The 66,973-nt window shown below is 37.1% G+C and overlaps 2 protein-coding genes across 2 annotated transcripts; one reads left to right on the top strand and one right to left on the bottom strand.

Moving 5' to 3' along the window:
- Window positions 1–2,606: 2,606 nt before the first annotated feature.
- LOC149848713 (vesicle-associated membrane protein 727-like) lies at window positions 2,607–6,970 on the top strand. The gene is made up of 6 exons (XM_089997058.1): window positions 2,607–2,680; window positions 3,737–4,094; window positions 4,488–4,686; window positions 4,785–4,905; window positions 6,558–6,620; window positions 6,710–6,970. The coding sequence occupies exons 2-6, from the start codon at window positions 3,905–3,907 to the stop codon at window positions 6,851–6,853; spliced, it is 717 nt and encodes a 238-aa protein (XP_089853184.1). The 5' UTR covers window positions 2,607–2,680; window positions 3,737–3,904; the 3' UTR covers window positions 6,854–6,970.
- Window positions 6,971–8,721: 1,751 nt separating this feature from the next.
- Window positions 8,722–59,485, bottom strand: LOC149848714 (uncharacterized protein At2g38710-like). Its single transcript, XM_089997070.1, has 5 exons — window positions 59,193–59,485; window positions 47,280–47,399; window positions 37,707–37,821; window positions 9,467–9,557; window positions 8,722–9,161 (listed from the first exon to the last, which is right to left on the bottom strand). The coding sequence occupies exons 1-5, from the start codon at window positions 59,294–59,296 to the stop codon at window positions 8,962–8,964; spliced, it is 630 nt and encodes a 209-aa protein (XP_089853196.1). The 5' UTR covers window positions 59,297–59,485; the 3' UTR covers window positions 8,722–8,961.
- Between the last annotated feature and the right edge of the window lie 7,488 nt (window positions 59,486–66,973).

Genomic DNA, 66,973 nt, shown 5'->3' on the forward strand with positions numbered 1-66,973 from the left:
TGTGATGCATTAGATCATGCATACTTTAATGGTTCCCTTAATCAATATATGATGGTAAGTGTTGAATGTTTATTTCTTGTTGCATGCTGAAGTTTTATTACATGCTAATGCTTTACTGTCTTTGCATGCTTAGCATTTATGATTGTTGCATGAATAAATTCCCAAATGTTATAAACTGTCTTGTATGTATTTCCTTCAATTGTTGCATGACATCTTATCTTAACCCATTATCTCACTTGTTTCATTAAGAAGTAGCTGTGCTCAGGATTTCGATTATGACACCCTACTTTATTGGTTTTTCGCAGAAACAGGTGATCAGTGAAGTCGACAGCTACTGGAAGGGCGCGAGAGTCACACTGAGTTTTGACAGCTTCATTTATGGACAGAGTGACTCTTTCTTTATTTTGGTCCTTCAGTCTAATATTCTTTTCATTTACTTATTTTTCATCAGTGGTTACGTTACTTTTTGTTGAGTGAAACACTGTTTTTTAGATTAGTTCTTAACTCATGAATAAAGGTATTGGTTTAGTTTTATGGATAATGATTGCAAGTTCGTTTGTGGTATCTGGCTATCCAGTTGGAATTGGAACTGTGAGGACCCCGGGTCTCTGGGAAGTTTTCCGCACTGTTTAAAAAAAAAATACCGCATTTTCAAAAAGGATAAGTAGGGGTCGTTATACTAAAACACATAAACAAGAAATTCAAAATACATAAACAGACTCAGCCATTAAACAAACTCCCACACACATATATATATAACTCATGATAAGATTTATTATAAACGCATAACCAGTTTATATTATTAAAATTATAAAATGCATGGCCCATGTGATTTGATTAATACAGAAACTGGACAGGTTATTAAATCCAAAGAAAAATATACATCTAATCATGATATGATAAACATAAATTAGAAATTTAGAATGGCCTAGCCTATTATCTAAAAATTTGTCCACATGCACACAGATCTGTCCACATGAACAGAGATCTGTCCACATACACAATATGACGGATCTGTCCAAATATGTTCATATGGACAGTGGGACATATCTATCCATATTTATCCACATGAACAATGAAACAGATCTATTCAGACCTGTCCACATGTATAGTGTAAGATCAGATTTTCTTTTTGAGTTTTTTAAATAAGCAGAACTAGAAATATGCAAAAAAATTAACATGGATTCAACTTTAAAACATGAACACTATAAGCACGAAATCAGGAAGCGTGTACATGCTAAAAAGGAAATAAATGATTGATTTAACAATCATATATATATATATATATATTGTATTCTAATTCAGATTTTTTTCCTTTTTTCCTAAAATTTTACATAAACTAGATTTAGACCATTTTCCCGGTCGAATTAAGAGAAGAACCTGTACTTTCGAACGGAGATGAAAAAAGTAAAAAAAATCGTTGAATGCCCGAAATGAAAGAAGATCCTTCTTCTTCTTTCCTTTTCTTTTTCTCTCTTCTTCTTTTTCTCTCTTTTTCGTTCTTCTTTCTCTCCCTCCCTCTCTCTCTCTAGAAAACAAAATCTAGATAGAGGGGCGAGTTAGAACATTTTATAATTTTTTTTTGTCTTCTAGAGAGAGGATGGCGTCCCTTCTGGAGTTCATATATAAAAGATAGAGTTCTACAAAATGTAGAACTCTATCCTCTCTAACTACTCCTATTTATTTTTTTTATTTTATTTCTTTTACTATTTTACTTTAACCACATTTGGGCTCTTCTAGAGGTTGACACTCTTCTCTAGAATCCCTAGATAATAGATAGAGTTCCACGAATGTAAAACTCTGTCAATTCTAAAATAAATTTTTGAAATAAATTTTTTGTCAAACCTAAATAAGGCAAAACCAAGCAGGCCATTTTTCAGCCCGTCACCGACCGAGAAATAGCCTGATTGTGTTGCCCACCCTGGGAGTCATTGGCTAAGTCATTTCCTGACCGATGGCTGGCCAAAAAATGGCCCACCTTCAATTTTTAGAAAAAAAAAACTAACCGATCATTTCTTGGCTGGTGGCTGACTGAAAAATGGTGCTCCCTGGTCAGCGAGTGGCTGGATGGGTACCGTTCTAAACAATTTGTCGCTATGCTCATAGTCCAAATGTGATGCCAACTAGGGTTAGGAAGACTCAATATGATGCCAACGAGATACGAGCCAGCTCATTTAGGTAAATAAGTGACAAATGATTCATGAACATGTCAACTCGGCTTGATTTGTATAGGCTTATTTTAGATATTATATACTTTATATATATATATATAATATATTATATATTTTTTATATATGTATTGTCATATGTATTTTGTATATATTATATTTATTTTATATTATCAAACTTAAACAACACTTAAAAAACATTTTATTTTTTAAATAAACCACCTCATGACGGACTCACAAAGCTCAGGCTTGGATTGGCTCATGACAAGCTCACGAGCCTAGGCCGAGCAACGACAAGCACGGCTCGTTTACCACCCATAAGATCCGACCCACCGTCGATTTACAAAACTGACAGTCAATGTCTATGATCGTCATTAGGAAAAGCCACGATGGCATTTTAGGGAACGCATGGTCGTCTTTGATCCAACTGACTTTCTGGTAAAATGGTGCTCTCTCTCTTAAACCCGAAGCAATCGAAAGGAAGGGGATGAACAAGCTAGGGTTTTCTCAAGGTACGAATATCTTGGTCTCCTTGATACTCTGATTCCAGAAAATCGTGATTTACGATCCCTGAATTCGTGCTCTCGTGCGTCAATTTCGCGTTCTTTCGGGACTTTTCCCCATCTAGGGTTTCAGTTTTCGGTTTAAGTCACTGACTTGATTCCATTCAGATGGATTTCTTTCCTCTAGATTTTCTTATTCTCGCCTCGTTTAGGGAAATTTTTTCTGTCTTTGATCTTTTGTATAAGCTTCGTCAAGGAGATCTAAGGTTCGAGGTTTCTTTCTTCAAATTGAAAAAGAAAAATCTGTCTGTTTTGTTGTTCTCAAAGTGATAATCTGATTGATAAAGATGATTTTGATGTTTTTTGTATCGAAAATTTTGCAATATTTATTTGGTTCATCTTATTTAAAAGTCTCTTCTTTTCTAGCTTGCTTTCCTTTTTTCTGAATTTTGATGGTAGTTATTGATGTGTTTTTCATATGATTTGGAGTATTTTGTTGATCAGTATGTAGTTTATTTTTTGCTTAGTTAATCCACCCTTAATTCTACTAGCTTCTCTAATATGAAAAACTCTACAACGATGGAGGGTGATCATACGAGGCAATATGTAACCATCATAATGTTTAGTGCCATCTGTTTCCGATTTGATTGATGCCCGGGATCGTGGGGTGTGTGCTATATATGGTGAATTATGGGAAAGAAAGTGAGAAAAATTAGAGAGGCAATAGGGAAACGGACTACAAGCATGCTTTGAATATTGTTGCTTGTGAGATAGTGGTGGATTCCACAGCTTGTCGAGCGCCGTTTATGTCAATTATGGATTTTGTCGGGTTTTCCATGCTTTGGTCATGCAGAATTTTTTTTTTGCATTTTCTCATTGTTTGTGGTTGTTTGTATACCATTCTTAGTAGTCTTGGCGGAGTTATGATAGTGTTCATAATATGAGATGTTACTTCACCGTGTTAGTATTGTTGGGGTCCCTTCATCCTTTACTGCCTTCTGTTGTCTCATTGCTGTCCTTACCTTTTTTTCATTTGTTCTTATTGTTGTTGTGTTATGATTACAGATATTGGTCAATGAATCGCCAGTTCTGTTCGTATGGAGAATGCATGGTTTCATGATCCATTGAGTTTCTACTCTTGCTTTTATTGTTGTTGCTAAATTTGTTTAGTTTCCTCAACACTTTTGAGCTTTGGGACTGTTCTTGGATGCACTTGAGGCCCTTAAACAAGCAATGAGTCTGCGAGGTTTGATATACAGTTTTGTTTCAAAGGGCTCGGTGGTACTTGCAGAGCATACATCATTCACTGGAAACTTCAGTACTGTTGCAATCCAGTGCCTGCAGAAACTTCCTTCAAACAGCAACAAATTCACTTACTCTTGCGATGGTTATACCTTCAACTATCTTGTGGATAATGGATTTGGTATGGCATAAAATATTTTCTTTATCTTATCGAGCATGTTTCCAGATGCATGTTATTGCTTTAGGCTAGTGTTAAATAATATAAACTTGGAGTCTTGGACTGCTGCAATTCCATCAAACATTAAGCAGATGAAGAGGCCCATTGATCTTAAGTTTTTTTCTGCTCAATCAGTGTGTTGATTTCAAAAAGCCTGAGCTGGTTCAAGAGATTAGTGGCTCAAATCTTCTTTTTGTAGCATGGATTTGGTGGGTTCTGTCACAGAGTAGCCAGGCCCATTGAGTTCCTTGAGCACTCTAAAAGTTACAGCTGTCAACCTTGTTTCTATCTGCTGGTAGCTCGAGTAAGATGAAACTGTATCATGGATTATTTATTTATTTGTTTGCCCATTTGCAGTTTTTCTTGTGGTAGCTGATGAGGCTGTTGGAAGGTCTCTTCCATTTGTTTTCCTAGAACGTGTGAGAGATGATTTTAGACAGTGCTATGGAGGAAGTATTGCAGCTGCTAGTCCTCACCCCCTCGAAGATGAAGATGAGGATGAGGATTTGTTTGGAGACAGATTTAATATTGCATACAATCTCGATCGAGAATTTGGGTTGTGTTTGGGAAGATGATGTTGTTCATTGAATGTTTTCTGTTTATATGTTTATTTTCCTCCTTTTAATGTGGTTTTGTTTTTAATTCTTATTTCAGGCCTAGGCTCAAGGAGCACATGGATTATTGCATGAGCCATCCAGAAGAGATGAGCAAGCTATCTAAGTTGAAGGCTCAAATAACTGAGGTGAAAGGGATAATGATAGACAACATTGAGAAGGTATCCTGATTGTTAATCTTCCCCTGAAGAGTTTATGAGTTTTTGACAGTTATATGTCAACTTGGTAGTTGGTTTCTGGTATTCCTTCTTTCATATTTATGTATACTTCTACACCATCTATTAAAATCCTTACCTAGGGTGATTAATTTTGTGGTTAGTAACTTTTGCTACTATGGGCATATGCATCTTCTCAGAAAAACTTTGGGGATATCTCAGCATGTGAAGAAATAAAACCTAAATAAATTTAAATTTAAGTTACCATAATTTAGAGAGAGAGAGAGAGAGAGGGTTGGGGTCATGTGAAGGATTTCATTTTTATGTGAATAGTTCCATATCAGGGAGAATGAGGAGGGGAGGCCCTCCCACAAATTATAAAAGGAGGGCTTCCTTCCATTGCATTACAAAAGTACCTGCCCAATGATGTGGGGCAACATTTAATGCTTCTTATCTTTAAAAAAAGATCAGAGAGAAAAAGATAATTTTGTTTTCTATTTTAACAATTTTATCACATTTTTGTCAAAAGATCATGATAAATATGTGATAAATGTAATATCGATGATATATTAAATTTATTGCCTAGAAACTTATTTTTTCTTTAAAGTTTTTATTGCATTTTTTTTCGTGATAAATTCACAATACCATTGATGAATGTTACTATGCTTGGAACCATTGTGAATGGAGGTATGGCATCATCATGATCAATCTGATGCATAATGCTTTAGATTGTCACTCTGCCTTTTGTTAGGTTGACTGCGTTAAGCTATAATTCATTTTTATGAATGTTAACATACATATTGGGCATCTATCTAGGTCATATGTTATTGAAAAATGATGAGGACAGGAGTGTTCCTCTCTAACAAAAATAAATGTTGATGCACTTTATGCACACATCACACACACACACAGAAGTCTCCTAATAATATGCGTGATGAATACGATTAATAAAACATTGCAAACTTTTTCTTTTTCCTTTTGATTGGTCCTGTTTTGCTTGAAACTTGGTGATCACAACTTTTGCTTCTTATTTTTTTGGGAGGGATACAGAGAATGCCAATATTTCTGCATTGTTGATTTCTCTGGATGGTCTGCCTATTTTTCATCTACTCGTTCTAAGATCAAGGCTTCAGTTTATATTAATTTTTGAAGAAAATTTTCCAAATTCATTTTGTTTAAACTCTTTTTTCACCTCTTTGTATTTCCTGTTTTATCAGTCATTTTGTTGATTTATGGCACTGGGTTGTGATTTCATAATCTTTAGTCTTATAACAAGCACTATAAGTAAATAATCAATGTACCATTGTTAGGCAAACTCAAGTAATTACTTCAAAAGTATTGGGGTGGTTCTTGATACCTAGATCATTATAATGGCTAATAAACAAGGATAGAAATTTCACCTTATAGCAAGTTCTATAACTAAATAATTAATGTGCTGTTGTTGAACAAATTTAAGTGATCAATTGACAAAAGTTGGGGTTGTTCTTCATACGTGGATCAGTGTAATGGCTCATAGACAAGGGATAGAAATTTCATTCGATTGTTGGTTGTTTTTTAGTTTCTTTTTTCAGAAAGTTACACGGCTTATAATGCACTTTGTGATGTTTTTTTACATGATCTTGTTGATTGAACAACCTCATTAGCTGGTTCATTTATAGGTTCTGGATCGTGGGGAAAGAATTGAACTTCTGGTGGATAAGACTGAAAACTTACAATTCCAGGTACAAGGTGGATGTCATTTTGGGTTTTAGAGATTTCATTATATTCACCTTTGTTTTTAAATTGTGTTTCTTTTCCCTTCCCGTCTCAGGCTGATAACTTCCAGAGGCAAGGCAGGCAGCTGCGGCGAAAGATGTGGTTGCAAAACCTCAGGTTGAAATTAATGGTTGTGGGATCCCTTCTTGCATTTATAATCATAGTATGGTTGATTGCATGCAGAGGATTCAAATGTTAAAAAGTTGCATACTGCTCTGTGTGCCGTGTAATGCTCTGTTTATATGCACGAAGATGTTGTTTGGAAACTCTTAAGATGTTACATTGAATGCCAGCAGCTGGCTCGCTTGCCGGATAACTCTTTCCTACTTGTTTGTTTCATGGCCAGATTTGGTTTTGCAGATTGATGTGGTGGTGGAAGATGAGCTTTGATGTTTTGCAGATGGCGGTTGGGCATATTGGTTCTTTGTGATCAGAGAATCAGGAACACTGGTACCTCTGCATTTGAATCTCAACTATTTTGTGTAGTCTGAATACCTCATTTGTTTCTATCTATCCAATTACTCAATCTTCTGCTCCCTCCTGCAAATTTTGCAAGCAAAATTCATTACTTCCCTGCCAGTTGCAGTTTTCCTTTCCTATTCTGGTCAGAGTTATGTTGGAGAGCTTTAGGTTTCAGCCTTTCAGTTTGGCCCAAAATCCTCATATCCTGTAAGTGGGCCACCTTAAGATCAAACTCGCTCCCAACCAGTAATTAGGTTTATTTCTGTTTTTTTATAAAAAAATTCACCAAACACACATATATGTCAGAAAAACGAGATCCTAAAGTCAGTTTCTACTAAACTTAAAATGTAGATCACCTCTGACCCTTCAGATATGCAAAAAACTTAGAAAAAGCTAAAATATTAGGTTTTGTCACTGGGGGTTATTTACCCACGAGGGAAGCAAATATTACCCCAATTAGCATAACCTTTTGATGGAAAAAGATACGTATTTATTCTTTGTTTCTTACACTACCAAAAGAGGCCTCCGGTCAAATATCTCATTATTTGCAGTTCTCTCTCTCTCTCTCTCTCTCTCTCTGGGGTGTGTTCTCAACCTTTTGACGTTCCTCCCGCCCCATCAACTGGGTCTAGTGGCCTGAATGGACCGAGTCAACTAGGTCCTCTCAAGAAAACTTTCAAACTCCACTCCAAGAGGTACCAACTTTTATGACTAGACAGCCCAACTACTTTCTTCTTTTTTGGATGAGGAAGAAACCACCGAGTTGTTTAAATGCGCCAGAATTTGCCTAGGTAGTCAATTGTTTTTTTCTGACAAACATAATTTCAAAAGTTTAAAACTATATATATATATATATATATATATATAGAGAGAGAGAGAGAGAGAGGGTGCATCATCAAACACCCAAAATGTCCAATGCAAATTGGATGAAATTGCGCAGCTGATCATGTGCGCTATCAGTGGCATTTTTTTTTTGCTGAAACGGGAATTTAGCGCTGTCTTGACCTTTACAAAAAGGTCTTTAGCGACACTCAAGACCGAAGCAAAAAGCCCTTTTTTTATGCGCAACCGCCTAGTTACACTACACCAAAAATATTTTAGTGGTGCCATTCCTGCCATCGCACGCCTATCACGGCTATATCCGACCCCTCCTATGTAAATTTTCTGGTTCCGCCCCTGGTGGGTAAGGAGAGAGTATTCATAGCATTTTATACTGCAAACACTACTATGGGAGAGAAGCGGGGAGTAGATAGCCCCATAAGAAAAATCGGTTTTGAAAATGCAACCGTCCTTATCTAAACCATTTCACCTTGAAAACATAAGATATTGAAAAGTATTTTTTCTTTTTCTTTTTTTAAACAAAAACACTTCTTTTTGTCAGCAAACAGCATGGTGTGAAAAATCCCAAAATTAACTTTTGTCATCCAAACATCCACTTAATCTTTGCATCAACAAGCACATACACTGTATAATTTAGGGGGAAAAAACTAGCCAAGCCCCCTTGTATCGAACATTCACAGTTTCCTTCTAATTTCATATGAATGCAGTTTCCTTTCAATGCTTGCATGGGCAGAACACGAAATGTCAAACATTCTGGTCATGAAAGGTGAGAATCGTAAGATCAATAGATTGTAGTTAGAACCCGATGGATTCTAAACTAGTCTTGGAATTGAACTCAGTTTTCTTTATGCAGGTTTCTTCACCAAAGCTTTTCAAATAACAATTAAAGACATGATCAGTGGCACTAGGGTGGTGCATGAAAACAGTCTCACCCAATCTGCTGCCACAAACTAAATGTTTGATAAATAAAGCTTCACAAGTTCATTATGAAGCAGTTTGAATCACTCAACGGAAGGCCCTTGAACCAATGGCTGGAGCTTGTCCTCTTGTTCTTTTGACATATGAAGCATAGTCACTAAAGTGCATTGTATGAAGTGTGCTTTGGTAGCGGGTCAATCGCACTCGCTTGCGGAGTGACTCAGTGATTGCACCATTGAAACCCGCCTTGCACATCAGAGAGTTGATTGTCTCGGTCTTTGTCCATCCTAGTTCACATACAAAAGATTAAAGGGTCTTTATACTTGATTAAGCAAACATATAGAAAACCAGGATTAAGCAAACATATAGAAAACCAGTTAAATATTCCAAAATATCTTTTGTAGATAACAAACAAATGACGATCAGTTTTTCAATGAGTTTGAGATCGTCTGTAGAAGATTTCATCAATTTTGGAATACCCAAAAGTTTAACTCACCCAGAAAAAGATTAAAGAATTTGATTCAGGAAATACATATGCACTCTCTCTCTCTCTGGCAAAAACATTTGTTCAGTTAAAAGCAATGCAACATACCTTCCTGGGCAGCTACCTCAGGCAAGTAAGTTGCACTTCGCCTACTATTGTCAGGATCGATAAATTCAATGATTAAACCATGTTTTCCAATCTGCAAGATTAAGAATAATAACAAGACTTTCCATGTGAGTAGACTGAACCAATAACCTTGATGCCCCAAATAGGAAACAATGCCTTTCATGCCACTTTTAGCAATTAAATCATCAACACAAATTTTTTTTATGACGAGGAATCCTCGCCCAAGCAAGGAAAACCCCAGGCGGGGCTCCACAACCACCCTGCCTGAAAGGTATGGACACACCTGTGCACCAAAGAGGCTTGATCTGATGCCTTCATCTCAGCACCCTCACAACCATGCCGTCGACCCGCGCGGTGGTAAATCATCAACACATTTTAAGACTGCATTTTACGCTCTAATAGAAGTGTACAATAAAAAAGAAAAAAAACTAATATTCTAGGTTTGAAATTTGAATGAATGGATTCATTGATATATACATAGGCTAATCTGTAAATAAGAGTGTGCTTGCTAAAAAACCCAAAAACAAATTGGACATATTTATTAGTAGCATTATATTTGAACGATAACTATTGCCTCTTTGAGAATGAAGAAAACTGGACCAATTGATGCAGATGACAAGAATTTTACAACCCTTAGAAAAGAAGGTGATGAGACTTATCCGGCCAAGACTAACAACAAGAAGCCTCGTACAAAATTCCAGATATCTGCAAAGGACGAGCCTACATCAATTCTCCGTTGAAAGGATATCCCATTGTAATGTACCTACACAAGTAGGAGCAACAGATGAAAACTACAATCATTACCAATCTACGACAAAAGCGAACCTAACTCCACCAATCTTCTTAATCAGGACCGTAGACTGAAGATGAGGCATGATCAATATATTTACAAAGCATGAGGGCTGACACGTCCTGTCTTCCAGGATAAGGAATTGGTGGATTTAAGGTGCTTCGCTTCTTTATTTTGATAAAAGAAAAAAGGATGAGTAGGTAAATGGCCTTTTCAGGATTGCATTCAATTCACAACCTCATGGTTAGAAGAATTCCATCCTCTCCGCTTCAGCTGCTTTCAGCTACAGTAACGGAACCTAGCATCTTTTAGTCATTCTCATGGTTCAGTTTTAGCTATATCCTGTCCATGATTTTTCAACCACTCTTTTGTACACACACTCTAAAACACAAGTGCACTAGAACAATGCCACTAAGGGCTACAACGTGTGCAAACACACAAAAGCCTGTAAATGGGCAAAATACAATAAGCCACAAAGGGCTAATACATCACTCACAAAATGAGCAAGAGAGCACAATAAAAATAAATATAATTTGTATTCAAAATGCTTAAGAAAAGCATTAACAAGAGAGAGGCTGAACCCTCTTTAAATAGGCCACAAGGCAGCTCAATAGAGCAGTTGGGGATCTCCCAACAGCTCTATTGGCTGTTTACAAAAATGCCCTTTCACATTATTCGAAGGGACACCAAACAAAAAAATAAAAAAACTAAAGAAAGATTATAATGCTGTCCCTAATGGGAAAATCCTATTACATAAGGAGAAAATGATGAAAATGCCCCTGGTGGGCATTACTAATTTACAATCATAGGAACATAATATATATAGTCCATCTCAATATGCTTTGTGTGTTTGTGGAAGGTGTGGTTGGTAGCAATATAGATCATACTTTTGTAGCCGCAACACATCTTCGAAGGAGTAGAGATGATGACACATATCCTTGATCAGACTTCTCAGCCAAACAAGTTCAGTAGTAGTAGTCATCATTGCCTTATACTCAGCTTCAATAAAAAACGACACCTTTTGTTGTTTTTTAAATCTCTATGATATAAGCGAATACTTAAGAAATACAAAATATCCTGTAGTAGAAATACGATCATTGGGGTTACCACCTCAATCAGAGTCATTATAAGTGAAAGTGCAGTAGGATCGAGGCAACGAGCACTAGAGGGGGGGTGAATAGTGCTTTTAAAAATTGTCCGCGGAATATTGATGGATTTTGCAATTTGAAAAGCAAATACACAAAGAACACAGTAATTTATCCTGGTTCGGTCTTTCCCGACCTACATCCAGTCCCCAAGCAAAACCCGTTTGAGATTTCCACTATCAACCTTGTGAAACTACAAGATCATACAGACTAAATCTGGTCCCACTTTCAGTAACACACCTACTGAAAGCAAACAACTCCTTTAAACCAAGGAGTCCTTCCTTTTACAGAAAATAAGTAACAACTTACAATACAACCTATGAGCCCTTCTTTTGAATGCAAATGAGATGCAATTGGCTTTTGAGGTTGTTGGAATACTCTACTCACGAATTCACTATTTCTCAAAAGAATTTGAGTGAAAAACTGAAGTGAAAATATCGAGTGAGAAAATGAATATGAGTGAAAAACAAAGAGTAATTGATTCAAATTGATTGAATTGAAGTGCTTTTGAGTGTAAAATGCACTCATATTTATAGTTGAAAGTTTTCATACGTTGAGGTACGAAAGGGTGTCAAAACAGTCCATTTTGAACGATCAAAACGTTTGAAAAATGAAAAGACCTTTTTGAAGTTTCAGGGAAAACAGCAAAATTAGTCGACTGGAGCAGTAGTTAGTCGACTAATAGTTAGTTATTAGTAGACTGACACTTATTGTCGGTCGACTGAGCTGTTAATTGAGCCGTTTGAAAATCTGAACTTTTGAAACTTAGTCGACTAGAGATAAAATTAGTCGACCGATAATATCATCAGTACACTGAAAAACCTTTCAGTCGACTGCTGCTAAACTTCTGAAAAACATACATTCTGTCCGGTCGACTGATAAAAGCATTAGTCGACTGTTGCTAAATTTCCAGAAAACACATTTTCTGTCTAGTCGACTGATAAAGTCATTAGTCGACTGCTGTTAAATTTTCCATAAAACAGACATTATGTCCAGTAGACTGATAAAACCTTCGGTCGACTAATTTGACAAAAATGACTTTTTAGAAAATATGGCGCGAAAGGATTAGTCGACTGGTGAATCTATTGGTCGACTAATAAACACGAAAATTTAAGAAAAAAGTTTTCTAAAAAGATTTTCATGAAGGGTTCTTTTAGAAAAGTTTTTCTAAAGACTTTTTAGGTGAAATGCAACCTAAATATGCACTCTAAGTAAGGCTCTTACAAGAATCTATGACTTTTAATGAATTTAACATTTGCACACTAGTCTTCAAAGATTCTTCATCGAATTCTTCAATGTCTTCATTGCCTTGACTAGTAGAAAATTTGCACTCTAAGTAATGCACTCTAAGTAATTTGCAGTTGATTTCACTTGCTCATCATCAAAACCTTGTATTTGAAGTATCATGTATGGCTTCATTGTCGTAACAATCTCCCCATTTTTTATGATGACAAATTTAATCAAAGATGAAGCATTTAGATGCATAGATGGAGATTTTACTCCCCTTATCAATATGCTGCAAAACATTAAAAGTTAGCACATTCAAATCACATATATCACATATTGATTGGTTTGCATTTCCATTCATCATTACTTCATGCATTTAAAACTTTTTCAAAAATGCAATTTTCAATGCTTTCTTTTTCTTAATTTCACATTTCTCATGCAAAGTCTCCTGCAATTTCCATGCATGTGTCTAATTCTATCTTTTTCTCCCCCTTTGTCATAATAAAAAAGAGTAAGGGCAGAAATAGCATAAGCAAAATGTAAATACACGTTTAAAATATTACAACCCATAAAGTATCAAAGTTTAGTAAAGACAGAAAACAAATATCAGAAAAGTGAGTTAAGCAAGTCCTTGATTGCAGTAATATCTTTCTGAATCAAAGAAAGTTTTTGAGTCACATCTTCACGAAAAGTGTGTTGATGCAGCTCCAAAGCTTCCAGTCACTGCAAAACTTCATCATTGTCTTGACTAGTAGAAAATTTCTTTCGTTTTGCTTGAGATGAAGGTGTCACAGAATATGGTGAGGGTTCATAAATTGATGGTTCAGATGGTTCAGTTTGATCAAAGTTTAAAGGAGGCAGATATTTGATTTTCATCCGTTTAAAAATAGTTTGATCAAAGAACTCCTTTTGCTCAATATATTTTTCATTGGTTAAGAGAACTTTGAAATGTCTGAAAATACGAGTAAGAAGACATCCATAAGGAAGAAAAGGTTTTTGTTTCCACAAATTAGTAAAATACACGTTGGCCCAATTTACAGAAATATTTCCAAATAAGACATAAAGAGTCGTAGAGATATTTGTGGAATAGTAATCAAAAGAACCAGTTTTAGGTAGAACATTGTGGGCAAGGATTCGTCCAGCAATGCATGCACGAGTTTGAAGATTAGTATTTTTGAAAGGAGGACAATGAGTTGCACCGGGAAGAGGAATTTGTTCAAAAATTCTTTCATCATTTAGTTCAACAGTATTGAAAAGAGTGTCTGAAGGTGGAATTTCTAGGATTTCTCCAAGTAGTTTAGAATCAAACTCAATTTCAACATCACGAACAAGAGAGGAAAGAACTCCAGTTTCATGATCAATTTGTAAATTCGTGTAAAATAAGTGAATCAGAAAAGGATAGTGAAGGGTGTCTGCACAGGCATCAAAAAGATGTGAAATTCCTGGAAATAATTCTCTTATTTTGTAACGAGAAAACAGGTGAAACAGTACATTTCGGCCTGGTAAAATAGGTAATGCATAAATCGATCCAAAAGTATCATATAAAAGAGGATTTCGGAGTAATTTGAGAGAAAATCCATGTCTTGAAGAAGGTGTAGGAGGAGGAGAACCTAAACCTTTTGCAGATGCAGTCTTCGAACGAGGCATGGTTAAAACAGATTCACCTAAAAAATTAGTTGCAGAGAATGATGTCGGCTTCCAAATGATGTCCGACAGAAGGAAGATGTTGTCCGGCGTTGTGAAGGAGAACCAATGCAACAGAAACAGTGAATAGACGAGGAAGAGTCCGCGGTGGATGACGGCAGATGCGAGGAGGCTTCCACAAGGGGATTCCGGCGAGGACTGAAGATGCATCATCACGACAAGAGGATTCCGGCGAGATCTGAAGATGCACCGGTTACTGCAAGAGGATTCCGGCGTTTCCCTGTCACGACCAGAGAATTTCGACGAGGAGAGGTTCGAACGGCACTCCGAGGGTTTTTCGGAAGCGAGAGAGGAAAGAGAGAGAAAGAGGGTTTTCGTTTTTCAAAGGGTTTCGTTTTTAAGAAAAACGAAAAGGTGTGAAAATGAAATGAAACGATGCCCTTAAAAAAAACGGGTGTTAAAAAAAATCCAAGGGGTATCGGGTCCCTTCAGTTAAAATTTAAAAAAAAAAATTTAGTCGACTAAAATTTTATCGGTCGACTAATAATGTGCGACTCTTTCTAAAAATTTAAAAGCATCAGTCGACTAGAAATTTTATCGGTCGACTAATATGGTGCGATTCATTCTAAAAATTTTTAAAGCATCAGTCGACTAAAATTTTATCGATCGACTAATATGGTGCGATTTTGAGATTTTGTTCAAAAAAAAAATCAATATTTTATAAATCCAAAAACGAGCAAATGCCTAGTTCTCTCCTAATTCTCATAAAATCTTCATTTTTAAGTGGTTTAGTGAAGATATCGGCATGTTGTTCATTAGTGAAAATAAAATTTAACGAAATGTCTCCTTTTAACACATGATCTTTCAAGAAATGATGTCTAACTTTAATATGCTTAGTTCTTGAGTGCTGAACAGGATTTTTCGAAAGATTTATAACACTAGTGTTGTCACAATAAATAGTTGTTGTGGAGTAATTCAAACCAAAATCTTTTAAGGTCTGTTTCATCCATAGTACTTGTGAACACGCTAAACTAGCCGCTATATATTTTGCTTCAGTTATTGAGAGTGACACTGAATTTTGCTTTTTACTAAACCAAGAGACTAAAAAATTTCCTAAGAAATGACAAGTTCCGCTAGTACTCTTGCGATCAAATTTACTTCCTGCAAAATCTGCATCACTATATGAAACTAAATCAAAGGAAGGTGATTTTGGGTAAAACAAACCAAAATCTGAAGTATCTTTCAAATATCGAAGAATTTGTTTTACTGCAGTTAAGTGAGATTCCTTTGGATTAGCTTGAAATCTTGCACACATACAAACACTAAACATTATATCAGGTCGACTAGCAGTTAAGTATAATAGAGATCCGATCATACCTCTGTAGAGCTTAGTATCAACATTTTTACCATTTTCATCTTTATCAAGAGAAGTAATTGTACTCATAGGATTCCTTCTTGATTTCGATGAGTCCATCCCAAATCTCTTGAGAAGTTCTTTTGTATACAAGATTCCTTCTTAAGTTTGCTTTGAAGTCCAAGAAAGTAGTTTAATTCGCCCATCAAGCTCATTTCAAACTCTTCCTGTATAGCTTTACCAAATTCTTTACAAAGAGAATCATTAGTAGAACCAAATATTATGTCATCAACATAAATTTGCACAATAAGAATATTTGAATTAAGATTTTTAATAAATAAAGTGGAGTCTACCCGACCAATGAAAAAACCAGATTGTTCTAGAAAATTTCGTAGTCTTTCATACCACGCTCTTGGTGCTTGTTTAAGTCCGTACAAAGCTCTTTTCAATTTGTAGAAATTTTCTGGATATTTCTCATTTTCAAAGCCTAGAGATTACTCTACATAAACTTCTTCATTGATGTATCCATTTAAGAATGCACTCTTAACATCAATTTAATATAACTTAAAGTTCATGTAACTAGCAAAAGCAAGCACCATTCGAATTGATTCTAATCGAGCCACTGGTGCATAGGTTTCATCAAAATTTGTGCCTTCTTCTTGATTATAGCCTTGTGCTACTAGTCTTTCTTTGTTTCGAATGACTTTGCCATTTTCATCCAGCTTATTTCGGAAGACCCATCTTGTTCCAATTACTGGATGATCCTTTGGTCTATCAACTAGATCCCAAACATCATTCCTAGTAAATTGGTTAAGTTCTTCAGACATGGCCAAAAGCCAAAATTCATCATCACAAGCCTCGTTGATATTCTTTGGTTCTATTTTAGATATGAAAGCAACATTTGCAATCTATTTTTCTAATTGCCTTCTAGTTTGGACACCACTCTTTATTTCTCCAATAATTTGTTCATGTGGATGATTAGGATCTTCTTTCCAAACCGGTTGAAGAGGAATATTTTCTTGAGAAGTACTCTCTATCAAGGGTTCTTCTTGAAGTATTACTTCTTCTCTTTCGCTTAGAGGTATAACATGCTCACAATTCTCATCAAATGCAACATGTAAAGATTCTTCAATGTAAGATGTTCTTTTATTAAAAATACGATAAGCTTTACTTCTAGAAGAATATCCAAGAAATATTGATTCATCTAATTTTGAATCAAAATTATCAAGATTATCTTTGGTATTTAACAAGAAGCATTTACTACCAAAAATTTTAAAATATGAGATCTTTGGTATACGATCACAATACAATTCAAAACATGTTTTATGTAAGATTGGTCGAATAAGAACACGGTTTAAAACATAACATGTTGTATTTATTGCTTCAGCCCAAAAGTATTTTGGTAAGTTTTTATCTTGAAGCATGGTTCCAGTACATTCTTGCAAAGTTCTATTCTTTCTTTCAACAACTCCATTTTGTGGAGCCGCTCTAGGAAAAGCAAAGTTGTGAGATATACTATGTAAATCACAATACTTTAGAAAAGATTCATTTTCAAATTCACCACCATGATCACTACGAATTTTAATAATAGATGTAGATTTTTCATTTGTAATTCTTCTACAAAGTTTGAAAAAATCAGAAAAAAAACATCATTTTTGCTTTTTAGAAAAATCACCCATATAAACCGAGAATAATCATCTACTATAACAAAAGCATACTTGCTACCATTCAAACTTTGAATTCTAGATGGTCAAAATAGATCTAAATGTAAAAGTTCAAGAGGACGTTTTGTTGAAACTATATCTTTTGCTTTAAAAGAACTCTTGATTTGTTTACCCCTTTGACAAGCATCACATAAGTGATCTTTCTTATATGGTATTTTAGGTAGACCTCTAACAAGATCATTCTTGGATAACTTGGAAGTAATTTTAAAGTTAACATGTCCAAGTCTCTTGTGTCATAACCATTGAATTTCATTTGAAACAATAAGACATTTGTCATTAAAAATGGGTAACTCATCTAGATAAAGTTCATACACATTGTTCCATCTTTTACCTTTAAAAATGATCTTTTTAGATTGAAAATCAGAAATTAAGCATAAATCATGTTCAAAAGAAACATGAAAACCTTTATCACATAATTGACTAATAGATAATAAATTATGCATTAAATCATCTACTAAAAAAACATTTTCTATCAAGGGAAATTTTGGATTACCAATATTACCAATACCTATTACTTTTCCCTTGTTATTGTCACCAAAGGTGACGGTTCCTCCATCCTTATTTTGGAGGGTGGAAAATAACTCCGGCCTTCCAGTCATATGTTTGGAACAACCGATGTCCAATATCCATTTGCTCCTTATTTTGTGTACCTACAACAAAATTAGAAGACAAAGCATTTGACCCCTTTCTATTTTCGGGTCCATGAGAGTTAGTCTTAGGAACCCATATCCATTTGGATTTTGGTTTCCTTTGATAATAAATATTCTTTCTATAAAAAGATTTAACATTTCTAGAATAATCATGTCTAGGCTTATAAGCATTATAAGTTTCATGATTAGATGCATTTCTATTAGAACTGGAAAATTTAGTTCTATGAATAAATGGTTGAGAATATTGTCTTTGATTCTTCACCACATAGTTTGGTCTATTTTGAGTATCAAAGAAGCTATATCCCAATCTGGTTTTATTAACCGAGCATCTTTGAGAACCAAGAAGTCTTTCTAGATTCTCTTGACCATTTGTGAATTTGGTCACTATAGAAAGAAGATCATTTGATTTTTCTTTTAGACTATTTATTTCTTTTTGTAAGAGATTGGTTCTTGTTCCAATTTCTTTTATCTCAAATGCTTGACAAGAGTTTTCCTTCTTGAGATCTTCTATCTCTTGAAGTAACACTTTGTTTTGAGAGTCAAGAGTTGAATTTTCAGTTTTTAACTCTTTGTTTTTAGAACTTAGACTCTTAAATTTAGCATATAAGTCATTAAATGCTTCTAATAAATCATCATAGTCAAATTGACTTACCGACTCTTCTTGTGCTACAAAGCACATGTTGGCGACTTCTTCATTTGATTCTTCATCGTAAAATGAGTCACTATCATCCCAATATGCTTGAAATGCTTTTTTCTTCTTAAATTGGTCCTTGGGCTTGATTTTGAGAAGAGGACAATCTTTCTTGATATGTCTTGCCTTTTTACAGTTAAAACACTTGACTTCATTGGGACTGGAAGAATCCGCTTTCTTTACCTTTCTTTGAAATCTTCCCTTTTTGATGAATCTTCTGAATTGCCTTGTAATGAGAGCAATATCTTCATCTTCATCTTCTTCTGAATTTTCAGAGTCAGAAGTAGTCTTAAAAGCAAGAGATTTCTTCTTGGGTTCTTCTTCTTGTCTGTCTTGAAGTTGGACTTCATATGCCATTAGGTTACCAACCAGATCTTCAAGAGTGAGAGTGTTTATATCATTTGCTTCCTCAATAGCAGTGATTTTTCTCTCCCATTCAGAAGTTAAAACACCTTAGGATCTTTCTGACTAAATCCACTTGTGAATATTCTTTTCCAAGGGATTTCAGAGTGTTAGTGATATCGGTCATTCTTGTTACCATGTTCGATATAGATTCATTTTGCTTCATTTTAAACAATTCAAATTTATGAACTAAAGAAGCAATTTTAGATTCCTTTACCTTTGACGTACCTTCGTGAGTTACAAGAACAGTATGTCAAATTTCATTTGTTGTAGAGCATTGGGAGATGTGATTAATCGCCTTGGCATTAAGTAAAGCCGTCTTCTTTTTTTCATCAACGACACAATACAATGCATTCATCGCCTTGGCATTAAGTAAAGCCGTCTTCTTTTCTTCATCGGTCCATCGGCTGAAATCAGTTGATGGAGTTTGGTATTTATCTGAAACAACACTCCAAATATCGAGATCCATGGATTGCAAAAATATTGTCATTCTCACTTTCCAGTATCCATAGTTTGTTCCGTCAAAGAGAGGAGGACGAACAGAAGAGCATCCTTCTTTGTGCTGAGATGTTGTAGTTGTCATGCTAGATGATAATCAAATCAAAATAATAGCAAACCTGCTTTGATATCAAATGAAAGTGCAGTAGGATCGAGGCAACGAGCAATAGAGGGGGGATGAATAGTGCTTTTAAAAATTGTCCACGGAATATTGACGGATTTTGCAATTTGAAAAGCAAACACACAAAGAACACAGTAATTTATCCTTGTTCGGTCTTTCCCGACCTACATCCAGTCCCCAAGCAAAACCCGCTTGAGATTTCCACTATCAACCTTGTGAAACTACAAGATCATACAGACCAAATCCGGTTCCACTTTCAGTAACACACCTACTGAAAGCAAACAACTCCTTTAAACCAAGGAGTCCTTCCTTTTACAGAAAATAAGTAACAACTTACAATACAACCTATGAGCCCTTCTTTTGAATGCAATTGGCTTTTGAGATTGTTGGAATACTCTACTCACGAATTCACTATTTCTCAAAAGAATTTGATTGAAAAACTGAAGTGAAAATATCAAGTGAGTGAGAAAATGAATATGAGTGAAAAACAAAGAGTAATTGATTCAAATTGATTGAATTGAAGTGCTTTTGAGTGTAAAATGCACTCATATTTATAGTTGAAAGTTTTCATATGTTGAGGGTACGAAAGGGTGTCAAAACAGTCCATTTTGAACGATCAAAACGTTTAAAAAATGAAAAGACCTTTTTGAAGTTTCAGGAAAAACAGCAAAATTAGTCGACTGGAGTAGTAGTTAGTCGACTAATAGTTAGTTATTAGTAGACTGACACTTATTGTCGGTCGACTGATCTGTTAATTGAGCCGTTTGGAAATCTGAACTTTTGAAACTTAGTCGACTAGAGATAAAATTAGTCGACCGATAATATCATCAGTAGACTGAAAAACCTTTCAGTCGACTGCTGCTAAACTTCTGAAAAACATACATTCTGTCCGGTCGACTGATAAAAGCATTAGTCGACTGTTGCTAAATTTCCAGAAAACACATTTTCTGTCTAGTCGACTGATAAAGTCATTAGTCGACTGCTGTTAAATTTTCCATAAAACAGACATTCTGTCCAGTCGACTGATAAAACCTTCGGTCGACTAATTTGACAAAAATGACTTTTTAGAAAATATGGCGCGAAAGGATTAGTCGACTGGTGAGTCTATTGGTCGACTAATAAACACGAAAATTTAAGAAAAAAGTTTTCTAAAAAGATTTTCATGAAGGGTTCTTTTAGAAAAGTTTTTCTAAAGACTTTTTAGGTGAAATGCAACCTAAATATGCACTCTAAGTAAGGCTCTTACAAGAATCTAAGACTTTTAATGAATTTAACATTTGCACACTAGTCTTCAAAGATTCTTCATCGAATTCTTCAATGTCTTCATTGCCTTAGCTGAAATGCAGTTGATTTCACTTGCTCATCATCAAAACCTTGTACTTGAAGTATCATGTACGGCTTCATTGTCGTAACAATAAGCAATTAAGTTAAGAGATGAAGAAGAGGATACAAAAGTCCTTTTACCATTATCCCCTTTAGATATCGGATAATTCACATGACAACAACATGTGAATAGTAGTAGGTCCATGTTGAAATTGACTTGAACTATTAACATGTGCTATGTCCGACTTGATGATAGATAAGTTGTTAAAATGTATCTCCAAAATCTGTGTTGTAAGTATAAATATATATACTTATATACATAGAGATACGTATACATATAATTATTATATGTATACGTATCTCCATATATATAAATATATATATTTATATATATTTTTTATTTCCTTTTTACCCAAAAAGGGTATTCTTGTAATTTCCTATTTTGCGCATATTCCATTTTGGAATATGTTTTAATTTTTCTTCTTTATTTTTTGTATTTCTTTTTTCTTTATTTTTATTCTTTTCATAAAAGGTACATTGGGGGTCCCCCAATAGAGTCGTTGGGGGCTCCCCAACGACTCCTTTGGGAGCCCCCCTTTGCACCTCCCTCTTCTTGTATAAATAGGGGTGTTTCCCCTTGTTATTTTCTAAGCTTGAGAGTGTCAACATTTGCTTCTTTTTATGAAATACATGCATTGTTGCATGTTTATTACTTTTACGCTTTTCGCGTATTTTGTTCAAGTATTGTGAGAGTGTTTTCGTGCTCGTCTTTTATAAAGTATTTATGCTTGTATGTGTATTGTCTCTTCATAGACAATTTCACATGGTATCAGAGCTCGATTGGTGATTGAAGATCGTGGGATTCTCCTTTTTTCGAGTGCCTCAAAAACCGTGCCTTCGGATTTTTAGAGGTTGAAGTGGTGGATCTCGCTTCTCAAATATTTTAGAAGGATCTTGTGCAAGCTAGAAGTTGAAACATTGTGTTGGTACGCCCTTTTTCTCCTTTTCTTTACTCCTTAATGGGTGAGAAAGAGTCTCACTTTGCTCTTGGCTTCAAGTTAAATGGGTCCAACTATCATATTTGGGTCGGGAACATGGAGGCTCACATAAAAGGAAAAGGATTATGGGGTTATGTGCAAGGCACAATTCCGGAACCCAAAATAATCGTGATGGACGGAAGTGAAATCAAGATTCTTGAGGGAGAGGAAAGGATCAAAGCTCTTGAAGAATACTCCAAGAAGCACGACGAATGAGAAATGAAGAACTTCAAGATTCTTTCTTGGTTCTTCGCATCCGTCGAAACAAAGATTAATGCCAACATTATCAAGTTCAAAAAAGCATCGGAAGCTTGGCATTATCTCGAGAAAATGTATACATCAAGAGATCTATCCCATAAGTATTACCTTCAAAAGAAGGCCCTCTCCCTTACTCAAGGTGAAATGTCTATTAGGGAATATTTTGCCGACCCTTCCTCCATTTGGGATGAGCTTTCCATGCTTGAACCAAAATGGAGTGGAGAGGTAATTGAACTTCGCCACAAGCAACTTGAAGAAGATCGGTTCTTCAATTTTTTGAATGGGTTAAGACCGGAATTTGAGCAAATAAGGTCATCACTTTTATCCTCATTTACTCATCCCTCTCTTGAAGATGTTCTCACCAAATTAAGTGATGAGGAGACTCGTATGAGTTTATGTAAACAAGGATCAAATGTTCTTGCGGTTCCTTGTAATTATGAAGAAAACAATGAGGTCAATGCCGTATCAAGACCCGGAAATAATGTAAAGACCTATCGTCCTCCTCATTTCAAATCCCAAAATCAAGGAGGAGATGGTGGACAAAGAGGAAAGAGGGACTATAGCAAGATTATTTGTCATTTTTGTAAAGAACCGGGGCATATCAAGCCCATATGTCCCAAATGGAAGAAGCTTCTCGCCATGGCTACCACTAGTGTACCACAAAAGGAAGAGGCATCATCAAGTGGGTCACTCTTTAAATCAAATAGTGGAAGCCCTTTAACCTCTTCTCAAGGGAGCTACATCCGGTGCCGCCGTGTCTACTTCCTCCATTCCAGGTAAAGTCTCTTGACTTTTGGACTCAGGTGCATCTTTTCATATGTCCTCAAACATGTTTTCACTTTCCGATTGCTCAAAAAATGTTTCTTCATCCTTTGTTTCCACTGCGGATGGAACCTCTCTTGAAATTAAAGGAATAGGTAATTTTGAAACTCAAGATTTTTTCATTCCAAAAATTAGATTTATACCTAAACTAAATTTAAACCTTCTCTTTGTTTCTCAACTCTCGGACCATGGTTGCGATATTAAATTTTCATGTGATAAAAAGGAGACTTATACTATATGGAATCTCTTCAAGTTCCAAAATCTTTTTGTAATGTTGCCCGAAACAAAGATATAAATATGTGGCACAAAAGACTTGGTCATCCTAATATCACCAAGTTATCTTATTTATATTTTGCGAAGGATCTATGTAAAAGTTCGTTTTCCTGTAATGATTGTATTCTCGGAAAAATGCAAAGTTTACCTTTTGAGCAAAGAACTATGTTCTCAACTAAAACCTTCGAAATTGTTCATTCTGATGTTTGGGGACCCGCACCTATTGTCTCAAAAGGAGGCTTTTCTTATTATGTTATTTTTGTAGATGATTTCTCCAGATATTCATGGATTTATTTTCTTAAGTTCAAACATGAAGTTTTTACGTGTTTTAAAACCTTTCATTCAATGATCAAGAATCAATTCAACAGTAATATAAAGATTTTTAAAAGTGATTCTGGAGGAGAATATCTCTCCAACCAATTTAAAGCATATCTTGAGGATCACAGAATTATTCACCAAAGGTCTTGTCCTAAAACCCCTCAACAGAATGGGTTGTCCGAAAGAAAACATAGGCACATCATTGAGACCACTAGGACCCTTCTTATTTCCCAAAACATTCCTAAAAAATTTTGGGCTGAAGCAGGTTTTGCTTCTGTTTATCTGATAAATTGCTTACCATCGATCTTATATAAGCTTGAACCTGATTATAATAGGTTACGAGTTTTTTGGTGTAAGTGTTTTATACTTACGGATAAAAATGACAAGCTCTCTCCAAAAGCTATCCCTTGCGCCTTTCTTGGGTATTCCGAAACTCAAAAAGGGTTTCGTTGCTATGATCTTCAAGATGATAAGTTATATGTCTCTAGAAATGTAACGTTTTTAGAAAATGAAAGTGGATTTGAAAAAAATGTTTTTCAACAAGAAAATTTTGATTACTCATTCCTTTTTTACTTATTGACTAGTAATGATGATATATCTAGTGATGATGATGTATCATCAAACCATGATGAGGAAAATAATGGTGATGTTGAAGAACATAACCCACTCAATGAACAAGAAAACAAGATTTCAAGTGATCCTATAACCTACTCACATAGAAACCAAGACACCTTTAGAAGTGTCATTGACCAATATAGTGAGCTTGTTCCTGCTCTCGATCACCGAAGATCTGAGAGGAATAGGAGACCTCCAACTCGTTTTGTCTCTTTTGATTCCTTTTCACCCTGGTATAGGGCTTGTCTTAGTGCCATTCACTCTTATTTTAAGCCAAGGAATTTTGAAGAAGCTAAAAAATGTATAGAATGGCAAGAAGCCATGCAAAATGAACTTAATGCTCTTAAAAAGGTTGAAACCTGGGATTTTCAAACTCTACCCATAGGAAAGAAAACTATAGGTTGTCGATGGGTTTTTAAGGTTAAAACTAAGAGTGACGGATCCCTGGAAAGGTATAAAGCTCGCTTAGTTGCAAAAGGGTATGGGCAAGAGTATGAAATTGATTATGAAGAAACTTTTGCTCCTGTAGCCCGAATGGTTACGGTTAGATGCCTTATTACTATTGCATCTATTAAAAATTGGAACATTTTTCAAATGGATGTAAAAAATGCTTTTTTAAATGGTGACCTTAACGAAAAAGTGTATATGGATGCTCCACCAGGCATGAAGATTCCTAAAGATAAAGTATTTCATCTTCGAAAGGCTCTCTACGGTTTGAAACAGGCTCCCAAAGCCTGGTATGACAGATTTACCAGTGTAATGCTGGAAAATGGTTTCTCCTCATGTTATACTGACACTGCTTTATTTACTAAAAAATCTAATGCAGGGATTGTGATATTATTACTCTATGTTGATGACATGTTAATTACAGGTGATGATGTTCAAAGAGTCAAGGGTATTAAGTCCGTCTTGACTTCAAAATTTAAGATGTCAGACTTAGGTTTTCTGACATATTTTCTTGGAATTAGATTGCCTATTCGCAACGTGGTTATTTTCTATCCCAGTCTAAACTTGCTTGTGAGATTATTGACAGATCAGAAATTTCTGATGACAAAGTATGCGAAACTCCTGAAGTTGTGGGAGCAAAAATGAAGATTGACGATGGTGTTCCTTTAACCGATCCTACTCCTTACAGGCAGTTGGTAGGTTCTTTAATGTATCTTAGCATTACTCGACCTGATTTGTCACATGCTATACACATCGCGAGTGGGTTTCAGCACGCTCCCACAACCGTTCATACGAGTGTTGTTCTTCGCATCATCAGATACTTGAAGGGCACAATAAATAAGGGAGTATTTCTATCTTCTTCTTCTGATTTAAAATTACTTGCTTATACTGACTCAGATTGGGGAGGTGACCCTAGTAACCGTCACTCCACCACTGGTTTTTGTGTTTTCTTAGGTGAGTCTTTAATTTCATGGCGATGTAAAAAGCAACAGAAGGTCTCTCTGTCATCCACTGAAGCCGAATATAGAGCCATGGCATCCACCACCATGGAAATTGTATGGATTCGACGCCTTTTGGAAGATATGGGAATATTTATCAGAGAACCAACAAAGTTGTGCTGTGACAATAAAAGTGCAATTTATATTGTCAAGAATCACACCTTTCACGAGCGAACAAAGCATATAGAAATGGACTGCCATTATGTCAGAGAAGAATACTTGAAGAAGGTCATTGATCTACCATACGTGACGTCGGAGTATCAACTTGCAGACTTCTTCACAAAACCACTATGTTCGCCTAGATTTCATTTCCTTCTTAACAAACTTGCGGTTATCGCACCGTAAGTTTGAGGGGGAGTGTTAAAATGTATCTCCAAAATCTGTGTTGTAAGTATAAATATATATACTTATATACATAGAGATACGTATACATATAATTATTATATGTATACGTATCTCCATATATATAAATATATATATTTATATACATTTTTTATTTCCTTTTTACCCGAAAAGGGTATTCTTGTAATTTCCTATCTTGCGCATATTCCATTTTGGAATATGTTGTAATTTTTCTTCTTTATTTTTTGTATTTCTTTTTTCTTTATTTTTGTTTTTATTCTTTTCATAAAAGGTACATTGGGGTCCCCCAATAGAGTCGTTGGGGAGGGGGGGGCAACGGTCACAAATGTGACCGTTGGGGGCTCCCCAACGACTCCTTTGGGAGCCCCCCTTTGCACCTCCCTCTTCTTGTATAAATAGGGGTGTTTCTCCTTGTTATTTTCTAAGCTTGAGAGTCTCAAGCATTTGCTTATTTTTATGAAATACATGCATTGTTGCATGTTTATTACTTTTACGCTTTTCGCGTATTTTGTTCAAGTATTGTGAGAGTGTTTTCGTGCACGTCTTTTATAAAGTATTTATGCTTGTATGTGTATTGTCTCTTCACATAAGTAGGTAAGAGACCCAATCAACATACGATAGGGAGTGAGATCCTCTAAAAGAGTTTCATCATTAGCCCTTATCTTTGCATTGATCACCTCTGGTGTATCTAATTTTTTTATCAATAAGACCAGATTTAACAATAATATCCAATGCAAGCTTCAGTTGAGAAAGCACATATCCACAGAGAGAATATGCAACTTCAATACCTAAAAAATATCTCAGAAAACTAAGGTTAGACATATCAAACTTTTTTTAAGAATATTTTAAATTTTTTCAATGCCTTTTTTTATCATTCCCAATGATAATCATGTCATTGGCATATAATAACAAAATAATTATATTGGTTCTTGCATTTCTCACCAAAAGAGCAGTGTCAATATCTATGGAGGGAATATGCAACTTTAATACCTAAAAAATATCTCAGAAAACCAAGGTCAAACATATCAAAATTTCTTTTAAGAATATTTTAAATTTTTTCAATGACTTTTTATCACTCACAGTGATAATCATATCATCAATATATAAGAACAAAATAATTTATTGTTTCCTGCATTTCTCACAAAAAAGAGCATTGTTAGTATAACAAGAAACAAAACCACTATTAATAACTCTACTAAATCGGTCATACCAAGCTTTTGAGGCATGTTTAAGACCATATAGAGCTTTTCAGATTTTAACCACTTTACCCTTTTCAATATCAAACCCAGGAGGAGGATTCATATAAACTTCATAAAGGTCACTATTAAGAAACACATTTTTGACATCTAACTGATAAATATGACACTATTTGATGGATGCTAAGGCAATTAAAGTCCTAATACTAGTCATCCTAGCAACAGGGGCAAAGATTTCTTCATAATCAATGCCATAATCCTGCGAGTATCCTTTGACAACTAGCATAGTTTTATATCTTTCTAAAGAATTATCACTTTTGGTTTTTACTTTAAAGACCGATAGACACCCAATAGTTTTTTTCTTAAATGGTAAGTTTAAGACTTCCCATGTGTTGACTTTGTTAAGAGCTTTTAATTCTAATGTCATGGCATCTACCCAATATGAATGTTGCTTGGATTCATGGAAATTCGATAGTTCATGATATACATGAATCATCATCAAAGAAGCTCTATATCTCGGTGAAAAAGACTCATAGGACATAAATCTTTGAGGTCTAGACATCGTAGAAGTTTTTCTAGGCAATGGTTCAACTAAATTTTCTTCTAAAGGCATATTTTGGGAATAGGTTTCAAAAGTATTTTGATGACTATTTTCATCATCCCGTCGAGTATATACATGAACTTCATTGAAGTTCTCATCAAGGGAATTATCCCTATCAATATCAAAAGAAACACTCTCATCACCACATTCAATATTATTAAAATTAATAGAAACATCGAAATTGTTCCTAGGTAATAACTCAAAGAGAAAAGAGTAGTCAACTTTCTCCTTAGGTTCATTGTGTTCAAACTCATTTTGATCTTCGAAAAAGGTCACATTTTTTGAAATATATAGTTTTTCATTTTAACAATCATAACATCTATATCTTTTTTATTTTCTCCATAACCTATGAAAGCACATTCGAGAGCTTTAGGATAAAGTTTATATTTTCCTTGGAAGAGAACAAAACATTTACACCCAAAGACCCTTAATCTTTTGACATCCGAAGATATATTGAATAATTTTTCAAAAGGTGAAATATTTTTTAAAGAAGAGGAAGGCATAGCTTGGCATACTTGACAGTTCTGCACAAATTCCTTAATATCTTGCTTCATATTAGGCTAATATAATTCTAACTTAACTCTTTGCCAAGTCTTGTGAACTCTCTCATGACCTCCTTCTCTAAAAGTATGAAAGTGTTACAATATTTTTTGAGAATAGGTGAGTTGTTTGGCAACACAAACTTGTCTTTATAATATAACTTGTCTCCCTCTACCAAATAATAGGGGTGACTATTAGGGTCTTTAATCAATTCCCTAATAGTTTGTTGAATTCCTTTATCTTCATTTTGGATATGGTTCAATCTTTCCCCAAATTCACAAGTGACCCTAAAAATGATCATGAGAGAATCTGCTCCTAGTCTTTTGGCCAAAGTATTAGCCACTATATGTTCCTCCCCTTTCTCGTATTGTATTTCATAATCACAGCCCAATAGATTGACTAGCCTTTCATTTTGAGATAGTGTCGGAAGTTGCCCTTTTGAATCTTGCAAAACATTCTTATAAGTGATCAAGAGTGTCTTCGTGTTTGTATTCTATTGATAAGATATATAGATGTAAAAGCAGCTTCGGCCCAAAAACTTTTAAGAACATTTTTTGAAATAAGAAGAGTTACAGTTATTTCAATAATATGTCTATGTTTTCTGTCCATTTTGTTGGAAAGTTTTTGTGTAAAACCCGCGTTTTCAAAAAAAAAAAATCGGACCCGGGTCGGGTCGGGTCCGGACCCGACCCGAGCCCATCGCCGTTAGGGTTTTTTAAAAAAACCCGACACAGGAGGTCTTCCTCCTGTGCGCCGCACCCCCCCCCATCGCGCCCTCGGCCCGATAGGGAAACCCATCGGGGTTTCCCCTTTTGTCGCCCCTCCCCGAGCTCTTTAAGAGCATTGCGGGAGGGGGGGGATCGATGCCCCGCCCCCCTTCTCGTTCCCTACAGGCGGCAACCCAGATCGACGCCTCCTCCTTTCCTGCGCACGCCGCCGACCGCCAGCCAACTCACCTCCTCTCCTTCCAAGTACGCCCTCTGCACCTCCCTTTTCACCTCCTTCTCCTCCTCCCTCTTCTCTTCCTCACCCCCCCTCTCCGTCACCTCGCTGGGAGGCCGACAGGCGGCTCACAGCCCTTGCCGCGGCCTCCCACCTTCCCTGTGCCCATCGGGGGCCCGACAGGTGGCCTATGGGGCCCCTGTCGTCCCCTCTTCCCTCTGGGGGTGCGCCGGAGTGCCGGCAGGGGACCAATGGCCCCTGCGACACCCCCTCACCCCTATGGGTGATAGGGAAACCGACGGGAGGTCGGTTGCCCTCCCTGTCACCCCCGCCCCGGTCTCTCTTTTTCTGGCAGGGGTCAGTCCCCCTGCCACCCCTAGATCACCTGTAGGCAGGGGCAATGCCCCTGCCGCTTCATGTTTCCCGGCAGGCAGGGGCTCGCCCTGCTGCCTCTGGGGTTTTGGCGCGCAGGGGTAGTGCCCCTGCCGCCTTCCTATCTCAGCTGGCAGGGGCAATGCCCCTATCGCCCTTTGTTTTGTTGGGCTGGCAGGGACTCACCCCCTGCCGCCTCTTGGCTTCTGGGAGGGCAGGGGATAACCCCCCTGCTGCCCCTTGATTCTCTGCACGCAGGGGCTTGTCCCCCTGTCACCCCCCCCCCCCCGTCCCGAGCTCTCTCCCTCTCTTTGTCGGCAGGGGCTGGCCCCTGCCTCCTTGTTGCTGTCGGCAGGGGCTAGCCCTGCCGTCTCGTGGCTGTCGACAGGGGTTGCCTCCCCTGCCGCATCGATGCTGCCGGCAGGGGCTGGTCCCCTGTCGTCTCGTGTTGTCGGCAGGGGCTGGCCCCCCTGCCGTTTCGTGGCTGTCGGCATGGGCTCAGCCCCTGCTGTTTCGTTGCGGTCGGCAGGGGCTCAGCCCCTGCCGCCTCACTGCTGTCGGCAGGGGCTCAGCCCCTGCCGCTTCGCTGCTGTCGGCAGGGGTAGGCCCCCTGCCGCCTCGTTGTTGTCGGCAGGGGCTGACCCCCTGCCGCCTCGCTGTTTTTGACAGTGGCTCTTTCCCTGTCGCCTCGTTGTCGTCGGTGCCGCCTTCGCCTAATTCTACCCTTGCCCCGTTGCACCATTAATTATATTAACATAATCGAATATTTAACACTCTTGCATATTTACGCAACAGGTCCCGATCGTGCTCCGCTGCTCAACCCTCGTATTATCCTCACGCGTAGGCGTACGCAGCTGCACGACATCCCAAGGTAGGGTAAAGTCGCACAAAGGGCAATTGATGAACCTAATTAAGTTAAAATAATTAAGATGTCCATGCTGGATATACTTAGATTTATATTGCTTCTGCATTGCATATTTTCTTGTTTGCATAATTATGAGTTCGGGTACGGTTGTACTCTTCGAGTATTAATTTGCGTATTTGCTTATGTGGTTGAAGGTGGTTTCGTACTTTTTGCAATACTCATGCCTTAATTGTTTGCATATATACTTGCATGTACGTTCCTATGGGTCGATGTACAATTTCATTCTTCGATTATTATTTTGCATAGTAGCTTATGAGTTGAGTTGTGGTTTCGTATTTCTTGAAATACATATGACCTTAATTGCTTGCATACATTTTTGCCTGCACGTTTCCTTTGAGTGAGGTACGACTTCGTGTCTCGTGTATTACTTATGACCTTATGTGTTTGCCTATCTAACTGGTCAAGGTATGGTTTTGGTACCTCGTGTGTTACTTATGTGCGTTTCGCTCGATGTGCGGCATTGCAAGTCGAGAGTTGTTTGTTGTCAGCTGATAACCTGCATATGCTCATATTTATGGTAAATATGTACTTACATAAACGTAGTCTTGTGCCTATCCTGATATCACTTGTTTTCAAAACACTAGAAGTTGTGTTTGTGCGTTGTAGTTCTTTAAAAGCGAGTTTCCTTCTGTCAACCCAGTGCTCTTCAAATTGCACAGCTTTTGCAAAGTTAAGTTTTAGGTCTTGCAGGATTGCGAAGTCACATTTGGCCCCTCCCAAGTCCACACACTTGGGAGAAATGTTTTATAACCTTTATTCAAGTTGCGGCTCAATTCGAATAACCCCGATCAGGGGCATGAGCATATGAATGAGTGGGGTTCTGTTGAAGGACCCATTCTTTATTTATCAATCTAGTGTCACATGTCGATACTAAGATAAATTTTGGATGCAAGATTGATAGTGTTGTGCCTTGCGTGAATGACTTAATGTGGCATTATGGCTTTTAAGGATGAATCGTGCCAAATGAGCACTTCTATTTCTTTGAATTGTTATGAAGTTGTGTGTTGGGTATTGCTTTTGAGAAGCCCACAGACCTCCCCGGTTCAGTATAGCGTACTTTTAGACATGCACAACATGTTAAGTACTTTGTTGATCAGACGAGAGATCCGAGATGACCTTGCATCATATGAAAAATGTCGTTGAAGTGAATTCAAGACTTATCTTGCTAGGCTGTGTTGTATTCATTCTTTTGCAGATAAGATCTGGTGGGGTTTCTTTTGTGGAACCATATCCCTTTCATCGTAGTCGTACTTATGACATGTACGACCGTACTTTTTGACAAGTACGTCTTCTTACGTTGCGATGATTGGATGAGTAGGTTGTGGCAACCTCGATGAGCGCAAATAACAAAATGTTGTGATCACCTAAATAAGTGATGTTTTTGCCTTCACCAGCAAGATACTCGAGTGGGTCGAAAGACCAGAGTATGTAAAATGGGTCTTCAGTTAACTACCCTTGATGTACTCATTCGAATCGCTGACTCCTGTCAGGAGAGAGGACAGGAAGGTACAAAACTTCGATGGACAGGCCATTAATGGCAGTTACGAGCAAAAGACTCGGCTTCCCCAGTCATCGGAGTTAGGGGAATGAGACTACCATAATTATCCTAGGTGGTAGCTCTCCATGTTTGGGATGCATCCATTGTTTTATGCTGCTTCGGGGATTTCTCTCTTGGTCACCGACCGTCCCCTTAGGTGCGGACTCAGTCAGCTATCCGGGTTATCATAAAATACATAGCTTAATAAACCCCCGGATCAGTCTAGGCTGTTTCTAGAGTCGTGCCTTGTGCGTACCCGCTTGGCCAGTTAATATCGAAACATAATCTGATCACACAATTTGTTGAGTTATGCCCATATGGAAGTTATAGGGTACAACAGGTCCAATACTTATGGAATTGTGTGTGTGGTTGACGAAACATTGTATTTTGCTAGTTAACTTTCTTGTGCAGTGCTTTGCTTGTAATAGTTAGCCTACTTGTGCCACTAAAATGCTTGTAATAATTTTAGCATTGTGCTCATGATAGTTGCTCTCTGAATCTGTTGAAATTAAATTGTTATATAATTGTCTGTCTACCTGACATATTAAATTATTCTGCTTAATTATGTTCAATATTGTCATGTCTGTGCACCTATCAATTTTTAGCGAAACTGACCCATTTTATGGGCAGGTAATGGATAGGTAATACAGTCTGCGATGGCACGATGACGTGATGAGATCAAGATAGAGCTTTTTCCCTGACGTTTCGCTCCTGAGGATATGTTGGTAAATTTGGTATAAAGTGTGTTTCAAAATTTCTCTTTTATTAAACCGTGAGTTAATAAAACTGTTTAGTAAGCTTCTTCTTGGTTTCAACAAACGAATTCTCAATTATTGAAACTCCATTTCTAAACCATTTGATTTCAATGGTTGTGCGGGATTTGACAAAGGAAAGTTTACGCTGTAATGCGCTCAAGGTCCATCGACTTGTGATTTTAAAAATATCATTTTTCGCTGAAGTATTATTTAAACTCTGATTATTGTATGATTTCAAAGCTTTCTAAACTATTCTAAAAAGTTACAAGTCCTGGATTTTTGGGGCGTTACATTTTGGGCAAGATCTTTGGTGAATAATCCCATTTTATTTAAAATAATATTGAAATTCATTGACATATATTTACCACCCAAATCTGATCTAAAAATAAATAAGTTGGTTTGAAAATATTTAAATATGAAAAAGACATCGGATTTGAACCTAAGAAAGTACAACCAAGTATACCTAGTATAATCATTAATAAAAATGACATAATAAGAAAAAACTCTTTTAAACATGACCGAAGTCAATCCCCATACATCCGAATGCACCAACTCAAAGGATCTTTTAGAAACAAAGAAAGTACAACCAAGTATACCTAGTATAATCATCCATAAAAATGACATAATAAGAAAAACCTCTTTTAGACATGATCAGAGTCAGTCCCCATACATCTGAATGCACCAACTCAAAGGATCTTTTAGAAACAAAGTTACTATTAGGAAAACGAGAATGCACTTTTTCACGAATACAATCCTTGCAAGTAAGTTTATTTTCATTACAATTTTTTTCTAAAAAAGGAAAGAGATACAATTTAGAGGCACTTTGATAACCAAGTCTTTTGTGTCAAGTGATAATATCCTTAGATTAAACATGATTACAAAACGATTTGGATGGTAAAGACAAAAAATCTATATAGTAGAAATTCACTCTCCTATGGCCATGCCCAATTAGCTTCCCAAACTAGAGAACTTGCATAGAGCAATCCATAAGTGAAAAAGAGACTCTACAACCATGATAAGATATTTGAGTAACCGAAAAAATATTTAAATTTAGTTTTGAAGTTATTCTAATTTTTGGAACAAAGAATTCTTTTGATTTGTTTAAAACTTTTTTAAGATTTCCAATACCTTTAATATTTAAGGATGTACCATCGGCGGTAGAAACAAAAGATTTAAAAAAGTTGGTACTTTTGTTTGGAAAAAATAGAGGCATTTAGAGTCATATGAAAAGAAGCACCCAAGTCAATTATCCAAGAAATATCAGGAGCTGTCACTTGGGTACGGGTACGACACGACAATTCTAAAAAATGTGGGTACGGGGACACGACTATATATATCACATAAATACAAAATAAATTCAAAATAAATTGAATATAATCTAAACAAATATGCTATATCTAAAATATATATTATATACTGAAAATATGAAGTTATAAACTGAAAAAATAATTATAAATTATAAATTGAATACAAACTTGTATGTGCAGAGGGTAAAATGGTGTCCAAAAGTCGATGCGTGTCGACATGAGTACAAAGGGCAAAATAGAGTGTTCGGGTACTATATAATGAGAGGTGATGAGACCATAGCTCCAGAAGTGGATGGAGAGTTTTTGTAAGTTGAGCAATAGAATCTTTGATGCAGGGTTACCGGAAGCGCCATAGCATATGGGGAAGTGTGCTTCCCTAAAGCATGTTTTGGAGCACGAAACATGGCGCTTCCAAAATGTGTATGGAAGCACCAAAAAATAGGGGAAGGAGAAGCACACTTCCCAATTTAAGGGAAGTGTGCTTCCTATTTAGGAGAAGTGTGCTTCCCCCTTGCTTCTCCTTGTTTTTTTTGTTTTTTCTTACTTTTTTCTTTTTTTTCACTTCCCCCTCGCTTCTAGTTCGCTTCCGAGACGATTCTTGGTTCGCTTCTAAGTCATCCTGCGTTTCCCGCTTCCTAAAATTTTAGAAGTGCCTCACTTTCTGCTTTCGCTTCCCGTTCCCGCTTCCTCAATTGGCAGCTCTACTTTGATGTCTTCATCCCTCTTTGATTCTTCATTTGTTTTGAATGATCTCTCCAACGGAAGTCACTTTCCTTTTAAGCTTTAGGACAATCGGGTTTGATATGTCCCAGCTCATTACAAAAGTGGTATATAATCTTTCTCCCTCCACTATAGTTATTTCTCCCAAAATGAGGAGGCTTATATGCTTTCATGTTGTTCCCCCGTCTAGACACCACATGTACTTCATCCACTTCCTTGTTCATGGATAGACAAGTGCTTCATTAAGAGGAGGAGAGAAAGTTCTATGGAGAAAGGATCCTCTCAATTGTTCAAACTCTGAACGGAAGCCAGTAGAAAGCTAAAGAAGTTTTTTCTCTCAATTTGGTGTTCTCATTTCAATGGTTCCTCCTTCCCATCAGGGTTCAAGAAGAGCGGGTTCATCCCACAACAGGGATAAGGTACTATAATAATCTCGTATACACATATCACCTTGCCTCGTAGATCTAATTTTTTCTTATAAAAAGAAATGCCTAGCAAGGTCTTTTTTTTTTGTATATATCAGAGTTACCGGAAGCGCCTAGGTGCTTCCCCGAAGCGCGTTTCGAAAGCGCGAAACGTTGCACTTCTGAAACGTGCAGGGAAGCACATTTTTTTGGGAAGCGTGCTTCCCAAAAATGGGAAGCGTGTTTCCTTTTTATGGGAAACGTGCTTCCCCACGCTTCCCCATTTTTTTATTTCGCTTCCCCCTCGCTTCCGGTTCGCTTCCTAGGTCGCTTTCGGGTCGCTTCCGAGACGGTTCGTAATTTTCTTCTAAGTCATCCCACGCTTCCCGCTCCTGCTTCCCGTATCGCTTCTTGCTCTCGCTTCCCCGACTGGTAACTCTGGTATATATGCCTTTCATGAATATCCATGCTTTGTTGATCCTTCTAAACTTTGCAAGATTAGCGCATATCTTTAGGTCAACATTGCTCATAAACCATGCTAGTATTTTAGCATGCTCACTTTCCCAATCCTCCATTTTGAATTGATAATCTTGTATAGCTTTTTCTTTCTCCTCTTTATTTAGAGCCTTTTCTAGTTTTCCTTCCTTCTTAGTGAGCTTTAATTGTAGTTCGGGAATCGAATCACTAATGCATCCCCAAAGTTTTTTTCCCTTGAACTTATTCTCCATAGCGGCTGCTCACATTATGTAGTTGGTTTATTTAACTTGAAGGAGAGATCTATCTTAGCATCTTTGTTGGCCATGACGAACAAGGAAAGAGAGAAAAAAATGTGTTTTGAAGATCACACCCTTTACAAACACTTACAACTAATAAGGCTCAAAGGTGAGGACACTTAAGGGCTCTGATACCATGTAATGCAAACACAAGTGCACAAGAACAATGCTACTAAGGGCTACAACGTGTGCACACATACAAAAGCCTCTGACAGGCAAAATACAATAAGCCACAAAGGGTTAATACATCACACTCACAAAAGGAGCAAGAGAGCACAATAAAAATAAATATAATTTGTATTCAAAATGCTTAAGAAAAGCATTAACAAGAGAGGGCTGAAACCCTCTTTAAATAGGCCACAAGGCAGCTCGATAGAGCTGTTGAGGATCTCCCAACAGCTATAATTATATTTTTTGGGGAGCCCCAACAATTCTATTGGCTGTTTACAAAAATGCCCTCACATTAGTGAAAGGAACACCAAACAGAAAAATAAAGAAAGATTACAATGCTGCCCCTAATGGGCAGCTCCTATTACATAGGGAGAAAATGATGAAAATGCCCCTTGTGGGCATTACTAATTTACAATCATAGGAACATAATATATATACATTTATATGTATATATATAAACAAATATATACATATATGAATATATGTATATATTTTAACACACATAGACAGAAGGCCCTTGGCACAAGGGTTTTCTTACACTGGCAGAGACTAGCAAGCCCAGTGGCTTAGGTGAATTTTTTTTACAGCATCTGGGGTCACAGAAGCTGCAGCCACCCTTGCTAGTGTGTCTTCTGCTCTGAGCTTCTTTTGACTATCCACTTGCTCAAAGTGGCGAAAACAAGAGGTAGGGGTGACCAATGGTTAAGAGAGAGAGAGAGAGAGAGTTGGGGGAAATGGGGGGAGGGGAGGGTCAGTGGGCAACGTGAGGATAGGGAATTTCTGACATTATTCTGAAGCATTCGGTAAAAAAATATTGGGCAATTTGGATCTTAAGTAGAACAGAAAACTATAATGGCGGGATAAGAAAACAGACTCTCTCTCTCTCTCTCTCTCTCTCTCTCTCTCTCTCTCTCTCTCTCTCTCTCTCTCTCTGTGCATAATTACGATAAATTAAAAACTACTATAACTAAACCAAGCCACTCTGTCCTACTTTTCTCTTAAATGGATAAATTACAATTACGCACACAAGAAAATCTATTCTTAGCAATTCACTGTTCTGTCATGAAGCACTGTATACAATTATTTAACTCCTTATCTTTTCTACATCGATATAATACTCTGCTGAACTATGGAATTACTAGAATGTGTGTGTGTCCATTTCCTGTGGGCCTGTGATCATTGGATGTCTAAGACACATTTTTATGCAAAGAATCATGTCATGACAGAAGCACCACTTAGGTATTCTACAATCTCTCCCCTTAAGAATAAAAGTCGGTACCTCCCAATCAAGGTAGTGGAGAGCAGATTCATAGTCAGTCAAAATGGAAACTGTACATTCCAAATAAGGCAATTCCTTGGCCTGTATAGGGGGAAACCGACGGTCCCTCAATGCACTGCAAGATAACCATAAAAAAAGAGTAAATTATATAAATAGCAGCATTTGTACATTAAAAGAGTCAGGATCTAAAGAAAATGTACAGAAAAGAAAAGCAAGCAAGAACCAAAATAACGTAAGGTACTAAAAGAACTTAAAGTAATATCTCATTCAACATCTCAAACTATCAAGTATGCAGTTCCAGTTAACATAGCAATGCTCCCAAAATCAGAAGCACAATAGGCTAGGTTCGATAAGGAAAGTCATCCATCATTTTTTTCAGTGCCTTAATTTCATTTGGCAAAATAATAGTCAAATTTTCACCTTAAATCCATGATATGTGTGTGTTGTCAGCAACTTTTTAAAAATATCATGATATTATCATGACAAATTAAAGAAATGATATGATGGTGACATAATCACAATATTTTCCAAACATCAATAATTTGAAAAGATACATATAATTTTGCAAAATTATTGTGATATAAAGTTCATTCTTAATTTGAATATAATATTTTCTTATTTGTTTCTATTCTATATCTTGACATAATTTAGACCTTTATAAAACTAATATGAAAATAATTACTGAACTCTATTTTCTAATTAGATCTACAAAAAACCTACAATGCCTTAAGAAATTCGTCTGCTATGATACAACAAAAACCAATTTGGGTAGGAGTTACTAACATCTAGTTTATCTAGTGGACATTAGCAAGTTTAGCAAACTTTTCTTCCCTCCCACAAATTTTAAAATACTATGGTGGTTACTTCATTATATAAAAAGTTAACATGACCCAGCCAAGTCACGGGTCACAAGTCTAGCCAAGTTGAGGTTTCGGAATAGAACCCATTATTTGAGGTTGTTCTCCATTGCCTATGCCCACATCATGTAGTTCTTTCCATTGAACTTGAAGGATAGATCAATTTTGGATTCGATAATGCGACTAAAGTGTGTGAAGAATAGAGACAATGAATGTAAAGATTAATATCATGCATTTTCTTTTATGAACCAAATGGCTCTGATACCATGTAATGAAGTATGCGAAAAGATAAATAATGCTAAAAAGGCATTCACAATGTCCAACAATGAACAAATATACAAAGGGGATAATAGTCAAGTTCACTATGGGACAATACATACACAAGCTTTAAGAAAAACACAAACTAAAATATAAAATCTCTTTATTGAGAGAGAGAGCACTAAGGCTTGACAAATACAAGGGGATTCACCCCTATTTAAATAAAAAGAAATAAGTTCAAAAGGGAGCTCCCAAAGAGTTGTTGGGAGCCTCCAACGGTCACATTTGTGACCTTTGGTGGCTCCAACGACTCTATTGTGGGGCCCCCTAAGGGCATGTATTATAAACAAAAAAAAAAGAAAAAAAGTCTAAAGTAAATAAATAATTGTTTACTAAAACAACTGTGAAAAGATTATAATACACTTATCGGGTATTATAGTATAATACATATAATTTAACAGTTGCCCGAATGGTTACTGTCAAATGCCTCATTACCATTGCTTAAATTAGCAAATGGAACATCTATCAAATGAATGTTAAAAACGTTTTTTTAAATGGTGATCTAAATGAAGAAGTATATATGGATGCTCCTCCAGGAATGGAGACTCCTAACAAAAAAGTTTTTCGTCTCCAAAACACTTTATGAACTAAAACAAGTCCCCAAGGCTTGGTATGACAGGTTTAACTCCGTAATGTTAAAAAATGGTTTCTCGTCATGCTTCACTGACACTGCTCTGTTTATCAGAAAATTCAACACAGGGATAGTAATATTACTTCTATATGTTGATGATATGCTAATAACTGACAGTGATACTAAAAGAGTTAAAAGCATAAAATCCATTCTAAAAGATAAATTTAAAATATCTAACTTAGGTTTTTTGACCTATTTTTTGAGAATTGAAGTTGCATATTCTCATAGAAGTTATTTTTTATCTCAAACTAAACTTGCTTCTGAGATTATTGGCAGGTCAAGTATTACAGATGACAAAGTTTGTGAAACTCCTGCTATAGTAGGAACCAAAATGAAAATTGATAATGGCATTGCTCTAAATGATCTCACTCCCTACGGACAGTTTGTAGGATCCTTGATATATCTAAGCATTACTCGACCGGATATTTCACATGCAGTTCATACTGCAAGCCAATTTCAACATGCACCAACATTTGTTCATATGAGTGCAATTATGAGGATCATCAGATATATAAAGGGATCATTAAATAAGAGTGTTTTTATCCTCATCTTCTGAATTAAAATTAATAATTTATACTGACTCTGATTGGGGAAGTGATCCAAATAACCATCACTCCACCACTGACTTTTGTGTGTTTTTAGGAGACTCGTTGATCTCATGGAGATGTAAAAAGCAACAAAAGGTGTTGTTATCCTCTACCGAAGCAGAATACCAAACGTTGATGACTACTACCATGAAAATTGTATGGATTCATCAACTATTAGAAGATATGGAGATTAATGTAGAAGGGCCCACCAAGCTATGCTGTGATAACAAGAGTGCGATTTATATTGCCAAAAACCACACATTTCATGAGTGAATCAAACATATCGAGATGGACTGCCACTATGTTAGAGAAGCATATCTGAAAGGAGTCATAGATCTTCCGTATGTAACTTCAGAATATCAGTTGGCAGATTTCTTCACCAAAGCGTTGTGCTCTCCGCGATTCAACTTCCTTCTTGGCAAACTTTCGGTCATCATGCCCTAAGTTTGAGGAGGAAGGGTGTTAAATTGTAATTCATAACATTGTATTCTATATATATATATATATATATATATTTTATATATATAAAGGAAGATACATATACATATATGTACATGTATCTACCTACTTATATATAAAATATATATTTCTTTCTTATACTAGTCGTAGGGGTATTTTAGTTATTTCTCCATTTTACGCATATTCATATTATTGAATATGAATATAATTCTTTTATTTTTATTTTTTTATTGAATATCGTGTACCTTGGGGAGCCCACCTTCTAGTCGTTGGGCCCCTCCAACAACTAGAAGTAGAGCTCCTCCAAGGCCACTTCTTCTCTATATAAAGGGGCTCCCCCCTTGTATTTGTTCAAGGCTTTGAGTCAAAGTCATTCACTTCAATAAAGTTTTTCCATATTATTTTTATGCCTTTGTGCATTTGTGAACCATGGTGGGTGGTGCCTTTGTGCATAAGTGTTCTAAGAGTTCTTATTTTGCTTTCTTGCTTACTTCATTCATCAAGATCTTAGTATCTTTATCATAGTGTCTCTTTTGAAGACACTTTCACAGAGCTTTGGTGAAAAAGTCCGCAATTTGAAACTTGGACTGAAAATATGGTAAAGTAATCATCTCCTACAAGTATTTTTCTTGAACATGGTAGCAATCCATCTCGATATGTTTTGTTCTTTCGTGAAATGTATGGTTGCCAGAGATATATATGGCACTTTTGTTGTCGCAGCGTAACTTTGAAGATTCTGAAATATCAATACCTATGTCTAAGAGTAAAGATCTCATCCACACGACTTCGGTTGTTGTTATAGCCACCGCTCTATATTCAGCTTCTGTGGAGGATAAAAACACTTTCTGTTATTTTTTGTATCTTCAAAAAATGAGACAATCACCTAAAAACACACAAAAACTTGTGGTTGAGTATCGGTTATTGGGATCTCCTCCCAGTCAGAATCAATATAAGTAATAAGATTTAAAGATGATAGGAAAGGATAAAAATAGCCCTTCAGATATAGTCTTCTTGATGTATCGAACTATTTTTAACACAGTGCTCATATAAACAAACATGGGCGCATGTTGAAACTGACCTGCAATATGAACTGCATGCGCAATAGCTAGTCTAATAATGGATAAGTATATTAGTGACCCGATAACTTGTCGATAAGGAGTCAGATCATCTAGTAAAACTCCATCTTTAGCTCTCATTTTAGCATTTATTACTTCAGAAGTGTCAGCATATTTTGTGTTTGTGATTCCCGATCGCAACAATATCAGTTGCAAACTTTATTTAAGACAAAATGTATCCTCTTGGTGAGTATACTACTTCAATACCTAGAAAATATCTCAAAAAACCAAGGTCAATCAGATCAAAAGATTTTTTAAGTATAATTTTAATTTCTTCAATTTCCCTCGTATCATTCACAGTGATGATCATATCAACATACAAGAGCAAAATGATAAGCGAAGTACCTGCAAATCTTACAAAAAGTGCAGTGTCAGTAAAACAAGATTTAAATCCAAAATTTATCGTAGTTCCACTAAATTGATCATACCATGCTTTAGGGGCTTGTTTAAGCCCATATAAAGCTTTTTTAAGACAAAGAACCATTCCATTTGCAATAGTCTGACCAGATGGAGGATCCATGTAAACTTCTTCATTTAAATTTTCATTTAAAAAAGCATTCTTGACATCTAACTCATATATAGGTCATTTTCTAATGGATGCTACTACAACTAAAGTCCTAACGGCAGTCATGTGGGCAAATGGGGCAAAGGTTTCCTCATAGACTATACCATATTCGTGGGAATACCATTTTGCAACTAATCTTGCTTTATACCTTTCTAGAGATCCATCACTCTTTGTTTTGACCTTAAATACCCATCTACATCCTATCGTCTTCTTTTCCTTAGGAAGGTGTTGGATTTCTCAAGTATGAGCTTTATGTAGAGCATCTAATTCTATTTTCATAGCTTCTACCCATTCTCTTATATCTTTGGTTTCTCTATAGTTGGATGGTTCATGATATGAGTGGATTGCTAGAAGACATGCCCTATAATTTGGTGAGAAGGATTCATAGAAGATAAACCTATTTGGCAGTCAAGGTATTAGTTCAGATCTTCTAATACTAGATTCTTTTACATTTGTTGATTGACTATACTCTAGACGTGATTTTCAATAATATGATGATATTTTCTTTAAAAAAAATCCATTTTGTTGAGAAGTCCTTAGACAAGATTTTTGATGTAGAATACCATGAGTTTTTAAATATGATTGGAAACCATTTGAAATGAACTCTCCCCCTGAGTCTGAGCAGAAGATTTTAATATTTGTGTTGAATTGATTTTTAACAAGATTATGAAAATTTTTAAAACACAAAAAAACTTTGGATTTAAGTCTAAGGAAGTAGATCCAAGTGTGTCTACTAAAATCATCTATGAATGTAACATAGTATGAATAATCACCTTTTGACATGACGAGAGTAGGACCCCATACATATGAATGTACTAATTCAAAATTTTCATTAGTTAAGGAAGTTCTAGATCCATAAGGTATCATTTGCATTTTTTCAAGTATACAATCTTCACATACGAATTTTTTTTCCTTACGAAGTTTTTCCAAAAACGGAAAAAGAGATAGTTTGGATACACTTGGATGTCCCAGTCTTTTATGCCAAAGATCCAAGTTAATTTCTTGGATATGGTTACAAAAGGATTCTTTAGGTAGATATAAAGAGTCCATGTAGTAAAGGTCTCTTCTTTTATGACCTTGCCCAATTAGCTTCTCTGACTGGAGATCTTACACCCAATAAGCCTTAGATGAGAAAACTACTTTACACCCATAATCAGAAATTTGAGAAACTGAAAAAAGATTTAAATCAAGTTTTTGAATAACCCTAATATTTGGAACAAATTTTTTTTAATCATTACTCAGATTTTCTATAATTTTAACTTTTAAAGAAGTATCATCGGTGGTTGATACACATGAAAAATATGATTTAGTGCAATTGGATAGTAGAGACTCATAATGAGTCATATGAAAATACGCTCCCGAATCCAAAATCCAAGAGGACTTACCTAAAGGAGAAGAGGAAGAAATGGTGGCACCAGATGTAGAAGGAAGGAGTGGCTTTTAGTATTTGAGAAACGGCCTCCGCAATTTGATCAATTGATAAATCATTGAAGTTGCTCCCTTTTTTTACTCTTCACTTAACGTGGCCACTTTTTCGAGTTTTGGACAATCCGGTCTTATGTGTCCCAGTTCTTTACAATAGTGACAAATAATATTTCCTTCCCTATATCCTCCTTTGTATCTTCCCTCGTTATGTCCTTCTCCATTATATTTTTTCTCAAAGTAGGGAGGTTTATAGGTTTTTACAAAACTTCTGGGTCTTGATACGACAACTAGACGTGTGCATTCCAAGTCAAATTTTTTCTTGACATATTTGGGCAAGAGCATTACTTATAGAAGGAGTTGAGGTCCTATAAAGTAAAGATGACCGAACTTGCTCAAATTCTAGTCGAAGACCATATAAGAAAGAGAAAAGATTTTCTCTTTCAACTTATTGTTCTCATTTCAATAACCAGACCTTCCCATTTGGGTTCCAACATAGCCAACTCATCCCAAATAGGAGATAAGAAACCATAATAATCTCTTACGCTCTTATCTCCTTGTTTGGTAGTACGTACCTTGTCTTGAAGATAATATAATCTCGTCATATCTTTTTGGATGAATGTGCTTTTTAAGAAGATTCATACATCACAAGCTTTTTTTAACTTGATGATGCTAGTTGCAATCTTTAACTCCATGTTATTCATAAACCATAAGAGTATTTAAGCATTATTGGTCTCCCAATCCTCTATTTTTTCTTGATATTCTTGCAAGGCCTTCTCCTTTTCTTCTTCGGAGAGAACTTTGACTTGATCTCCTCCTCTTCTCGTTAGCTTTAGTTGAGGTTTATTAGTGGTTTCACTAACAAAACCCCAATTTTTTTTGCTATGGTTTTTCATTGCGGTCGCCCACATCAAGTAGTTGTTTTCGTTGAGCTTGTAGAAGATGACGGAGGCAAATTCTCTTTCACCCATATTGAAGAATAAAACTTGTGGTTGGAGAACAAAGTTTGAAAAAGACCACCACCACAAAACGAGCACACTTAAGACAATTTTCAATACTGCAAGAGCCCAAGGCTCTGATACCATGAAATGAAACAAGAAGTGCACAATCACAATGCCAAGAGAGGGCTACACAAGTGCACGATCACGATATGGCCTCTAATGGACCGAATACAATCTCACAGAGAGAATAAATCTCACAAGAACACAATAGAAATAAGAGCCTTTTTATATTTATAACTCATATGCTAAAAAGCATACCTTAACTCTTTACAATGGGCTCCATTTATAGAGCAACACACACAACAAAAAGGGGTGAAAAAGGGAGGCAGTATGACTATTGGATGCAGTCCAATGACTTGGACTGCTTCCCAACAGTCAACTAAAAGTTAAAAATAAAAACAAAAAGACTTAAAAGTAAATAAAGGGTATAATACAGCCCCTATTGGACTGTATATACACAAAGACCAAAATATCCCTGATATATGTATATTTATATAATATACGTATATCAGTTATATATATATGTGTGTGTGTGTACAATGTATTTTAACAACCTCTCCTCCTCCCCTCCAATCCCTCTCCTCTATTCTCCCAACCCCGATGATCGACAACCAAATCCGAAGATTGACTGCGGAATCCAGCGATTGATAGCAATGATCCCTCCCCTCTCTTCTTCATTCCTCTCTTACATTCATCCCGAGTTCTCTCTCTCTCTCTTCTTTCTCTCTTTCTTCCCCTTCTTCATTCCTCTCTTCTTCTTCTTCTTCTTCTTCTTCTTCTTCTTCTTCCTCTCTCTCTCTTGATTAGGGTTTTTTGAATAGGGCTTTTCGATTTAGGGTTTAAAATCAGGGTTTTACAATTTAGGGTTTAAAATTAGGGCTTCTCGAATTAGGGTTTCAATTAGGGCTTTTCTCTGATTTTAATTTTATGGTTTCAATCAAATTTCTTTGAAATGATTAGGGTTTGAATTAGGACTTTTTTGTATTTAATTTTATGGTTTATTTTTTCTTGTAGCTTAGGGTTTTTTTATTTATTTATGATTTATTTTCTTGCAGTTTAGGGTTTTTTGATTTATTTATGATTTATTTTCTTGCAGTTTAGGGTTTATTTATGATTTATTTTCTTGGAGTTTATTTATTTTCAAATAGGAAAAATATGATTTCCTATTTGAGTCGAAACAAACATTGGACGAAGAATAGTTGTTACAGAACAAACAGAACATGTGTTCTGTCTGTTCTGTTCTACTGTTTTGTCCAATCTTGGACAAGCAATCAAACAGACCCTAAAGGAACTTGACGAAGGGCAAAAAACGCTTGTCAACAGAGATGTATCGCCATATAGAGAATAAGTAATTATGTGTTTTATATGCACATCATTAAGTGCATAAAAAGCAATTAATAATGCAAAATATTGCCATCATTCATCAAGATATGAAAGGTATAAAAAATGCATCACAAGCTGACAGCAGGTTTCTCCATGAAGACATCATGCTTGCAACAAAAGCCACACCTATCATACTTGACTTGCCAGCCTCAGCCTTCCTGTCATAAAGATTGCACATAAAGATGCATGCATCCAACAAATTGGCAGAAAGATGACAAGAGATTTTTGCCCTGGCCATAGTAAGAGCAGAACAAGCATTCATTGACCTTCAGCTCACTTGACTCCTAAAATATTTCATCTGCAATTTGGGGAATACTTATTAGGACAGCTTGGAAGATTTGAATAAGTATCTCATTTTTCCTTGGGAAAAATACAGATGGGTTCAACTTCAACAATATTGCTATTTCTCTTCTGTTACCTACTTTTTATTATTTTATCTTAAAAAAGGGTATTCTTGCCTCGTCCTTCTTTTAGCTATGGATAGTCTAGGGTTTGTTTTCTTATTGTTTTATCATATTATGCTGTAAGAATGCATTATGTATGTATGTATCAATGCATGCACGTATATGCATATACACATATCATAGTCACAATATCATTCAGGAAAATATTTCAACGATGTAATTCTTAGGATAGCATAGAATTTTATATAAATCTTAAGAAAATCACCTTTATTTTTTTAAGAATATTCTCATGCTCTTCCTTGGCAAAAAAGACATTCATATTAGATGTGCCACCTCGGTACAAAATAATTGATCATTGGAGTCATGCAGGGAAATTTCACATGTCAAATAGATTACAGCACCATTTACCATTCCTCTATATGGAATGATCACATTATGTTTTCTTTACATTTATATTGATTTTAGATGAACTAAGTTTATAATTAAAAATAGGCAAAGCATCACCAATTTTGGTTTCCTAAAAACAGTTTCACATCATCCCAAAAATATATAGCAACTTCAATAATGTCAAACTTCAAAATCAAGATATAACTTATAAGCAATCTTCAGTTTGATTTTAAAAATGTAACATATAAACAGCAATCAATTTTGAGATATAAGCTCAAAAGAAGTATGAAGGTGTAACAGTCTCTGCAGCATTTTGATATGGACAACCTGAAGGTACAAAGTAGAACCTACAAAATTACTCATTGTACAAATTGATGTCATCAAAGCATTCATGAACGGTGCCTATCATTGACTGCTAGAGCAACGTAGTTCCTTGATACACACCTAGTTAGCGCATAATCCCTGAATCCATTGATCAAGCAGCGAGCTTCCAAAGTTCCAATACATCCCCGAAGGTGGGGTTCCCCACCATTAACTGTTTTCTTCCAAGTGACAAACAAAGGACTGAAATCACATTATACATACTATTAGTCCAATGGGTAAGTCAAAGTAAAACCTCTTCGGTTATTGATGCATACTTTAACTAAATTATGACAAAAATATCTTTTGTTCACACATGAAATATCATGTGGGAGGCAAACTAAGTTCTCATGAGATATAAATTGTGGCAGCCAATGGTTCAACATATAACTGCATAAGAGCAGCTAGAAAGTTTGCAGCAGTTGCATTAGGTTTCTGAATCCAGCCACATGAGCTGGTGGCAAAGAATAAAAAAGCAGATTCACTTCCATATTATTTGTAAATGCAAAGATGCATTCCCTTACCAATAAAAGTTAAAATGAAGTAATATAAAAGCAAAAATAACTGAAAGAGACAATTTAAAGAAACAGATAGACATAAACATGCACACAATGATTGATAAAATTAAATTGTAGCATGAAACCTTTGTGATTGGCTTAAAAAACAAATGTACTGATCTAGTTCAGGACAGAGAATAAGATGGAAGATCAATGATGGTAAACAGAGGGTTCAATATCTGCAATAACCACACATAATGCATCTTTCCCAAAATTTGATAAAAGTGATTGGTCACCGCTCTTTTGTTTCTTTTCTACACGCTCTTTCTTTTAATATACACCTAGCCTGTAACGCCCCAAAATCTTAACCCAAATTTTGAGGATTTTTTTTTATACAGCGGAAACCAGTTATACCATAGGGCTAAGCATTCCAGAACATTATAGGTGGAGCAAGACAAAAACATTCTTTTCATTTCAATATCAATGAAAATTAAGATCAGAGTTCTCACACTATCCCTGGAACAGTAAATCCAAAATCTCAATCGAAACCTCATCCTGCAGCCGCTCCTAACTCCAATTTTTCACCTGAAATTTATAGGAATTAAACTACAACTGTCTAAGTAGGAAATCTGTAACTTTTAATGTGGTATATCATGAACCCAGTATGTGATATGGGTGTCAAGTATGATGTTCAGTATATACCAAAAATTAAACAAAGGTCTAAGCTACGATGGTCAACAATTTATCAGAAGTTAACTTGCAGGTAACATCAATAGCAACATTTATATATCACACAACTACAATATGAATCCACACAATTATTCAGAGAAATGCAATTATGACAATTCATAATTCAGGTACGCATTTATACCACAAGGTACATCCATTATGCATAAAGAAACATTAAATCATACTATGATGCGCAATTTTAATACAAGACATTTAACATACATTGAAAGTTAAACATCACGTAAGGAAACAGATAACATATGCATGTTCTAATGCATAGCAGGAAAATGCATGACTTATGTGTAATGCATGAATCCTCTTATTATTTTTCTTTAAGTTTCTCTTTCCATATGCATGCCCTATTAAATGCATATAATTTAAGTTCCTTTTTTTAATTATCGTTGCCCGCGGATACACCAAACGGGTACAAACCTCGAGGTCAAGTACGTTCTCAGGATAGCTTAACACACAATTTGTATTTTATTACTGTGTTCCAACTTAGCCCTCGACCGAATCACCTTCGGAACATTAGACCTCCACATCTAATGTCGGGGACATAAGGGATACCCCACGCCCACAAGTGTCACTTCCTTGGTACCAAAACAAACTCACAGTTGTGACCAACACACCACTCCCGGGTAAAGTGGCAGACTCTCCCTAAAACCGTAGTCAGGAGAAAGAACCTCAATATCGGGTTCAGGGGACAAAATTATAACACACGGAGTTTTTTGTATCCTCACAGTCTCCCCAAGACCGGATCTCTAAGATTCTCATACTCCAGATGAGATATCCCAGAACGTATATTACACTGTTCTTATTCATTATCTTTTTATTAAGAGCCAATTATTGAGTTTTGCAGTTCCACATGCAAAAACAAAGCAAAATCTCGCATCAACCCCTTCGAGAACCATCACGAGACTCCAGCCCGTGGAAACACATTGAACAGTGCAATATAGAACAATAATATAAAGTATGATTTTTGCGATGCATTTAAACAATTAAAGAAAAAACAAACCCAAGCTCAAGGCGTGATGATTCATCTAGACCATCGATGCATCGTATGCAAAAATCATAACTTGCAATGTATGCAATAATACCAACATGATTCCAAATGCACATTCATTCATACCATTTTAATAATGTGCATGCGCTTCCACAGTCATATGCATATGTTCACCATCCATGTGTAAGTGCTTTCATGTAATCACTTAACACACATGCATTCATCCATCATCCATAAGCACATAAGGACATTTATACCTGATTTTACATGCTAAACACACATCGATTTCGTGTATGCACATGTACTCAAAACAAATCCATAAATGCATGATAAATAAACATGTCCCATCAATATAAGCACAGGAAACCTTTTCATGTGCTAACATCCACACACATGAACATAACCCAGATTCAGCAATTGAAACTTCAGGGCTGCACACATTCATATCATGCATGCGCCTATATCAAAACAACTTTGCCATGACATATTATTAGACATCAAATACCTCACATGTTACAAACTAAAAAGCATGTTAACATGTGCACTCATGCAACCCTAACACAATCATAAGCATGTCATATCTCAATCATATGCATCTTCACTACGTGTGTCACCTACATCACATACGGGTATTAACCAATGCATATCTCTTTTGAGTGTGGGAGTGTACATGCAAAATTTCATATCCACATCAAGCATACATGCTCAAAGAAAAATGTTAATAACTGAACCATGATCACCTTCATGATTGCACAATCAGTATATTGAAAGGCTAAGATAAAATTTTTCATATACATCCGACAGAAGGATGAGTTTCTGCATATGCTAGGGACGATGGTCGGCTTTACCAATCCCGAACCCGCTATCCTCCTAGCTAAACATCCAACTAAGTCCCAAAATTTTCTTGTCATATGTTATATCCATTGCTCCCCATATACTAAACATGAGTACCCATCATAGTTATCTATCTGATAAATATGACCCAGTTGCTCTTGTTAACAAAAGTATCATATAACTTAAGATTTTGTTCTAACCGATTTATTTTCAGCTAAATAGCAATTAAGCTATCCTGAAATTTGCGGTAAACTATCTTTTTGCTGATAATTGTCCAATATAGAATACAGTTAAATATAGAATCAGTTCAGAAACACACCTCGGTGGAATTTAAAGGAAATATAACATTTTGTGCATAAGAGTGCAGTATCTAATCGAACTAATTTTAAAAAAAACAGATAACATGTTACTTCTTCAGCCAGATTCAATAAGCAGTCACAACCAAAATAAGATAAGATCTGATAACAGCTCCAAATGTGCCAATATTCAGGTCATTCATGAACTGAAATAATTTCTTACATACAGCTAATGTCCACTATTAGAATTAACTGCTAATAGGGTATATAAGAAAAATAACACTGATCTTAAGGATACTCTCTTGTGTTAACATGAAATCGCCATCTCTGGCTAATCCAAAAATAATAAAAGATTCAAAACCATCATGTATAGTTTTAAAGGTGTCGGTTACAGTATCAAACATTCAAACATTCTGCATCCACACAACTCATCAATCAAGAAGGTAGGCTTAATAATGTATCTTCTTGATTCTCAAACGAGATTAGATAAGCAATAAAACATATACAGATTTGCTTAAAGATTAAAATCAGATGTGGAATTTGCCCATGCAGTTCATCAAGAAACAGGGTTTGATCAAGAAAAACTAATCTGATCAAGAAACAAATATGATCAACATACAGCTAATAGAATTACACCAGATAGAATGGACATCACTTGACATATACAGCTACAATATAGCCCCTTGATTTTTTTTCCATGTGTATCACAACAACACGGGGTTTACATAGACACCTAACAGAATTTAATCGGATAAATTGAATATTACAGAAATTAAAACAAGAAACCAAATCAAGATTTTAACTCACTTTAACGTGAAGATCTGAAACATAAAGATTTCTATAACAACTAAATTCCCAACCATACCATCTATGAACCAAGATCTCCCAGTAAATCATATCTCCAGAAACCCCCCCCCTTCCACATTCAGTTTATCGAATCCAAAAAATAGGAAAATCCCCAAATCCGACACCAAGAATCGAAAAATCCCCCCCCCCTTCCTCACGGCTGGACATCCAATACCTCAGCCAAACCCCCCATCGATTTTGATTTGAGGGTTTTTCAGGTTAGGGTTTAAATAGGAAAACCCACAAATCGGAAATCACGACTATCGGAAACCCCAACTCACGGGCCTGCGTTTTCCGGTAGCCAAGAACCCTATCAAGAACGACCGAGCACCCAATGTCTTGCTTTCTTGACCGACCCACAACACACACACAGGATACAATCAACACCAAACAAGAAAAGTGCAGAAATCCTACCTTTTCCGGTGACTGGAGGAGGTGGTCGCTGCGGTTTTATCAAATTTATTTTCTGGAGATAAGGGGAGAGAGAGAGAGAGAGAAAGAGAGAGAGATTCACAAATGGCTTGGGGCGGCACTGCAATGCACGACCTCCTAAACCCTAAACATTATAAAGTAAAAATATATACATTTTACAAGAATGTCATTAATGAGATCCTATTTAACATGTGTTTCTTATAATATGCATATGGATCTGGATTCAGATCTATACGCATATGCAAACTGTATTCTAACAGCCTCCCTCAAGTTGTACATGATTTTGGAGCATGTACAACTTGCTCTTCAATAGCCAAAATTGACGTCCTGTTAATCCCTTGGTAAACAGGTCTGCCACTTGATCTTCTGTTCGAACATGACGTAGTTCTATCTCTTTCATCTCGACTTTCTACCATATGAAATGTTGATCAATCTCAATGTGCTTCGTTCTGCTATGCTGGATAGGATTACATGCAATGTTTATTGCGCTTTGATTGTCACATAAAAGAAATGATCGAATAATTGTCTCCCCAAGATCACTCAATAACTGTCTAATCTATGTGGCTTCTGCCGTGCCTGCAGCCATCAATCTGTATTCAGCCTCTGTACTCGATCGTGCCACTGCCTTTTGTTTTTTGCTGCTCCAGGACACTAAATTGTGCCCAATATAAACACAATATCCAGAGACAGATCGTCTCTCATCTGGATCCCCTGCCCAATTTGCGTCTGTATAAGTGATGAGTGCATGTCCTCTATGTAGATTATCGTTCTTGCGATAAACAAGTTTGTCTCCTATAGTTCCTTTTAAATAGCGTAGAATGCGCTTCACAGCTTCCATATGACCCTCCGTTGGAGCATGCATAAACTGGGATACCTGATTGACAACATAAACTATATCAGGTCTGGTAAAGGTCAAGTACTGTAACATCCCCACGAGACTTCTATACGTTGTAGGGTTGACACAAAGATGACTATCTTCAGAGCTCAGCCTTTGACGTAATACACTAGGAGTGTTGACTGGTTTGCAATTCGTCATCCCGGCTCTTTCCAGAAGGTCAAGAGTGTATTTTTGTTGCATGAGTGTCAATGTGTCTTGTTGTCTGTCAACTTCCACACCAAGAAAGTACCGCAACTTCCCTAAATCTTTCATCTTGAAAGTTTTCATTAAAAACTGTTTCACGTCTTGCACATGACTATCTGAGCTCCCAGTAATCACAATGTCATCAACATATATAAGAAGAAGTATAACAATGTCCGTCTTTTGGTAAATAAAGAGTGAGTGATCCAGAGAGCATCTTCTAAAACCATAACTCTGAATCTGCATAGAGAAACTTTCAAACCAGGAACGAGACGCCTGTTTCAACCCATACAAAGATTTCCTTAGTCTGCACACCCAGACAATAGGATCCTTCTCGGCATAACCAGGTGGTTGCTCCATATACACTTCTTCCTTTAAAGTTCCATGCAAAAATGCATTTTTAACATCCATCTGGCTAAGGCTCCAACCTTGATCGACTGCTAGGGATATGATAATACGAATAGTACCCATTTTGACTACGGGACTAAAGGTTTCATCGTAGTCTTCACCATATTGTTGTGCGAATCCTCGAGCAACAAGGCGCGCCTTATATCTGTCAATGCTTCCTTCAGGCTTATATTTTATTTTATAAACCCATTTTGAGCCAACTACATTCTTTCCTTCTGGCCAAGGGACTATTTCCCAAGTCTGGCATTCATGAAGAGCTTCCATTTCTTCATTCATAGCTTCGGTCCAATGACGGGATTGAAGAGCTTGATTAAAACAAGTGGGTTCATCCTGTTTTGTGAGCTGAGACATAAACAACTAGAAATCAAGGGAGAATGTCTCATAACTCACCCATCGTTGAATAGGATGCTTAATGCGTGATGGCCTTTGAGTCGAATCATTGGCGATGCTTTCCTCCACATTCCTCGGCTCTGTATTTTTGCTCCGTCTAGTGTATATCTGTCCAGAGAAACGTTCTACTGGGGGTGGCTTAACTGGAGATAATTCAACATGCATTTGTGAGTCATTCAACTCCCTACTCAAGCCGAAGGAAGAACAATTTGTTTGACATGTTTCTCTTGTATTAGCAAAAAGATCTGCGCTCATCCATGGATCATATACTTCTAATTCTCGAGGTGGCAACACTGCAGAGTCATTGACCTGAAAATTTTGTTCGTCAAAAACAACATTTCTGGAGGTCCTAATACGTTTTGTAGTAGGATCATAGCATCGATAACCTTTGTATTCATCTGCATACCCAACAAATCTGCACTTGGCCTTGTCCTGAAACTTATTTCGCAAAGATGAATCAATATGTACATAACATACACAACAAAAAACACACAGCTCATTGTAAGAGGGATGTTGCCCAAATAAAGTATAATAGGGAGATTTCCGACCCAAAAGTGCCATAGGAAAACGATTTATGATATGAACAGATGTGTGAAAAACTTCTGTCCAGAGACTAATGGGCACATTGCTATCATGTAATATGCTCATCGCGCTCTCGACAATATGCCTGTGTTTCCTCTCCACAACCCCATTTTGTTGAGTATGAGGACAAGAAACCTGTCGGCTTATTCCTTTATCCCGAAGAAAGGCAATAAACTCGTTCGACGAACTCTCCTCCACCATCATATTGTAAATGCACAATATCACAAGCAAACTTTGTTTTGACCATCGAATGGAATTCCCGAAATATTTGAAAAACTTCATGCTTGTGTTTTAAGAAATATATCCAAGTATAACGGGAATAGGAATCAATAAAGACAACATAGTAACGACTGCCAGAAAGAGAAGGAATAGGTGCGGGTCCCCAAACATCGGAACAAATAATCTCAAATGGCTTTGAAGCTCTTTTATTTATATTATGAAAAGGAAGAACACGGCTTTTGCAGAGTTCGCATGAAGAACATTTATTATTATTATCAAAAAATGAATTTAAACTAGACTCTGGAAGGAGACCATCTGATACAAGATTTTCAACGAAACCTCGACTACAATGTCCCAAACGACTATGCCAAATATCTGGCTTATTACAATGAGATGAATTAAAAACTTCCAATGAAGGAAAAAACAAAGACTCTGAAGGTGAAGACACTGAAGAATGCTTAGACGACTTCAACTGGAGGACTGGGACTAAGGGCGAAGACACTGAAGGAATCTCCTTGAAGACGTACATGTTTCCTTGTCGCTCCCCCCTAGCGAACGTCTCCTTCGTTCGTAGATCCTTAACATAAACAGAAGAGAGAGTAAATTCGACGGAAGAATTCATATCGTCAACAAGTTTAGCTACAGAAACAATGTTCTTTTTAATATTAGGAGCAAGAAGGACATTTGACAAATGAAGAGAGGATTTTGACATAGGGATATGTGCATTGCCAGTATGACTAATGGAGTGATAAGTTCCATCTCCCGTAACTATACTACCTTTTTCAAAATAAGGCAATAAGTGAGATAACTTACCCGCATTACCCGTAACATGTGTGGCGGCACCTGAATCAACATACCATTCGCCTTGTTCATTTTGCTTGATCGTCATCTGTGACAATGCTGATAACAAAAGTTGTTACACATCTGTGGATGGCACTTTTGTGTCCAAAGCAGTAGCTGATTTATTCTCAATTTTGTTTATTTTTCCTCTATTCTGTAGATTGAACCAACAATCAGCTTTCACATGTCCTCTTTTGTTACATAAGAAACAAGTGGGCACTCTCCTCTGATTCCTTGTATTAAAAGCCCCTGAAATATTAGGTGTAGGCAAGATACCACGTCCTCCCTGCCCGAAACGTCTGCGGCCTCTGCCTCCTTGATGCCCTCCATTCCCTCGTCCAAAACTGAATGAGGACGAGCTGATTCATTTCCTTCTGCCCTTTGTTTCATAATCATCTCATGCTGGAGAAGTTTCGCTTGTAGGTCGTCAAAAGTGGGCAAGTAAGGAAGGCATGATAAAGTTGTGGTAAACATGTCAAAATCAGGACCCAATCCATTGAGAAGTTGTTGAACTTTATCTTTATCTGCAATAGCACTTCCAACAACAACCAATTGATCAGTAATACTCTTCAAGCGGCCTATGTATTCCATGACTGTCATGGAGCCTTTCTTCAAACTTTGAAATTCATGTTTTAAGTACATAAATCGGGCTTCTGATATCTGAGAGTATGTCTGAGACAGCTTACTCCACAGATCTGCCGCAGTGCAATCATCTGAAAGAGTAACCAACACTTCTTGAGAGAGTGTTGACGTAATATAAGCAACCAAAGACTGATCCTGCTTCCTCCAAGCTGTATACTCTGCATTCTTAATAGAAATGGTAATTGTGTCACCTTTCTCATCTTTGGTTTCCTGCAAAATAAGCCGTGGTGGTATAGGAACTAAATCGCCCAAATGTTCATCGAGATCCTGACTCCGTATAAAAGGAAGGATTTGCCTCTTCTAGGTCAAAAAATTAGAATGAGTAAGTTTTTCAGTAACGAGCTTACTCAAGAAATTGGCAGAGGGACCAGATGACGAAGAGAAGTCCATAGCAGTGAAACGATGAATAAGCAAACAAGATGAATGAACACTAAAACAGCAATAAAACAGTCGTTGAGGTTGAGGGAAAGATGAACACTAAAACAGCAATAAAACAGTCGTTGAGATTGAGGAAAAGATGAAATTTCAGATTAATAGAAGATGTCACGCTGGGTTTTTCAGATTAAGAGAAGATGTCACGCTGGGGTTGTTGTTTACGCTGAGCTTGGAAGATGAAATTTCAGATTAAGAGAAGATGTCACGCTGGGTTTTTCAGATTAAGAGAAGATGTCACGTTGGGGTTGTTGTTTACGTTGAGCTTGTTGAAGAAGTTGAAAGCTGAAAAACCACGATCTCACGTTGGGTTGTTGTTCACGCTTCTCACGTTGGGACTGTTCACGCTGGGCTTGCTGTTCACGAAGAAGAACCACGATAGAACCACGATCTGAAGATGATCACGCTGGGTTTGCTGTTCACGATAGAACCACGATCTGAAGATGATCACGCTGGGCTTGCTATTCACGAAGAAGAACCACGATCTGAAGACGATCACGCTAGGTTTGTTGTTCACGATAGAACCACGATCTGAAGATGATCACACTGGGGTTGTTGTTCACGATAGAACCACGATGAAGAACCACGATCTGTCAGAACTTCTTCACGCACAGGATTAACCACAGCTCTGATACCATATCAGATTTATTTTCTGGAGATAAGGGGAGAGAGAGAGAGAGAAAGAGAGAGAGAGAGAGAGAGAGAGAGAGAGAGAGAGAGAGAGAGAGATTCACAAATGGCTTGGGGCGGCACTGCAATGCACGACCTCCTAAACCCTAAACATTATAAAGTAAAAATATATACATTTTACAAGAATGCCATTAATGAGATCCTATTTAACATGTGTTTCTTATAATATGCATATGGATCTGGATCCAGATCCATACGCATATGCAAACTGTATTCTAACAGGGAGGTCGCCGGCATCGATTGCTCCACTGTGAGGGAACCAGTGTCGATGGACGTCCAGCGTTGTCAGCACCATCGCACGCCGAGGAGGAGAGGTCGAAGAGTGTACCAGAGAGAACCGGCATGGAGGCTCTGTCGCACGCAGGGAGGCTTCCTTGTTGGGGTGTTCTGAGCATCGCACGCCATTTACAGGCGATGATGAGAGAGAGATGAGAAGTGAGAGGGCGAGACCTTACCCTCCTTCTCCCTTTGTTGAACCGAACCCCACCTTTTCTCTCCTCTGTAACCCCCTCCCCTTGCCTTCTTAATGCTCTGCAAGAATCGTGCCCTAGGCACGATTCTTGTAATCGAGCCCTATTAAAAAAAAAGGTATCGGGTCCGGGTCCCACGACCCGCGATGCTGGATCCGAGCGATCTGGATCCGTATGTTTAAAAAATATGGATCCGGGTCAGCCTATATTAAGGGATCCAAGTGGATCCGGGTCGGCATTGAACTGTCGGATCCACTGGCTGGGTCCATTTGGCTCCAACGTGGGTCCAAACCCAACTCACCCACAATTATTATATGGATCCCGGTAATGGATCCTATGCCCATAATGCATAAAACTACCCTTTTTTCTACGGGTATTACATAGCCCAAGGGATACAGGATGCAATAATCCTAGGTGTGAATCAGCACGGACTTGCAAGGAGGTGAAGGGGTTTAGAAGCATAACAACACAATACAACACTATGAACACCAACCAGTCCATCACACTTTCCGCAAAGCAGCTTGTGTGCCATTTAAACATGAACTTTTTCCAAAATCTCATGACACGTTAAGGCATGAACAGAAGCTACTGCATCTTTTATCCAACAAATTTGCAAATTCAAACGCATTCCCTGGCTGAACCACCAGAAACTACAGAACCAACTTTTTAGCAAATCACGAGAAAAAGAGACAGATAAAACTGGTAAAAGAACTCCTCAAACATAGAGGGATCATCATAACCTCAATTATCAGCATGTTATTGGGAACTGCCAAATTAAGTCCACCAACATCATTCCATGCAACCAAACAATTCTCATCTATCATGAGGATTTCCAGTGGAGCCATGGGTTTCATCCACAGCTTACAACCAATCTTTTCAACGAGTTTGCTCATCAATCGTCTAAATATCGTAGACCAATCAAGAGCATCTTCAAACGGGTTATGTGCTTCGTTCCTCTGAAATACGATGATCAAAACATCTAACATTGACAATAGATTCCGAAAACTACGGCAGAGGAAGTGTAAGATGGAGAAAATCAAACACCATTTTTTCGGAAATCACCTCAGTAAGAAACATCAGAGACGAAAATTGCATGAGCAACGCTCATACACCAGAAACGGAAGATAAGTAAAACAAACGCACCCATGCCCGTTTAAATACACAAATTATCTCGCAAAAACCAGACTAGAACACAAAATGCACGAACCCAACTTACCAGAAACCTAAAAATGCATAATTCCAAGCAAGAAAACTACCAATCCAACAAAACTTCAACCAATAAATCAATCATAAGAATACCCAACTTGAACTTACATACAAAAATAAAATAAAATAAATAAAAATCAGAACAAAATCCAAATTCAATTGAAAACATTCAATAAGCCTCAAACAAAAACGTCAACAAACAGGAAGGGAAAAACAAAAAGGGCCATTTTTTTTACAGAAACCAGAAGAAGGAAAAACCCGAAATACACCGTCTGTCAAAAACCAGAACCCGTCCAAAAACCAACAACCAACGAAATAACGAAAAATAACAGGAACCAGACAGAACCCAATAAAATCAAATCCTGAAAAACACCATCAAACCTCAAGAGAGACAATCACTTACTGTTGGTCCTCGTCGAAGGCCGGGGGCGGCGCTTGCTCGCTGTTGTAATGGGCCACGAGGGTGTCGAAGCAATACACCACCATTTCCCGATTTGCAGAAACCATGATCGGCAGAAAAAAAAATGATATTATCAATGAGAAATTTTCAGGATAAAAGGAAGGGAGTGATGAATGAGGGTGGACACTGGAAACCCAGAAATGGAAAAGAATAAGAAAAATCCGGAAATCAGAAAATCGGGATTTTTTTTAGGAAGAACCGGGGAGGCCCATTCCACCGAAACAGGGCCAACGGGTTGCGCAACGTCTCACGGCACCACCCCCCACAAATTATTCGGAACTGAGTCGCATTAAATTCCGTTTTTAACCCCGAACTTGCGAGGAACGACATCTACGTTCTCTGACCACTTCTTGCTTGTTCCAGTCGCAATGCCATATTGCTATGCGTAAAGTGAACGCAGAACGCTTAAAAACTGCCCTGTGCTTCACCTCACGGGCTTCCCAACGCCACCACTTTTTTTTTTTAATTCGGAGATCGCTCCAAGATCAGAGACCTAGTCGCACTGGCTCTGCCTGGCCAGCACAAAACTCTGAGGGCTTATCCCCTCGCCGCTACTTTTTTGAGAGATTGGATATGGCAAATTCTAAGAAATGAGATTGGATTTTGGCAACTTTTTTTTGGCTAAGTTAAGAAACTTTTTCCTTTTTTTTGAAAGGCAAGCTCCGGTTAGTCAGACACCCACCAGTTATTATTCAATCATACTACTGAGGTTTGAACCTTCAACGTCCCCACTATAAGGAGACGTGCACTGACAGATCCTACCAAACACACTAAGCCCCCCCCCCACCCCGCGTTGGTTAGGCTAAGAGAAACTTCCGATTGGTAAGACCCTTGAGCTTCCCCTATTGGCCGGAAAGTACAGCCAGCTTAGACTTTGCAGTGTGGAATGCTTCTATGGGGATTTTGAACTTCTAACATCCTGTCAACTCAGTTACTTTTACAAGTGTGATGGGATCAGGTGCAATCCCAATCCCACTCTGACAAGTTTTACAATAAAAGATGAAGGGTGATCAGGTGCATTTGTGCAATATGACTGCAGCGGGATCTTGCCTCTTCACAAGTTCTCTACCTAATACTGAAGTCCTTTGTGCGTGGCAACGATATCCCTCTCCCATCTCTAAATCCAGCAACAAATTCAGACAGATTTGTGGTGGCAACTCTTAACGCTTTAGCACGCAAATGGATAGGATAACGGTAGGATTTTATTTGATGCAAATCTATATCTGAATTTTGTACACTTGACCCGGATTCAAGTTTGAATCCAAAAAGGTTACGATGATCTAAGGTTTGATCTATTTAAAAATTTATCTAAAATATGCACCTTCCAACCTGCAACCAGATTGGATTTCGACCCGACTTGAACTAGATACGACTTTAAATGTTGGTACGAATCTAAGTCAAATTAGAAGAGCGATCCAATTAAGTGAATCCAGGTCCAATATGAACGCACAAATGGACCGTCTTAATTGAAGGATCTGAATTTGGAAATGGCATGCCAGGTTTGGATTGAATAACTGAATTGTATCTGATCCTTTTGCACCCTTGGTAATGTTGGACACCCTTGTCATCTCTCTTCTTGACTCCTCTTAGGCTATGTTGGGGAGCTTATATTTCCCATAGAAATGTCAAAATCCTGAACATCTTAAATCTAGGATTTGGGAGCATTAGTATTTGCTGACATCTCCCACTGTTTGGGTGCTGGTATTCGAAAACCACTTGGAGTTGGCATCTCCTTGCCAACTACTATCTCCAGAATGGATGACGAAGGTGTTCAATATTAGAATTGTACCAACAACTACCTCTGTTAGGTTGTAGCTGGATTCGAGATTCGAGATTCTAGAGATGAGAAAAATTTGGGCCTATCAAATCTGTTCAAATATTTTGAGATTTGTCATATCTAAGCTCTGAAACAAGCCTCAAGGGGGCTTGGGGTAGTGGGATGAGGCCTAGGCAGCTAGACGGTCTAGGTTCAAATCAATGTTATCTGTGCATCGGCCTATACACATCGCATTGGCAGAATTTAGATCCGCTTCATCCTGAATCGGCTATTTTTTAAATAAATGCTAAAAAATACTAAAACACCATATTATTATTATTTTAATACTATTTAAATGGTTTTAACAAGTGTTCGGTTATGGCTGACACAATATTTTTTATTATTTTCTGACGGATACTGACAACATTGATTCAAATCTCATGGGCATCACCCCCTTGCTGAAGCCCAAGCGTGGCGACTCCCTGTGAACAAGAGGTGAGCTCACAGAGTTTTACCGTGACTGTAAGTACGATAAGCAGAGCCAACACAGCTAAGTCTCAGTTCTTGGGGGCAGTTTCTGTTGGTATTTTCCGGTTCTGGTGGTGGATTTTCGGCGAAGCCTCAATCGGCACCCCTGAGCAGCGGTGGCCCTGCGTAAAAACAGAAATAACACAAAGCACGCGTACCTGATGCCGCCATTGGTGGAGCTGTTGTGCTCGTCGAAGATGGTCATCGGCGTTTCTCTGCCCAGCCGGACTGCTGCTCTCCATGAGCCCAGGCTTCCGGATGCATTCGGTGAGTAGACCTTCTTTTTCACTTCCGTTACATTCCGTATCAGGGTCGCTCATGATACCCTATTTTTATAAGCATAGGGTGGGAACGATTTGCGTAACCGTTCCCCCTTATCTTATGTTGATTTATCAGCAGGCTCATCCCTTATCGGGGATGTATCCACATTGTGGATAACCACAACGTTAATCATGGTGGTTAATCTAATATTCTCCCACTTGATCCGACAATAAATCTTTTTAACCAGAAAACCTTATGGAAATAACTTGATGAATAGATTGGCCTTTATAATCTATTCTAAAGGTCCTTAGTTGAATCTCTAATCCTTAGAAAATTGACAACAACCATAATGATAATCAAAAACTGAAAGTGATCACTTTATTTATATGCATATGTCAAAAAGAGTTTAAAAATCCCATCCTCATTACATGTTCAGAATATAATCCTGGTGCTAGCCCTTTAGTAAGAGGATCAGCGATCATCTCTTTGGTACCAATATTAACAATATGCACTAAATGATTCTTCTTTCTTTCTTTAACAACAAAAAACTTCAATTCCATATGCTTACATGACGTAGTACTTTTGTTGTTGTTCGAAAAGGACATCGCAACTTTATTATCACTGTAGACCTTCAGTGGCTTCTCAATGGAATCGACCACCTTTAACTGTGATATGGAGTTCTTTAACCATATAGCCTGCGAAGTAGTCTCGTACAATGCTATGAACTCTGCTTCCATGGTGTGGGTAACAGTGGTCGTCTGCTTCTCACTCCTTCAAGAGATTGCGCCCTCAGCAAGTAAGAAGACGTACCCAATAGTAGACTTTCTACTATCAAGGCATCCTCCTAAATCCGCATCTGAGTAGCCAATGACATCGAGGTGATCAACTTTATGATACGTTAACATATAGTCTTTTGTTCCTTGCAAGTACCGCAAGACTTTCTTGGCAGCCTTCCAATGGGAAAAACCTGGGTTAGATTGAAATCTGCCAAGTACCCCTACTGCAAAAGAAATATCTGATCAAGAACATGTGTGCGCGTACTGCAAGCTACCAACAACTAATGCATATGGATAAGCACTCATTTGTGCTTTGTCAATATCTTTCTGTGGACAATTCTTTAGGCTCAGCTTGTCACTCTTTGATATGGGTGTAGAACTAGGAGAACAATTCTCCATCCCATATCGCTTTAACACCTTGTCTATATAGGATCTCTGGGAGAGACCTAGAACACCTTTTGCTCTGTCTCGACGAATCTCAATGCCAATAACATAAGCAGTCTCACCCATATCTTTCATATCAAAATGTGATGCAAGAAATTGTTTTGTCTCTCAAAGCAACTTTATATTGTTGGTTGCAAGTAAGATGTCATCCACATACAACATCAATATAATGAACTTACTCCCACTTTTCTTAAGGTATATACATTGATCAATAATGTTTTCTGTAAACCCGAAAGTCACAATGACTTGGGAAAATTTAATATACCACTATCGGGAGGCCTGTTTAAGTCCATATGTTGATTTGTTAAGCTTGCAAACCAAATGATCATTTTCAGAGAAACCAAGAGGTTGTTCCATGTATACCTCTTCATTCAGATCCCCGTTGAGGAATGTTGTTTTCACATCCATCTGATGTAACTCTAAGTCATAATGAGCTACGAGGGCCAAAATTATCCTCATTGACTCCTTAGTTGAGACAGAAGAAAATGTCTCATTATAGTCAATGCCCTCTATTTGGGTGAATCCTTTAGCAACCAATCTAGCTTTATGTCACTCTATGTTACCTTTGGAGTCTTTCTTGGTCTTAAAGACCCATTTACACCCTACGAGTTTTACTCCTTTAGGTAACGTGACAAGATCTCACACTTGATTTTTAGCCATAGAGTCTAACTCTTCTTTCATGGCTTCTATCCAGTGCGAAGATTGTTTGCTTTCAACATCTTCCATAAAAGTCAATGGGTCATCATCCATATCTATGAAATCACCAAGCTCCTGAAGGTACACCACATAATCAAGATGTATGGTAGATCTCCTGATCCTTGTGGATCTCCAAACAGGTCGTTCCTCAGGCTCAGATTGAACCTGATCATCCTGTTTGTGCTCTTCCGCATTGTCCACAATAGGTTCACTTTGGATTTGTGAATTAACAATCGAATGATCAACCACACCATCATTAGGAATAATAATGTGGTATCTTTCGATATTTTCCTTAACAGGTGACGAAACTGGATCTTGTACTTCTTCAAAACCAAGGCTTTGAAGTGCATTCAATCCTACTGAACCATCTTCTAGGAATTTTGCCTTATCCGTTTCAACAATCTGTGGTGAGTGAGATGGACAATAAAACTTGTACCCTTTTAATCTTTCTGGATAACCAATGAAATATCCACTGGTTGTTCTTGGATCAAAGGCTTTAATGTGGGGGTTATATAGTTTAGCCTCTGCAGGACATCCCCATATCTGCATATAAGATACTGATGGTTTCCTACCTGTCCACAGCTCGTAAGGTTTTTAGGCACAGTTTTCGTAAGAACCTTATTCAAAATATGCACAACAGTCTTTAAGGCTTCACCACACAACTTTATGGGAAGCGTTGAATAATTCAACATAGCTCTGACCATTTTCTTAAGCGTACGATTTCTCCTTTCAGCTACACCATTCTGATAGGTACTACCAGGCATGGTATATTGAGGCACAATGCCTTCCTCTTTGAGAAATCATGCTAACGGTCCTTCCTTTTGCCCCATCTCAGTAAATCTATCATAATATTTGCCACCTCTATCAGACCTGACTATCTTAATAACCTTATCAGTTTGTTTCTCTACTTCTTTCTTAAATTCCTTAAACATTTGAAAAACATCAGATTTTTCAAATATTAGGTAGAGATACATATACCGAGAATAGTCATCAATAAAGGTGACAAAATATTTTTCGCCGGTGTAACAAGGGAAAAATGGTCCACATACATCCGTATGGACTATCTTCAATATCTCACTGCTGCGTCTGGCACCCTCTTTATATGTGTTTGTGTGCTTAGCCTTTATGCAATCAACACATGGGTCATTGTTGGTAAAATCTAAAGATTGCAAGATCCCTTCATTTGCGAGTCTCTTTATTCTCTTTTCAGAGATATGACCCAACCTTCGATGCCAAAGCATGTAAGATTTATCTTTTATCAAGCTACGTTTATTTCCAACCAATGTGTATTCAGAAGTCAGAGACTCCTGAGTTTGGATCTTCGCATTCAATCTATATAAACCATCATAAACTGATGCAAAACCAATTTTAATTGAATTTCTGAATATGAATAATTTGGAATTTTCAAACTTAAAACAATATCCAAATTTATCGAACTTTGAAATTGAAATTAAGTTTCTACTATATGATTGAATATAAAAGACATCATGAAGATCTAAAACTACGCCTGTATCCAGAGTAATCCTGCAGGTTCCAACACCCTTCACATGTGAACGCATCTTGTTTTCCGAATAAATGTTTTTCTCATACATTATTGGTTTTCTTATGCTCAGGAACAAATATAGACTGTTGGAAATATGAACAGTAACACCAGAGTCAATCCACCAGTTATTTTCAGGAATTTGTAATAAAATACATTCATGAGAAACAAATGACAAATTACCTCTCTTTTCCAACCACTTCTTGTACTTTATGCAATCTACCTTTATGTGTCCCTTCTTCTTGCAAAAGAAGCACTTTATAGGAGTAGAGTTGGATTGCTTGTCTTATGATGACTTATCCTCAGTTGGCTTCTTCCTAGCATTTCTCTTAAATGCATTCTTCCTTGGTTCTACCTTGGATGTATGAGAAGTCATATGTGCACTCTGCACCTTCTCCCCTTTCAACCTTTTTTCTTCTTCAATACACTTGGACATAAGTCCATTGAACGTCCATTCATCATTATGTGTGTTGTAAGAGATTTTGAAAGGTCTGTATTTCAAAGGTAAGGACGTTAGAACTAAATGCACTAGCAAAGAATCAGAGATGATGAGCTTCATGTCATTTAGCTGAGACGCTATATTCCTTATCTCCAAAATATGCTGGCGAATGTTTCCCCCTCCAGTATATTTTATAGATATGAGTTTTGATATCAGGGTACTGGCTTTGGCCTTGTTTGAACTCACAAACTGTGCCTCAATGGCATTCATGAATTCCCTCATTGTTCTGCATTGTGGTATAGCACTACGAATATTCTTAGCTACTTTAGATTGTAAAAGCAACAAGCCAAGCCTATTCGAGCGCTCTCACTTCTCAAAAGCAATCTTTTGATCAACAGTGCTCTGATCAGTGAGGGCAGCGGGTTCATCTATCCTTAAGGCCAGATCTAAATCCATATACCCTAATGTAAAAAGAACAATTTCTTTCCAATCACTAAAATTAGATCCATCAAGAAAATGTATAGAGCTATAGCGATCTAAAATCACAAAACTAGAAACTGCATGACAAAAGACACGTATCAAGAAGTATTCATATGAGACTAAACTTTAATGAAAAAAGCAAAAGAATAAAGGCCCTTGATATGCTTATTTTCAGGCGAGTGAAGGGGGTCATCGGAGTCCTACTTTGGTAAGAGCTCCGACACGCGAAACTACTTCGCCTACCGACCATATTCGGTAAAACTAAGGTTCTTATGAAGATAGACCATCAATACAAGGTACCTTTGGATACTCATGTGTGATGTATCTCGACACATTTACCTTATTCTACGCTACTTAAATTTCAAACACGATAAAACTACCTTTGGGTCGTCTATCATTTCATGAATCTAAGTACAATGTGCATATCGGCTTAAACTGTATGATAGTATAAAATTCATTGGTAATATACGTGTATTCAGTCACTTTGGTGACATAAAAACACTAAGTCATCTAACTATCCTTAATGTCAATATGCAAAACAATATCTTAAAATGGTCCGTCAACCGAATGGACCAATCATATGACCCTCAAAATGGTTCGAAAACTAAAAGAATCAGTCATATAAATCATGAACTGGTCTTAAAGCACTCTGAACCGGTCTGAAACGACCCTGAACCGGTCATTTAAAGGTCTGAACCGGTTCTGAATCTTATGAACCGATATTAATAATAAACAAAAGTTCATAAAAACCCAATGACCATATGCTAAACTCCCTGTATTTTCTTATATTTAAGAAAACAGGGT

This window comes from Nuphar pumila, chromosome 1, assembly GCF_984573655.1.
Source record: "Nuphar pumila chromosome 1, dmNupPumi1.hap1.1, whole genome shotgun sequence".
Lineage (NCBI taxonomy): Eukaryota > Viridiplantae > Streptophyta > Magnoliopsida > Nymphaeales > Nymphaeaceae > Nuphar > Nuphar pumila.

Excerpts from the sequence above, each read along its gene's own strand:
- LOC149848714 (XM_089997070.1), bottom strand. The coding sequence starts at position 59,296 with ATGGTTTCTGCAAATCGGGAAATGGTGGTGTATTGCTTCGACACCCTC. Across the intron at positions 47,400-59,192 it reads GCCTTCGACGAGGACCAACA|TCCTTTGTTTGTCACTTGGA; the intron begins GTAAGTGATTGT and ends ATGTGATTTCAG. Across the intron at positions 37,822-47,279 it reads AGGGATTATGCGCTAACTAG|TGCATTGAGGGACCGTCGGT; the intron begins GTGTGTATCAAG and ends GTTATCTTGCAG.
- LOC149848713 (XM_089997058.1), top strand. The coding sequence starts at position 3,905 with ATGAGTCTGCGAGGTTTGATATACAGTTTTGTTTCAAAGGGCTCGGTG. Across the intron at positions 4,687-4,784 it reads AATCTCGATCGAGAATTTGG|GCCTAGGCTCAAGGAGCACA; the intron begins GTTGTGTTTGGG and ends TTCTTATTTCAG. Across the intron at positions 6,621-6,709 it reads CTGAAAACTTACAATTCCAG|GCTGATAACTTCCAGAGGCA; the intron begins GTACAAGGTGGA and ends TTCCCGTCTCAG.